At 40.9% G+C, this 72,089-nt stretch overlaps 1 pseudogene; it reads left to right on the top strand.

Moving 5' to 3' along the window:
* The first annotated feature begins 17,150 nt into the window (after window positions 1–17,150).
* Window positions 17,151–33,854, top strand: LOC137235266 (epimerase family protein SDR39U1-like; annotated as a pseudogene).
* The last annotated feature ends 38,235 nt before the right edge of the window (window positions 33,855–72,089 follow it).

Genomic DNA, 72,089 nt, shown 5'->3' with positions numbered 1-72,089 from the left:
AGCATAGATTTCTAAGTTTTAAGAAGTTATTAATATTACTTCCGAGAATTTGTACGGCATATGAAGAGATATGATCAAATTTCTTCTTAGAAAAAACGAAACGGGCAGCATTGTTTAAAGCAAGCTGCAATTTATTATTTGAAGACGAATCAAGATTACCGTATAAAAGTTCCCCATAAGAGATTTGAGGAATTATAACAGATTTGACCAGCTTCATTTTTGTTTCACGTGGTAGTAAATAGGCAGTTCTGTACAAATTTCTAAGGGTATTATATATTTTACCGACCATAAGGTTAACATGGTCCACACAAGTTAATTTAGAGTTAATTCTGAAGCCTAAATTGGTGACCACGTCATGGAATAATATTTTGTCTTCATTAAGTATAACTTCAGGAAGGCTGTTCAAGTCACATGTTGCGCTTGATATTGCTAACGCCTTAGATTTCGTTGCATTCATATATAACTTATTTCTGTGAGCCCAATTTCCTATGCGTGATAAGTCTTCATTCAGCCTGACGAACAAGTCTTCGGTAAGCCCAATAGGGCGTGACAAGTATATTTGTGTGTCGTCCGCGTAGAGATGTATTTTGGCATTTTGGCAACAAGGAACTATGTCGTTAATAAAAAGTGTAAACAATATTGGAACCAAAATAGATCCTTATGGGACACCAGATGTTATAAGCTTTAAGTTTGAGACTTTATCACCGCATTGAACTTGCTGAAATCGAGCTGTGAGGTAGTTTTGGATTTATAGTCAGTGGAGTTATAGTTTATTTCCAGCTTATGAAGAAGTATTCTGAAGTCAACTGTGTCAAAAGCTCGTGAGAAATCAAAAAGTACAAGTACTGTAAGCTCATTACCGTCATAGGCAGGGCGTATGTCTTCAAGAATCTTAAGCATGGCAGTAGCGCAACCATGTCCTCTCCTGAATCCCGACTGGTCCTCAGATAGTAAGTCATTCTTATATATATAATCAATTATCTGCTTAGCTAATAGCTTCTCACAAACCTTAGACAAGGCCGGCAACAGGCTAATTGGTCTAAATTCTTTGGAAGAACATGGAGACTTAACTTTAGGAATAGGGTTAACATTAGCTATTTTCCATTGACTTGGAAACCCACCGGACATAATTGAAAAGTTAAAAATATGTGTTAGTGAAGCTATAACAAATGGAAGTATAAGTTTAATAAATCGTATACTGATGCCATCAACTCCAACAGCGTTAGACTTAATTAGACTTAATTAGATAAGACGATTTTGGTCATTCCTGCCGCAATTTAGAAAGTATAAACGTGAAACTCGGTGATATATATTCTAATATATCATAGAAGATTTTCTGAAAAAATCACTTTGATCGGAGCTTTATATAGTATATCCCATACAACCGATCGTTCAGATAGAAAGATTTTTGGCAATTTCTCCCTTAATTTCCAATATAAAAACGTTAAACTTGGTGATATTTAATCTAATATGTCATAGAAGATTTCATGAAAAAATCATTTCGATCGGAGCTGTATATAATATATATCCCATACAACCGATCGTTCAGATAGAAAGATTTTTAGCCATCTCTCCCTTAATTTCCAATATAAAAACGTTAAACTTGGTGATATTTATTCTAATATATCATAGAAGATTTCCTGAAAAAATCACTTTGAGAGGAGCTATATGTATATAGTATATACCTATCCCATACAACCGATCCTTCAGATAGAAAGATTTTTGGCCATTTCTCCCTTAGTCTCCAATATAAAAACGTGAAACTTGGTGATATATATTCTAATGTATCATAGAAGATTTCCTGTAAACATCACTTCGATCGGAGCTATATATAATATATATCCCATACAACCGATCGTTCAGATAAGGAGGTTTTTTGCCATTTTTAAACGGTTTTATTTAGCTTGACTTGAGAGGCAGGCCGCACGGCCGCGTGCACGGCCGTTGTGAACGAATTGTGTAATTGAAATTTAAGTAACTTCCCGATAAGCTACAAGCTTGAATCTTGGAATATAGTTCAGAACCCGATGGCAATGCAATAATAAGAAAAAAAATCGTTGCGCCCAACGGTTTTTTTTAATTGTCTGATCAACGCCCTAGATTGATAAGGAGTGTGATTTGTAGTACCTAAGACCTACCTAATTATTTTCTAACTTTTCGCATTATTATTACTTCATGTAAATATTGTTTTCAATAAATCCGTTTAACTAAAAATTTTTTTAAATTATTTTATAGTTATCTTAAAAATCGTTTAGGTATGTACATCTGTTCCCTTATATTTCTGATCTTATACATCCGATTATTTGGAGCTTACGAACGGGATAAGATAATTGTTCAGCCCCATTCATGAAAGGTATGAAGTCTTCGGCACAGCCGAAGACAGTCCCGTCCTTACTTGTTTTTATTTGTTTTTGTTACGAGTTAAGATAGGATGGGACAGTTTTCTTTATGGTAAAAAGTAAATCCTTTATATCAAATGAACTGGAATGAGTGTTAAAATCATGACACAAACACCGAAAAGGTTCATTTAATTCGAAATTAGTTCTACACTGCCTCAAAAGAAGAGATTTGTAATGTCTTGATACTCGTGATAGGACGTTGTATTTTACTTCGTTCAAGAGAATTGGGCTAGAAATCAATCCATTCAGTAGTTTAGCCATAAATATTACGCCTAGCATTTCTCTACGACTTGCAAGAGTTGGAAGATTGATAAGTTTCAAAAGACTAGTATAAGGTGGTAGATAATACCCAGAGTCCCACTGAAAATTTCTTAAAGAGAAAAGTAGAAATTTCTTTTGTATTGACTCATGTCTATCCGCATGAACTCGATATTTTGGATTCCAGACTATTGATCCGTATTCTAGTATCGGTCTAAGTAAGTGGTGAAAAGTGCTTTAGTTACATAAGGGTCACTTAATTCTTTGGACCACCGTTTCACGAATGAAAAACACCCCTAGCCGTATTGACAGTACCATTAATATGAAGGTTGAAACTAAGTTTAGTAACATAGTAGTATTGTAACTCCCAAGTCCACAAAATAGTTTACTGATAGAAGACAAAAATTATTACTTACGTAAGAGGCTACTGGCAAAGATCTTCGAGACAGGCACATGAATTTGCATTTATTGAGGTTCATCGGCATTCAATTTACGTTGAACCAAGTAACAAGGCAGTTTAAATCCGCTTGAAGCAAGCGACGTTCTTCAATAGACGCATAAGACCTAAAAAGTTTAACATCATCGGCATACATTAAAATTTTAGAATATTTTATAGTGCTACAGATATCATTAATAAATAACAAGAACAGAATTGGACCAAGATGACTGCCCTGTGGGACGCCAGAGGAAAGATCGATGGCATTTGAAAGAGTACTTTTAAAAATAACTTTTTGCGTTCGACCGCAGAGATACGACAAGATCCACTGGGTGAGACCAGGTTGGAAGCCAAGCCGATCCAGCTTGTAGATAAGTAAGGAGTGGGATACTTTGTCAAATGCTTTACTGAAATCAGTATAGATAACATCGGTGTGGAAATTTTCTCTAATTCCATTAGAAATATGAGTTGTGAATTCAAGTAGATTAGCAATGGTAGATTTGCCTTTACAGAATCCGTGTCGCCGTTCTGCAATCAAAGTAGAAATGGAAAAAGTTAGCTGATTGGTAACTATAGCTTCAAACAACTTTGGGATGGCCGACAACTTTGCAATTCCTGGACAGTTTTCTACACGCGATCTACTACCACTTTTGTGGAGGGGTATGAGAAAAGATTCCTTCCAAGCAAAAGGAAAAACTCCACGTTTTAGGGACAGATTGAATAAATCAGTTAGAGGCTGATAAATGTGTTCAGCACATTTTTTTAGGAAGCAAGTGGGAATTAAACCAGGACCGTACTTGTAAGATTCCTTCAAAGACGTTAAATATAAAAAAACTTCATCAGGAGATATAGCTGGAATATTAATTGTGTTAAGTGAGTTAAGTTGATATGGATATTCATTTGAAAAAGAGTTACGTTCAGCGGAATAGTTGGACTTGAAAAATTGTGCAAAGAAATTAGCAATATTTGACGTTAAGTCCTACCGGATCCGACAAATGTCTAATATAATACAAAAATACATCTTTGTGCCAAACTTCATTGAGATATCTCAAAATTTGAGGGACTAGTTTGCGTTCAAACAGACAGACGGACGGACAGACGGACATGGCTATATCAACTCAGTTCGTCGCACTGATCAATTCGGTATACTTAATGGTGAGTCTATCTTCTATATTTCTCAACGTTACAAACATCGGACCAAAGTTAATATACCATTTCACGTTGGGTGGGCTTTGGAGGGTACTAATCCGTTGGGTATTATTATTATTATTTTTATACCTCATACCCCATTTTAACGGTTACCAAATGCTTACATATATAGCATATATTGTTGTCTGAAAAAATCATAGAGATCAGTGGTATATATCTCATACAACCGATTGTTAAGATAAGAAACTTTTGCCAATTTCCGCCCCATTTTAACAACTAGAAGCTTCAAATTTCACCAAATGCTTACGCATATAGCATATATTGTTGTCTGAAAAATAATAGAGATCGGTGGTATATATATTATATACCCCATATAAACTGTCATTTTTGCCCCTTTTGTACGGCTAGAAGCCTCATATTTCATCAAATACTTACGTTTGCGTCATATATTGTTGAAATACGTGATTCGTAGTCATATTTTTTACATGCAGACCACAAAAAACGTGAAACTTTGCATCCTCTGACAAAGTACCTACCTATTTTATAAGCTTTTATTTAGTTTCACTTGGCTGTTTTCTGTAACCAAATTTTGCAAGTTAAATTTGATACACTTCCCGGTGTCCGATTGAGCTGAAATTTTGCACACATGTATAACTGCGATGACAATGCAATACTACTTTGCGGGAATTAGATAAATTAATCGACAATAGGGTTATCGGTAAAGATTTGTGCTCACAAGCAATAAAAGCCTAAGTCCCAGACAAACCCGGCCTAGCTACAGCTGTACCTATCCGTGGAGTCTGAGACTTAGGCGATTGTTTCTTGTAACCATAGATATTTATATTGCATATTGTGACGAATATTAGCAACAATAAGGGATACTATCATCTCTAAGCCGATACTAAGCAGTCACCTGTGTATGTACACACAAATCAATAATTATGTATACACATATGTACATACAAGCAGCGGAGAGATACTGGCAAAATTATGCAGTCGTAAGTGAAGTAGTTCTCACATATACACACGCATATGGCTATGCGAGAGATTATAAACTACAAATTCACATGCATATATCTGAGATACTTACAAAAGTACGCAATCATCGGTGGAAGTATTACTCACATACACGCGCATATGGCTATGCGAGAGGCTATAAACGTGCATCTGTAGTTTATAGCTGGTAAGTTTATAGAAGGTAACCAAGTAGTAAATTCTAGAATAAGAAAAGAAGTATGCAAACGAGACAGCAGAGAGTATAAAAGAAGCGAAAGCTGAGTAAGCAGCAAGAAGTTTTATTTAAGCACGCTATCAGTTGCGAAGTATAAGTGTTATTGTGAAGTTTTTTCAAAGTAGGCTAGTAAAGACCAGTTTGCATTATTGAATATTGGAGTTATTTATTCAACAGTTTAGCGATACGAACGTTAGTAGAAGGTAGCAAATAAGTGGAGTTTTACAAAATTGAACTGCGAGAACCACGTGGATAACCTATAGCGGCTCAAGAATGCAGGTAACTTCGCTTTGTTTGTGAATACAATGAACGTAGAAGTTAGGCTGTTATCGCTAAATGTTGCATACTTTTCTGCGCACCTGATTTTGTTTTACATATTTTTGGCGATGGAATTTTAGCTAATCGAAAGTTGGAATTTTATTTTAAAACAGATTTAACCCACAGAGCAGAGATCTGCTATGAGCACCTGTAAACTGAACGCGACAAAGTCGACGGCAAAGTCACCATAAAATATGATTTTAAGTTAGTTAACACTGTTTGACACAATTTTATATGTTCTCTCTGTCAAAAATGCTTCAACTAACTTAGTCATATTTTATTTCGATTATGAATATGCCCCAATATATTCTGATCATGATATAAAAGATCGTGTGCTCATACTCAGTCAGGGTTATTTAAACGTAGCGATTCGTATCAGTAATTAAGTTGAGAGTCTTTTTCATCCTGACACCGCGTTAGCGCTGAACGCGAAAGATCTGACAACCGAAGATTCTGATATCCGAAGGGAAGCCACTTTTGGCAAATATCTGTTTTCTCGAAAATCTGTATATTCATATATATGTATATATTTAACGTTTTGTTGTTGCAAGAACACGTGAACATGTGTATGCACATATACACAAATGCATTTGAATGAGTTGAACAAATCATGGGGCGCATTCAAAAGCACAAACGCTGGCGAAGTTGATTAGTGATAACTTCTTGGAAGGCACAGTTGCAACTTTACGACAAATTAGTGAGCATAACAATTTTCCGCTCCTTTCACTCAACGTTTTTATCGATTGGTTGTTGACAGTTGGCTCAACGTTACGTTATTTACAGTTTATATCACAGTCCTAATTGTTCTAATAAAATTGTGTTAAATTTTTATGGTATAATTAAGACCATTTAGGACCTCCTTTTCTCGCTTTTATAAGAAAAGTAGGACTGTGATATAAAAAAAATAAATAAATGTAAGGCGCGATAACCTCCGAAGAGATCTAAGGCCGAGCTTCTCTTCCAATTTGCGCCGTGCTCCTCTTGATTTTCCCTACAAATTGGCCGGACCGGACCTACATGTTTTATGCCGACTCCGAACGGCATCTGCAAGGCAGATGAGTTTTCACTGAGAGCTTTTCATGGCAGAAATACACCTGGAGCGCTTGCCAAACACTTCCGAGGGGCGACCCTCTTAGAAAAATTTTCTTTTAATTGAAAAACCTTATTTCTAAAATTTTGATGTTGCTTTGCCCGGGGTGCGAACCCAGGGCATACGGTGTGATAGGCGGAGCACGCTACCATCACACCACGGTGACCGCCTGTGATATAAACTGTAAGATTTAATAATTTAGGTGTAAAGTTTTAATGTTAAAAATATATAATTATGTACAATATGGAATTTTTTTGTCGCAGACGAAGAAGCCTAATTATCGTTAAAGGTTACAATGAACTTATAAAGTGTTATATTTCTTTACAGTCAATTTATTTTTTTATTTTTAGTTAATTTTATTAACCAATAAATAATAAAAGCTTATTTAAAAAAATTTGTTTTCTTTAATTTTATTCACTTTTTAGTTAATTTTATTAATCAATAATAAAAGCTTATTTTTAAAAAAGTTTGTTTCTTTACTTTTATTTATACTCAGCTGAGCAGAGCTCACAGAGTATATTAATTTTGTTCGCATAATGGTACCCCATAACGGCATAAACTAAACGAGATAGATATATACTTCTATATATCAAAATGATCTGGGCCAAAAAAGAAATTCGTTTAGCCATGCTCGTCCGTCCGTCTGTCCGTAAACACGATAACTTGAGTAAATTTTGAGGTATGTTAATGAAATTTGGTATGTAAGTTCCTGGGCACTCATCTCAGATCGCTATTTAAAATTACCGAAATCGGACTATAACCACGCCCACTTTTTCGATATCGAAAATTTCGAAAAACTAAAAAGTGCGATAATTAATTACCAAAGAGGGATAAAGCGATGAAACTTGGGTTGACCTTGTGACGCAGAATAGAAAATTAGTAAAATTTTGGACATTGGGCATGGCACCGCCCACTTTTAAAAGAAGGTAATTTAAAAGTTTTGCAAGCTGTAATTTGGCACTCGTTGAAAATATCATGAAGAAATTTAGCAGGAACGTTACTCCTATTACACGAACACGGCCACTTAAAAAAAATTTTTTTAAGTTAAATTAAAAAAAAAAAAGTATATCTTTACTTTATATAAGTAAATTACGTCAACAACCAACTCCAGTAATTATACGGTTCAACAAAAAACAAAAATAAAAGAAAATTTCAAAACGGGCGTAGCTCCGCCCTTTTTCATTTAATTTGTCTGGAATACTTTTAATGCCATAAGTCGAACTAAAATACCAACCCTTGTGAAATTTGTTAAGGGCAGAACAAGAACATCTATGATGATAACTGTTTTCTGTGAAAATGGGCGAAATCGGTTGAAGCCACGCCCAGTTTTTATACACAGTCGACCGTCTGTCCTTCTGCTCGGCCGTTAACACGATAACTTGAGCAAAAATCGATATATCTTTACTAAACTTAGTTCAAGTACTTGTCTGAACTCACTTTATCTTGGTATTGAAAATGGGCGAAATCTGACCATGACCACGCCCAATTTTTCGATATCGAAAATGTCGAAAAATGAAAAAAAAAAATGCCATAATTCCATACCAAATACGAAAAAAGGAATGAAACATGGTGATTGGATAGGTTTTTTGACGCAAAATATAACTTTAGAAAAAACTTTGTAAAATGTGCGTAACTCCTACCATATTAAGTAGAAGAAAATGAAAAAGTTCTGCAGGGCGAAATCAAAAGCCCTTGGATTCATGGCAGGAATACTGTTCGTGGTATTATATATAGAAATAAATTAGCGGTACCCGACAGATGGTGTTCTGGGTCACCCTGGTCCCCATTTTGTTTGATATCTCGAAAACGCCTTCACATATACAACTAAGAGCCACTCCCTTTTAAAACCGTCATTAATACCTTTAATTTGATACCCGTATCGTACAAACACATTATAAAGTCACCCCTGGTCCACCTTTATGGCGATATCTCGAAAAGGCGTCCACCTATAGAACTAAGGCCCACTCCCTTTTAAAATTCTCATAAACACCTTTCATTTGATACCCGTATCGTACAAACACATTCTAAAGTCACCCCTGGCCCACCTTTATGGCGATATCTCGAAAAGGCGTTCACCTATAGAACTAAGGCCCACTCCCTTTTAAAATACTCTTTAATCCCTTTCATTTGATACCCATGTCATAAAAACACATTCCACGGTTATAGTGGGTTCATTTTCCTACATGGTAATTTTCCCTTATTTGACAAAGGATGAAGGAAAATCGTTCCAAAAAACATTACCCTTGGTATACAATTTGGACGATACTTCCCAAACGTATGTGATATGGAATTAAAAACCACTTATCACGAAACCAACGCAGCTATAATTACACTCAGATAAGCAGAGCTCACAGAGTATATTAATTTTGTTCGCGTAATGGTATTCCCTAACGGTATAAACTAATCGAGATAAATTTAAACTTCCATATATCAAAATTAAAAATACACTCTTGGCATACGGCTCATAATTTCCACCTTATAGGAGTCATATATGAGTCTTTTATGATTATAGGTTTGGCTTTTCTCGAGGTACATATTTCTCACACATTTCGGAATCTTATCAGACTCATAATTAAAAGCGCTATTTCAGAGGCGATTAAAAAAAAAACTGATAAAGAAATGCGTTCAAATTTAACCAAATTTTCATATTAAAAAAATATTCAAATAAAACGGATTGATAGCTGAAGAAAGATAGCAAAGGCAAGTTGCTCCACTTTTTAGTATTAGCACTTGTACGTATCCGTGAAAGAGACAATTTTGTCTCCAAAGCTCTCAGCTGAGTATGTAATGTTCGGTTACACTCGAACTTAGCCTTTCTTACTTGTTAAGAATACGCTAGTTAGAGGCTGTTTTTTAGTGTAAGTAAATGATTATTACTGTTTGCTTTACAGTGTAATAACTTGTTAACTAGTCTGTAAGGTTTTTGATTCTACTTCACCTCTAATGACATCAATTAAATTTATATACTCAAATTTTAAATTTAAGTGTTCACACTCTATGTACTTAGCACTATCAAAGCTATTGAGTTTATTATATTTTACATATTTCCATATTTTTGCATCTATATTTTCATAAGTTACATTGTTAATTTTTGTTTGAATTTTAAAAGTAACGAGATAAACTCCATTTACAATATAATCATCAATGTTATGGTTCCAGAGACTAAAATAGCATCATCCTTTATAACATAAATTTCTTTTTTTCCTCTCTTCTTAATACATTTAGTCCTCTTTCTGAAATAATATCTGCTAAACAAGAATTTGAGGATTTAATTTCAGAAATACATTCACGATTTCGTTTTTATCAATTTTCACATGAACTTTCACATTTTCATATTTTTCAATAAACACCTCACCATCTGGCTAACCTATCGCTCTTACTCCGGAAAATTTACAATTAAAAATAAAAACAATTTTAATTTTTGGCGACCTTTAAATTTAACAAATATTTCTTCAAACTGGCTCTAGGTTTAAAAATTAAACACGTTGTTGTTGTTTTTGTTCCAATATATTTCGATCTCCAAACGAGATCGTCATCTGGGCCTACAATGATAAATAAATAAACACTTTATTTTACTCAATTTATCACCGGCATATATATATATATATATATATATATATAGATTTATATATATACTATAAAAGCGTGCAATTACTGGCATATGCTGATGACATTGATATCATCGGCCTAAACACCCGCGCTGTTAGCTCTTCTTACTCCAAACTGGAAAAAGAAGCAGTAAAGATGGGTTTGATGGTGAATGAGAACAAAACGAAGTACCTGCTGTCATCGAGCAAAGAGTCAGCGCATATGCGCCTTGGCAACCACGCTACTGTTTGCAGCCATAATTTGGAAATAGTAAAACACTTCGTTTATTTGGGAACCAGCATCAACACTAGCAACAACATCAGCACTGAAATCCAGCGAAGAATCAATATTGCCAATAAATGCTACTTTGGACTAGGTAGGCAATTGAAAAGTAAAGTCCTCTCTCGGCGAACGAAAATCATACTCTGCAAGTCACTTATCGTACCCGTCCTGCTATAAGGGACACAAGCATGGACTATGACAACAGCAGATGAAGCGGCTTTGGGAGTGTTCGAGAGAAAAGTTCTTCGAAAGATTTATGGACCTCTACGCGTTGGCGATGGCGAGTGCCGAAGAAGATTTAATGATGAGCTGTACGAGCTATAAGCAGACATCAATATAGTCCAGCGAATTAAAACGCAGCGGCTGCGCTGGCTAGGCCATGTTATGCGAATGAAAGATGATGCTCCGTCCAAGAAAGTGTTTCTATCGGAACCCGCCTATGGAAGCTGAGGTAGAGGGCGGCCCCCACTCCGTTGGAAGGACGAGGTGGAAAACAATTTAAACTCCCTTGATGTAACCAATTGACGCCGGTTGGCGGAGCGAAGGTGCTACTGGCGCGCCTTGTTGGACGACCAAAACCGTTTAGACGGTTAAGCGCCAATTAAGTAAGTAAGTAAGTAAGTACTAAGGGTTTCATTTGACTTGAAAAAAGTTTCATTTGAAATGAAAAACGTTTCATTTGAAATGAAAAAAGTTTCATTTAAAATGAAAAAAGTTTCATTTGAAATGAAAAAAGTTTCATTTGAAACGAAAAAATTTCATTTGACTTGAAAAGCTTTCATTTGACCTGAAAATGCTATAGGGTCTTCACACTTTTTAAAAATTCTGTGAAATTTTTCATCTGTTTTTATTTCTTGCGTATCAAAGAAATAACTGAGCCTTCTTTATTTTTTATTTTTTTTTCAAATTACAAATTTTGTTTAAAATTTAACACATATATTCTTGCTACTTCTATTTTTTATAAATTTTTTTTTTTAATTTTCTTTAAAACGAATCGGTTTGCACATTGTTTATTTTCAATTCCTACTTAGAAAAAAATCCTAAGCAAAACCTTTCGTTTTGTAATGTCCTTCATCATTTTGTTGATAACATATTCCACTCTATTTATGCATTAGCCGGATTGTTTTTTCTCCATGAATATTTGTAATGTCCTTCGTCATTTTGTTGATAACATTGCCCCCATGCTGATATTTGATTTGATTCTATTGTATTTGTGCTGCAATAGCAGTTGAAATCCTTTATTATTTCAGGATTCTTTAAAATTCAACTTTTCCAGGATGGCAAGATTATTAATTTCTATACTTTGTTTTTAAAATTTCCTGGGCACGATCTCTGAGCAGCTAAATCTTTTCAGCAGTATTTGCTTGGTCAGCAAATTGTATGCTTATTGCAGATCAAACTGGCAGGATCGCCATGTAATATTAAAAAATATGAAAACAAATAACACCATTGAATGTCTGTCAATAATTGAATTTATTGAAGAAATTCTTTCTCTTTTATACACAATTTCTTAACCTACACATACATAATTATTCTAACATTAACAAACTAAAAATATGTACATTTGTAATAATGGTATGCAAAGTCAGCAGATTTATTTATGTAAAAATATAAGAAAGTTGTGTGTGCATATTTTGGTGATTCACATTGACAAAGGCAACAATGTAAAATAGTTGTGTGTGAATATTTTGCTGATTCACATTGGCACACTAACACTGTCAGCTAGCCATTCCGATCGGCGCGTGCATTGACCGGCGTGACTAGTTGAACAAAATTATGAAGGTGTGAAGTGACATGGGTTTCGTATTCGGCATTCCACTGATGTTGACTTCCCGCTGTGTCGGGTCAATGTAAATTATGTAGTGTAAGAAAAATTGTAATATGACTGCACTATGACTGCGTGTGGCAGGTTTATAGAAATGCATTGGCATAGAAGTTCATAATGCATAATGCCGCAAATGCATTGCATAGGTGGGCACAATGCATAATGCTACAATAACCCTCCAATTTTCAGCTCTTTTTAATAGGAAGCTCGATTTCCCTAGCCATAAATATTTGTAGTGTTTCTCTTTCTTTAATTTATATGCTGCCGTAAACAAAGCTCGATTAAAACCCATGAGCGCATAATTAATATATATTTTGTTATTGCTGGATCCATCAAACATTCGCGCTGTCAGCTTACGTGCTTTTGTTTTTCTCGCTGCCATAACTCTCTTCTTGGTCTCAGTTGAAGAGAAATGCACGCATATAACATTGCGGGTGAGCGAAGCGTCATTTTTTTGCTTTATGCTTCTTACTACGCATTTTTCAATCTCAGATGGTGTTATTGAGATGCCAAAGTGTCCACGATTTTCTGCATACATTCTTCCGCATTTTTGCTGTATTCTTGTGAAATGCCAGCAATTTCAATCACATTGTTAAGGTCTCTCTGGTCTGTCCAGTTAAGGTTGCTCTCTAACGTAGTCAACTTTTCTTTTAATGCTTTGTTTTCATCAGCAAGCATACTCAGTGTGCTAAGCATTTCAGAGTTAACACTTCTGAGGGCAACTATCTCTTCATATAGCAGCTGAAGAGTTATTGGCTTTTTGCTGCTATTCGGTAATCCGCAAGTTTGTTTACCCGTAGATGCCTGAATTTGAGTTTTCATTTGATTGTTACTTTTATGTTTCATGCTAATCGCATTGGCATGTGTGTTACACTGAGCTGCATGTTGTTTTTGTTGCTCTGCACCTGCTGTAGCCGAATTAGTGTCCAGCGCAGTGGGAGTTGTGGAGGCGACAGGTGGATAAGAAACAGCTTCCCTTGGTGCCAGGGACTGCGTCTGCATCGATTGGCAACGGAAGATGGAACATCCCTCACATCTATAGTTAAAATTATTGGCTTTCTTGTATTCCACATCAGCCTTGTCCATCTTGGCGCACAAACAATGAAAAATGCACTTACAATCTGCACAGGTGACTTTGGCCGGATCTGCGTGGTCAACTTTTTGCTTGCAAACTTGACAGATCATAATTATTTATGTAAATTATTTAGTAAAAAAAAAAAACTAAATCAGTTTTGGTTGGGCCCAATGCCTAACTTTTTTTGATTGACGGCGCCCCTCCCTAACGTTTTAATAACACCTCCAGCCACCCACACTCTCACGCCGCCATTAGTGTGCATGCATGCACATGCATGTGTGTGTGTGCAGGTTGTCAGCACCCATGCACGTATATGTGGGGGTGAGTGTGTGTGTGGCTTTCCCCTTCTTAACACAAGAGTACTTTTCGCGGCTTAGCGGTAGTCATCAGCGGGACAACAGGGCTCTTTTATGATCGACCGCCAAGCAGTTCACGTCGCCCAGGATCACCATCGCCGTCATTTGTACGTAAAGGTAAATTCACCACATCACTGTACATTTTCTTTCAATTTAATTAAAAATAATATTATAACGAGGAAATCCTCTTTGCGTTTCTTTCTTTTATTCAACACGTGAATATGTGGATGACAGAGAGAGGGGCATGGAAGCAAAATTAAGACCAAATGGCCAAGTACCATTACCCAATTGGGGCGGCAATCTAATACGACCGCATACTATAGAATTTTGGCAAGGACCGACGGATCGATTACATGATCGTATGCAATTACGACGTGGTCCAGGAGTTGAGAAGTAAATCGATGAAACATCATGACTGTAAAGCGAGACAGCCTACAATTGTAAGCCAAGACGACCGGATGACGCTCGTTATATGACAAGTCTATTGAAGCCCCTAGACCCCCCCCCCCCCCCTTTTCTAATAATATCATCTTTGTCGAGGTATGGGTTGAGTGACAGTATTTCACTCTTTCGATCAATTTGTTCTCTATTTTTCAATTCTGTACCGTAGAATCGTTTTTGACATACTTTTATTAACGCTTGAGTCGTTGCCTTAATTTCATCGGCTGAGATTATGCACCACTTTTCGTGGAACGAGGCTCTTGTTCTTGGGTGAGTTCTTTTATAAAATCTCCTAACATAGGATAGAACTTTCGAAGCCCTGGATAAATTTGAAAATCGGTCGAGAATGTCTATATGATCTACCCTTGTCGTGGCATATGATTGTGCCCTCTTCTCCTCAACGGACCTGTGGTATTCGATGTCTTGTGCTGGCCAGTGGGAATTGTCTTCTTACAGCCAAGAAGGTCCCAGCCACCACAACGAATTGTTGACCAAATCTGACGCAAGTAGTCCTCTGCTTCCTAGATCCGCTGGATTAGATTCCGAGTCCACGTGCAGCCAGTCCTTGCTACCGACCATGTCGATGATCTTAGTGATTCGGCGTGTGACGAAGGTTGAGCAGGAACAGGGCGGCTTTCTTATCCATGCGAGTACGATGGTTGAATCCGTCCAGAGGTGAACTTTTGCTGGTCCCAAATGAATATTTCGGAATATTGATTCCATGATTTCTGCGAGCAGCATGGCGCCGCAGAGATCTAAACGTGGTAGCGAGATGGTTTTCAATGGAGCTACTCTGGTTTTTGCTAAAAGTAAGTGTATGAAAGCCTGATCGTTTCTTTTCACGCGCGTGTATACCGCTGCCGCATATGCTTTCTCGGAAGCCTCACAGAAGGCGTGGATTTCTATGACATCTTCCGGTGTAAAATTTACCCACCGCGGTATCCTAATGTTATCTATTTCGCTATACTGTTGGGTGAAGTTTTCCCAGCGTTCTAAGGTAGTGTGGGAGACAAGCTCTTCCCACCCGGTGCCTTCTAACCACATATTCTGCATTAGTATTTTTTGCCACTATGACCATTGGCGCAAGCCAGCCTAAAGGGTCGAAAAGTTTGGCTATAGCGGATAGGATTGCGCGTTTGGTGATGTTCTCGCCATTCTTTAAGCTCCTGCTTTGAAGTAAAACATGTCTGAGTGCGCGTTCCATCGTATTCCGAGTACCTTCTCCGAGCCAGCCTCTTCGAACGCTAGGAAGTCCTCGCTGAGCAGATCCGTTTTGGGGATGTCCTGAAGGATTTCCTCACAATTTGATGTCCACTTGCGCAATGGAAAGCCAGCTGAGTGTAATGCTTCGCGAATCTCGTTTCTTGCTCTGATGGTTGACGCTTTTGTATGTCCTCCAGATAAACAGTCGTCATTCGCATATAACCAATGTTCGGCCTGGGTGCGTTGGAAACCGTCAATGGGCTGGCGCACACGGGTCGATCTCGGGATTGGTGTGGGTCACTCAAAATGAATAAAAGAAAGAAACGCAAAGAGGATTTCCTCGTTAAAAAATTAATTTAAAAAATTAGTTTAAGCACAAATCAGGCAGAAAAAATTTAACTAAAAGAAGAAATCAAAGAATTAAGGAAAAATAATCATCAAAATAAAAACAAAACCCAGCAATGTAAACATTAGGGTGTTGAAAAAAAAAATACAATTTTGTAAAACTATTGATTTTAAAATTATGGAAAGATCAAGAAAAATTAAAAGGCCCACTTGAGGACCTTAAAAATGAAATTAAAAATGTAGATGAGGAAAAAACCCTAGTATGGTTGAAAAAATGGTGGAAACTTATTGATATGCCTGGGGAAGCAATAATATGTAATGTGAGAAACCCACCAGCACCAACACCCGAAGAATTATATAGGTACGAAGTCAAACTTATGGGAAGAACAGATTAATATAACGAAAAAAGAGAAAAATTTTTAATAAAAGAAAAAAAAAACAAAAAAAAATTTTTTTTTGTCTTCATATTGGGAAAGCCAAAAACAAAAAATAGAAAAACCAACGGCAAACGTTGTAAACTCAGTCCAAGTAGTAGATCGTACTGAGGCACTAGATACTATCAAAATCATGCTTCTAATAATCTGCGTAGTCAGTTGCATCAGTTTGTTTCTGAAACTCTACTCAACCCATAATAAATTCCTAAAAAAGCGATATACCAGCCGCGCAGACGGTTTAGATAAGGTTTAACTAAATTTTAACTACCATCCCCAATGGGCAAATGGGAAGATATCGTTAAACTACTCATAGAAGAAAAAACGATAGGAGAAAAATTTTACAAATGTATTATTAAAAATACAAAATTTAAGACAGAAACAGTAGTAAAGCATCTTAAAATAATAGTTGAAGCATTTATCAAAATAGGAAAAATAATTCAACAGTTAAATTGTAAACTAGACGGCAATCAAAAAGACGAAGTATATCAACTTTTTTCAAGCATTAGAGACAAATAGGTGTCCTCACTGGCAAGATGTGATATAGAATTCATAGTACCAACGAGTTTCAAGAAGGAAATAGAAATAGACTATAGCACATTCCTTCTGGAGTCAGCATCCGATTTAGAAGAGGAACCAAAAGTAGAACAAAAAGAAGAAGAAAAACAGGAACAAAAGGAAATCTTAGCAGAGACGCCAAACTACCAAATATGAAAAGACAAAATGGCTCAAACCACAGAAGAATTCTTAAAAACGACTTCGTCAATTCTACCTGAGTTTGATGGTAAACATGAGAACTTACATAGCTTCTTAGACGCACTAGATATCCTAGAACAAATTAAGGATACTCACGAGACCATAGCGGTCTCCATGATAAAAACTAAGCTCAAGGGAACAGCTAGAAACCTTTTGAGCACTGGAAATTCAATACTAGCAATAAGGCTAAAGTTGGTTTCAGCAATTAAAGGTGAATCTGTAGAAGTTTTGACGGCAAAACTCCTAAACGTCCAACAGCGCAGTAAAGCAGCTAACCAGAAAAATTAACAAAATCGTTGGAAGGTGCTTACATATCAGACGGTCTTGCACCTGATGTGGCAACCAAATATTCCTCACAATCAGCTGTTAAGGTTATGTGTAAGAACTCGGCTAACGAAAGAGTTAAACTTATAATGCAAGCAGGAACGTTCACATCTATGAACGAGTCTATTTCAAAATTCACGAATAGCTGTACTGAAGTCACGGGTAACCCAAATACAGTGTTACGCCTGACGTGCTCACAAGGTAATTACCGAGGTAACTTCTGAAGAAGCTACCAAAATAATAATTATCGAGGTAAACAAAACCGAAGATATTATGGTAATACTAACAGATATAATAACAACAATAGTAATAGACAAAATAATAATTTCCAAAGACGTAATTTTGGAGGTCAGCCAAGATCATCCAATCAGAGTAACACGAGCAATCTCCGTAATATAAACCAACAGGAAAACCAGCAAACTCCACTCCAACAGTAAATTCTAACGGTAATAAAATATGCACATTCAACTTGCATCTAAGCAGCTACATATCTTCCAATAATATCTTCCCTAAATAAGTCAACTTCGACGTTCCTGATAGATACAGGAGTGGATATCTCAATAATAAAGAAGGGTCAAATTGACAGTAATGTAACAGTAAATAACTCACAGATCACAGATTTAAAAGGTATCGACCGAGGCATAACAAGCACACTTGGAACAGCAAAAGCAGATCTAACAGATGATAGTATTTTAATAGGACACAAATTTCACATAGCAGAAGACAATTTTCCAATCGCATGTGATGGAATTTTGGGACTCGACTTCATTAAAAAATATAATTTCATTTTAGATTATAGTAAAAATGGGGACAAATACTACGAATATATGATTACCCAGAAGATATAGTTATACAAATGACAAATAAACCAACAATCAATAGCATTAAAATACCCGCAAGAGCCGAAGTAATTAGACAGGTTCATATCAATAGTCACAATAAGGAACTATTAGTACCTCATCAAGAATTGACTGATGGCATTTTTGTAGCCAACACGATAGTAAACTCAAATCACGCTTTAATAATAATGATAAATACAACATATAAACATGCAATCATTCAAGATTATGACATCAAAACAGAACGTTTAGAGGATTACGTAATAATTGAAAATACAGCTCACTGTAAAGCTAATAACAAAGAAAAGTTAGAAAGATTGAATAAAAATTTCCCACCATTCGCTAGTAAATCACTCAAAACATTATGCTCAGAATACGTTGATATATTCTCATTAGAAACAGAACCAATTACGACCAACAACTTTTACAAACAAAAGCTGCATCTGAAGGATAACACTCCTGTGTATATTAAAAATTATACACTACCCAAAGCACATAAGAATGAAATAAACAAACAAGTAAATAAATTTATTCAAGATGATATTTTTGAACCATCAACCTCAGAGTACAACAACCCTATTTTATTGGTACCTTTTTTTTTTATTTTTAAAAAATCTCTTCCGGGCAAAGAGGAAAAAAGGTGGAGACTAGTTGTTGATTTCAGACAAATAAATAAAAAATTAACAGCTGATAAATTCCCTTTGCCTAGAATAGATGATATTCTGGATCAATTGGGAAGAGCGAAATATTTCTCATGCCTAGATTTAATGTCAGGATTTCGCCAAATAGACACTTTAATCCCATCTAGATCAGCCCAGAATCAAGAGATATTACATCCTTTACAGCGGATAACGGTACTTATCATTTCAAAAGATTACCTAATGGTCTCAAAGTAGCTCCAAACTCATTCGAGAGGATGATGACATTGGCATTCGCAGGTCTAAAACCATCACAAGCATTCTTATACATGGAGGATTTAGTCGTATTAGGATGCTCTGAAAAACATATGATTAAAAATTTACGGGATATATTCTCTACATGCAGAAAATATAATTTAAAATTACATGCGGACAAAGGTCTCTTTTTCAGCCAAGAAGTCACTTATCTTGGACATAAATGCACAAGTACTGGAATTTTGCCAGACCCAAGCAAATTTAAAATTGTTCAAAATTACCCAACTCCCAAAAATGCCGATGAAGCAAAAAGATTTGTCGCATTTTGTAATTATTATAGAAGATTCATACCAAATTTCCCGGAATACGCCAGGATTGTAACAAGACTTAGTAAGAAAAATGTAATTTTCAATTGGACAGACGACTGCGAGAAATCTTTTAATTACCTAATAAATGCATTAGTTAGTCCAAATATCCTACAATATCCCAATTTTGATAAAGAGTTCTTTACTACAACCGACGCAAGTGGTTATGCCTGCGGTGCTGTGCTAAGCCAAGAATATGAAGAAAAACAATTACCCATTGCCTATGCCTCAAGATCATTTACAAAAGGCGAAATAAATAAAGCCACGATCGAAAAAGAATTAGCGGCCATACATTGGGCAACTATATATTTTAGACCATATGTTTATGGCAGAAAATTCACAGTGAAAATGGATCATCGACCTATAACGTATTTATTTTCAATCTATTCTTCATCTAAATTAACTAGAATCAGGTTGGAAAGGTTGGAAGAGTATGACTTTGGGGTGGATTACATAGCAGGAAAAGAAATTTACGTGGCAGACGCTCTGTCACGAATAGATATCAATGATTTGAAAGAAATGTCAGTACAGGCCTGTAAAATAATGAAAGTCACGACAAGATCGCAAACTAAAAAGAATTTCAGTAATACTGGTAATAGAAATGAAGAGAAGACAAGTCACAAAGAGAACCCTATAATATACGAAGCGCTTAATAAATGTGAAGTAAAAAGACTAGTCGAGCTCGTTTTCGATCCTCCGAAATTATATTTCAAAAAAGGAAAGAAAATTTGTAGTGAAATAAATATAGAGAATCAAATTGTTGTGGCGAAGATTGCCTTAGGCCAATTCTTTACCAAGCTTATGGAAAGAGCCGGCAATTCGGGAATTAAGAAAACACAGTTTTCCTTAGGAGACAAATTGTTTAATTATACTCGAGTAGACACATTTAAGGAAATAGGTACCAAAGTTTTCAAAAATTTAACAATTGCATTAACTCCGGAGGTTGTGCATGTGACGGAAAATGATAAAATTAAAAAGATTCTTCAAAAATATTACGATGATCCTGTTAATGGTGCCCACCCAGGAATCAATCGTACAACTAATAAAATAAGACAAAAATATTACTGGAAAAATATGAAAAATGATATAAGAAAATATATAAAGAAATGCGTTAATTGTAAAAAAAATGAAATTTATAAAAATTTAAAAGAACCAATGATTTTGACTGAAACGCCACCGAAGGCGTTCAAATTAGTACAAATAGATACAATTGGACCTTTACCAAGATCATTAAATGGAAACGAATATTGCCTGTTTGAAGAACTATGTAAACTTATCAATATTGAGCACAAAACATCTACGCCGTATCACCACCAAACTTTGGGCACTGTTGAACGTAGCCACAGAACTTTCAATGAATATGTGCGTTCATACATATCCATTAACAAAGATGACTGGGATGAATATCTCAAACATTTTGCATATGTTAAAATCCTACCCCATCTTCAGTCCATAACTATTGTCCATTCGAATTGATCTTTGGCGAAAAACCCCAGATTTACGAATTTTTACAAGAAAATACGGTAAGCCCATTATACAATTATGAGGCTTACGATAAAGAAATTAAATATGGGTTACAAATAGCACAGGGTAGAGCCTTTAAATTAGTAAAAGAGTCTAAAGAAAAACAAAAGATAATTTATGATAACAAGTAAGGAAGGTTAAGTTCGGGTGTAACCGAACATTACATACTCAGTTGAGAGCTATGGTGGCAACATAAGGAAAAATAACCATGTAGGGAAATGAACCGAGGGTAACCCTGGAATGTGTTTGTATGACATGTGTATCAAATGAAAGATATTAAAGAGTATTTTAAGAGGGAGTGGGCCATAGTGCTATAGGTGGACGCCTTTTCGAGATATCGCCATGAAGTTGGACCAGGGGTGACTCTAGAATGTGTTTGTACGATATGGGTATCAAATTAAAGGTATTAATGAAGGTTTTAAAAGGGAGTGGTGGTAGTTGTATTGATGGTCGCCTCTTCGAGATATCGCCATAAAGGTGGACCAGGGGTGACTCTAGAATGCGTTTGTACAATATAGGTATCAAACGAAAGGTGTTAATGAGTATTTCAAAAGGGCGTGGGGTTTAGTTCTACAGGTGGACGCCTTTTCGAGATAGCGCCCTAAAGGTGGACCAGGGGTGACTCTAGAATGTGTTCGTACGATATGGGTATCAAATTAAAGGTATTAATGAAGGTTTTAAAAGGGAGTGGGTAGTTGTATTGGTGGTCGCCTCTTCGAGATATCGCCATAAAGGTGGACCAGGGGTGACTCTAGAATGCGTTTGTACAATATGGGTATCAAACGAAAAGTGTTAATGAGTATTTCAAAAGGGCGTGGGGTTTAGTTCTACAGGTGGACGCCTTTTCGAGATATCGCCATAAAGGTGGACCAGGGGTGACTCTAGAATGTGTTTGTACGATATGGGTACCTTAGTTCTATAGGTGGTCGCCTTTTCGAAATATCGACATAAAGGTGGACCAGGGGTGACTTTAGAATATTTTTGTACGATATGGGTATCAAATGAAAGGTGTTAATGAGTATTTTGAAAGGGCGTGGGGCATAGTTCTATAGGTGGACGCCTTTTCGAGATATCGCCATAAAGGTGGACCAGGGGTGACTCTAGAATGTGTTTGTAGGATATGGGTAACAAATTAAAGGTATTAATGAGGCGTTTAAAAGAGAGTGGCGGTAGTTGTATATGTGAAGGCGTTTTCCAGATATCGACCAAAATGTGGACCAGGGTGACCCAGAACATCATCTGTTGGATACCACTAATTAATTTATATATATAATACCACGAACAGTATTCCTGCCAAGATTTCAAGGGTTTTTTATTTCGCCCTGCAGGACTTTTTCATTTCATTCTACTTAATATGGTAGTTGTCACACCCATTTTACAAAGTTTTTTTCTAAAGTTATATATTGTGTTAATAAACTAATCCAAATACCATGTTTCATCCCTTTTTTCGTATTTGGTATAGAATTATGGCATTTTTTCGTTTTTCGTAATTTTCGATATCGAAAAAGTGGGCGCGGTCATAGTCCGATTTCGGCCATTTTTTTATACCAATACAAAGTGAGTTCAGATAAGTACGTGAACGGAGTTTAGTAAAGATATATCGATTTTTGCTCAAGTTATCGTGTTAACGGCCGAGCGGAAGGACAGACGGCCGACTGTGTATTAAAACTGGGCGTGGCTTCAACAGATTTCGCCCTTTTTCACAGAAATAAGTTATCGTCCCAGAGAATCTAAACCCCTATCAAATTTCACAAGGATTGGTAAATTTTTGTTCGACTTATGGCATTAAAAGTATCCTATACAAATTAAATAAAAAAGGGCGGAGCCACGCCCATTTTGAAATTTTCTTTTATTTTTGCATTTTGATTCACCATATCATTACTGGAGTTGAATGTTGACATAATTTACTTATATACTGTAAAGATATTAAATTTTTGGTTAAAATTTTACTTAAACAAATTTTTTTTTAAAAAGTGGGCGTGGTCGTTCTCCGATTTTGCTAATTTTTATTAAGCATACATATAGTAATAGGAATAACGTTCCTGCCAAATTTCATAATGATATCTTCAACGACTGCCAAATTACAGCTTGTAAAACTTTTAAATTACCTTCTTTTAAAAGTGGGCGGTGCCACGCCCATTGTCCAAAATTTTACTAATTTTCTATTCAGCGCTTTATTCGTCTTTGATAATGAATTATCGCACTTTTTCGGTTTTTCGAAATATTCGATATCGAAAAAGTGGGCGTGGTTATAGTCCGATATTGTTTATAGCGATCTGGGATGAGTGCTCAGGAACCTACATACCAAATTTCATCAAGATACCTCAAAATTTACTCAAGTTATCGTGTTAACGGACAGACGGACGGACGGACATGGCTCAATCAAATTTTTTTTCGATCCTGATGATTTTGATATATGGAAGTCTAAATCTATCTCGATTCCTTTATACCTGTACAACCAACCGTTATCCAATCAAAGTTAATATACTCTGTGAGCTCTGCTCATCTGAGTATAAAAATATTCACTATAAGGAAATAAATATAGGAGATGTAGTGTTAGTAAAAAATGAGGTAGGTCATAAGTTAGATAATAGATATAAAGGGCCCTATAAGGTAGAAGAAATCGATGAAAATAATAATTTTACCCTAATACTCTATAAAGAAGAAAATATTGATAATAACATAATGACACTTTAATCCCATCTAGAATAGGAAATGAGGATAAGAAAAAATTTCTCAGTAACATAGAGAATGGCAATATCATATTTAATAAGAAAATAATAATACACAAAAATAGACTTAAATTAGTAGAATAAGAAAATTTTCAACCTACAAACACAAAATACAAAAAAAATACAAATTAATTCATACAAATTAATTCATACTTAACTAAATAAAAATAGAATGCTCATGCATTCTCCAAATGCATAAGCATTCTGAAAAAAGGGAGATGTAGTGTAAAAAGCCAATAATTTAATGCCAAATATTTAAATCAGTCTAATATGCTACCCTGATACAAAAATAGTATAAATGTTCATCAACACATAAATATGCATTTGATAATTATTACTGACATAGCCAGTCACACGATTTAACACAGGTGTGTATACAACACACAACCAAACAAATTTGAATTCCAGCAAATTTGCAAACATTGCATTTCCCACAGAAGTCACAGCTCAACACAGATGTGTAGGTACATATTTTGTATCGATTGGTATGTAGGTATGTAAGTACGTATGCTTAAGGTAGATATGCATGTAAGTATGTATGCTTAAATGTAAATATGTATGTAAGAATATGTTTAGAATAATTTAATATAAATAAGCTGAAATATTTGAATAAAGAGACATTCAGAATTCGCTCACTGATGTCAAAACTCATTTACCTGCATTTAATCTTTTATATATTATTTTTAATTAAATTGAAAGAAAATGTACAGTGATGTTATGAATTTACCTTTACGTACAAATGACGGCGATGGTGATCCTGGGCGACGTTAACTGCTTGGCGGTCAATCATAAAAGATCCCGGTTGTCCCGTTGATGACAACCGCTATGTCGCGAAAAGTCCTCTTGTGTTAAGAAGGGGAAATCCACACACACACTCACCCCCACATATACGTGCATGGGTGCTGACAACCTGCACGCACACACATGCATGTGTACGAAATACATGCATGTGCATGCATGCACACTAATGGCGGCGTGAGAGTGTGGGTGGCTGGAAATGTTATTAAAACTTTAGGGAGGGGTGCCGTCAATCAAGAAAAGTTAGGCATTGGGCCTAAACATGCCGTCCCCCTTGCGGTATGAAACCTCACAGTCCTCCAAGGATCACCGACCGTGAAGAAGAGGAAAAAATAAAAAACGTATAATTAATTATAACTAATTTAACCTAACGACGGCCAGTCCGCCGGCTGGGCGGCACGCAAGATGGCTTTCATAGTATGCAACCTTGGTTGCTGATGCCTCGGTCATTCGCCACTGGGCCCGTCATGATTAGAGGTTGACGAGCCATGTTTGCCTAGAGCTAGGGATTGAGAAGAGAAGTAAGGAGATATACATGTTCGTATTTCTTGCCGTTTAAAGAAAGACTCCATTTTTTGAAAAAAAAATCGTACTATTTAAATGCACAATCTTAAATAAAATAAAAAGTGAAAAACCAAATAACCCTTAAGGCATACTAGATCAGGTGGGTCCCCGAAAGTACCCACCCGAAGATCGTACTTTACGCGAACAGCGCCCCGCAAGGTGGGGGCAAAACTCCCGGCGTTATCACCTCGGCATAGGCGTCGACGCCGATAACAAGGCGGATAGGTGTAGAAGCATAAAAGTGTGGATCAGCCAGGCAAACATGTTCGTGGGGAGTCGCAATGCTGGCGTCGACACTATGCGAAGGGCTGACACGCTGAAAGTCCCGGATGCATACCCTATGGTTCGTCACCGTCCTGCTGTTTCCCGCGGAGTCGCACAAAACAGCCGACCTCTCCGGCAGCGTGGGTGATCGGAAGAGCTAAATCCTGCGCCAGCCTGCGATCGATCGTTGTGGGGGGGAACAGGCGTCAGTAAGCGCATGAATGAGATGCAATCGCCCCTCGGCTTCCACCTTTACGATCGCAGTCGGCGAAAGGCTTGCCATCGGTCGCAGAGTTGGGCCCAAGGTAATGTTAATCATAGGAATATCGTTTCGAAATGCCGAATAGATAGTTAGCTGGCGCGGCCATGGGGCCAGTGTACGCTCTTGGTTGCCGTCGCTGTGGGAGGAGTCCGTCGTGGGGTGCAGCTGGCGTAGCCGAGTAGCCGGTCTGCGATCATGACGGATGGGATGACTCGGAATGCGACGTTTATTTGGGAGCGGAAAGGCCGTGATTCCGCGCCCCTCTGGCTTCGTTTCTCATGGGCTAACAGGGGTCGGAACGGCCGTGGTCCTGTGGTGGCGACTGTGTGATTGCTTCCGCCTGGCGATTTTCCGGTGCCATGCGATAAAATGCTGACTCAGAAGCGTGAATGGATAGCACTTCATCCGTATCTTCTCCTGCTTGATGGGACCTACTCTCTCTGGATGCCCGTATCATTTCGCGCTCTTCCTCTTCCTCCTCTTCCACTTTCTGTGCATAACTCTTATAGGGCTCTGGTTTCGTGGAACACCTTCCATAGGTAAATGTAGTGTGGTGTGGTGTGGTCGGCCACATCGTCGGCACCTGCCATCGCTGGAACAATTTTTCGCGCGATGTACCATCGATAAACAATTTTGGCAATAGTTAAAGCGGTTGATCTCGCGCAACCGTTGCAGAGGGGTCTTCGCCCTGTAGACGGCGCACGAGCGAATCGGAGGTCGAGCGTCACATAGAGGACACAGCTTGGGCTAGCGAGCGGCCTGGCATTCGGTTCTTTTACGCAACGATGTGTAGCGAGTCATTCTATGCAGAGAATATGGAAGAAAAGAAAAGTAAACTCGTTTACTTATGATGACTGTGTCACGCGTTTGGTGGCGAGTGAGTCCGTTGCTGCGTGTGGGAAGATTATTTAAAGTGGCAAATGCCTAATCTGCTAAGGGTTTCTGACCTGACTTTGCAGATTGGCAAGGCTTGCTACACGACGGGTTCTATCTGCCCGTATAATTATGCGAAATGTTATGTGCCACCCTGTCGCATGTTGCTTTTTTCAGCTGATAGAGCTGATGTGAATAATTTGTAAAGTGAGAATATGTATGGATTTTTTTTTTTTTTTTGATCTAGGGCCGTGAAAGGAGCTGACTTTTTTATTTCGGGACCTTTCCATTTCGGGACTAGGATTTCTTTGTACCGATGCCTTAATCATGACTGTTTGTTGTTGAAAACAACAAGTTCTGCCCCCGCCAAAAAAAAAACCAAGCAATACCGACGGCAAAAACAAATCAAAAATCAAAAAAAAATGTATCCCGAAAGGTGTAAGTTCTGTAGTAAATTTTGCTGGACAAAATGTCTTGGATCACAGTCACCGATGGACAGATGGATTCAAACAAAAGGTTTGGACTTCACGAGTTAATACAAGCTCAGCATTAGTGAAGGCTATTGCTGCAGCACCTCATGTCAAAGCATTTGTTAATATATCCGGCGTAAGTCACTATAAGCCTGATGAAACTCATATCTACACAGAAAAGGATCACGGACACGGTTTCGATTACATGTCGAAATTATGTTTAGAATGGGAGAAGGCTGCAACATTGCCAGCTGCTGTAACTCATTGTAGAGGAATAAAAATACCCACAGGTGTGGTAACTGGACGTACTGGTATTATGATTGAGAATATTTGGCTTCCTTTTAAGTTAGGTGTAGGTGGTCTTTTGGGCAGTGGCAAACATATTTTACCTTGGATTCACGTGGATGATCTTTGTACATGGATGATCTCTGTGGGCTGATAATACATGCAATCGAAAGTGACAACGTTGAAGGCGTACTTAATGGTGTTCCACCAGAAATTGTAACAAATGGTGAATTTTCAAAGGCGTTTGCTTCTGCTATGAATCGCCCTTGTCTCTTCGCGATACCCGAATTTATTGTGCAAACTATTTTTGGCAAAGATCGCTCGGCTTGTGGCTTCAAATACAAATATCCAATAGCGAAGGATGCTTGTACGCAAGTTGTTCAAAAATTACTTCGTAAAATGTTATAAGAAAAAGATAACTTGGCGCATAATCATAGTCAAAATAAAACAGGTTCCAAACCCAGTCCCAGCCTTTTTGACAGATAGCTCATAGAAAATTATGTCAAAAAGCTGCAACTAAATCTAAAATCCACTCCACCTCGACCACGTTTTATAACTCTCTAACAACTAAATTTGTACATCAAAATTGTGATATAACGAGTGAAAAAAAATGCTTCAAATTGTATGGCCAATTTGGGCCAGTTAAAACCGTAAACCATATTTTTCGAGACTAATCAATAAAGAGTATAAGAGACGAGAATATTAACCAATTTTTTACAAGCTGCGGCCTTTTCATAATAATTTTTATTTCCTTAAAAAAAATTTTTTCCAGTGGAAACTAACGAATTTTGAGAACCGGCATAGGCTGCACCATGATTCAATTACAAGGGGTAATGTAGCAGAAAAGCACCTTTTGTAGTACATTAGTAGTGATCATAAATTTCTAAACGCCAACATGTTTGGAGGGAAATGATTCGTTTTCTACTAAAATATTGCGTGAATTGATAGGGATTTGTACTCTTTCAGAATTTGTTTAAAGAGCGCCGTAAGTTAGAATTTTGTTCCAAATACCCCAACCGAAAGTTCGTTTCAAAAAGACTCCCTACGTGAGCATAAGTTCAATGCATTTTGACATAACGAATTTAATAAAAGGCTTTCTGAGATAAGGCGTTCTTTAATATGATTCCAATATAGAGCGCTTTGTAATGAGAAATTTGTCCTCCCCTTTTTTTTTTATATTTTAAGATTGGACGATTTTGAACAGGCAGCCGACATGGGGTGGTAATCTACACAGCAGCCGCACTGAATGGAAAAAAATAAGGGAAAATTGCTTATTGTTTTAGAGCTTTATATTCTGTCCTTGCTTTGACAGAATAGTTAAACTTTTGTACGGTCCTGCTAAACAGAGAGTATTCGCCTTTTTATTCAGAGATTTTGGAAAGATCCCGTCCGTTTAAGTATTCGTGTAAATGTTCCGGATTAACCGTTAATTTAGAATATTCAGAATACGTTCTTTTATACTACCTCACGAGGTCCGAATATGCATAATATTCCAACTATAAACCGATTCTCCAAATTCTCAAATGGAGGCGAATGTTCCGAACATACGGAATTAGTAGAACAGAAGGTCGACTTTTAATACGCGCCCAAAAATATTTCTTAAATCTATCCAAAAAAACAATGTTTCCACGCTGCATGCAGTTGGATAGCATTTATGCCTGCATGCATTTCCTATCACTCAAAATTACTGAGCTATGAAGCTGAATGCTTAGCACTATTAAAATTATTTGCAAGTTTTGGGGGTTTTAATCCGAATTTTGAATGGTCAAGTGCTGCTCTTTCAAATTCGGATTGAGTTGATTACGATTTCTAAAAATCTAAATAATGTTAATAAAGCTAATATCTGGAGCAGATGGGTTTCCTCATCTGCGTTAGGCGTGCGATAGTATTCGTTGCGCGCCAACGAGTGCACAGGTTTTCTGTGGCAGATAGGTTCGTCCTTCTGCGGTAGGCTTTTCTGGTGTCCTCGTTATGGGGCAACGGGTGAATTGGATACGGTGTCCTCGCTATGGGTGAGCGAGTGAATTGTGGGTTTGATTTGTAAAAAAAAAGAGAAATAAAATGGGCCGATTCCTTTAGGTTCTGGTGGCAGGTCGCGGATCTGCGTTAGGATTGTTGGTTGGCCTCGTTTCGGGTGAACGAGAGCTGGGTTTTTGGTGGATTCTCGATAGGGAGCGTGGGGTCGATTTCCCTTTTTTTTTTGAAGGGAGGGATGTGGAGGAACGGAGGGATTGTTAGGAAGAGCTCTTGGTCCTCTCACAATTTATCTCCGTGGGAAGAAGGATCAGTTTGACCAAAGGTCGTCAGACTTGACCCTTCTCGGTTATGAGGTCGACTACACGGACTCGGTTATCTTCGCCGGGGTGTACGTTGACAACTCTACCTAACCTCCATTCGTTGGGAAATAAGTTGTCCTCTTTGATGACAACTAGATCATCCACTTTAAGATTTTGTTTTGACTGTTTCGACTTCACTCGTTTTTGAAGTTCGGAAAGGTATTCGACCTTCCATCGTTTGCAGAAAGTGTGATGGAGGGCTTTGAGTTTCTGCCACCGATCGATCATCGAGGCAGAGCTCTCACTGGCATCTGGTTCTGGCGGAGCCAGCAGGTGGCTGCCCGTTAGGAAATGCCCTGGTGTTAGTGGTTCCAGATCTGTTGGGTCATTCGACACTGGACTGAGTGGGCGCGCGTTGAGGCACTCCTCAATCCTGCACAAAAAAGTGTTTGGAACTCCTCCATGGTGTACTTATGGGGAGAAGCGACCTTTTTGAAGTAGCTTTTGAAGCTCTTCACGCCTGCGTTTTACAGGTCGCCCATATGAGGAGCGGCGACAGTAATAAAATGCCAAATTAATGCTTGATGGCTATACTTGGAGACTGTTTTGTCCCGGCTTTTTGCTAGGGGGCTTTGAATTCCGATCGTAGATTTCTGGAAGCTCCGACAATGGTACGAACTTTGTTTTTTGGACATCTTCTTCTAGCGATAAAGCGCGAAAAGGCTTCTAGAAAGCATGGGGTGCTCAGGTCACTAGTGGCTTCTAGATGGATTGCCTTAGTAGTGAAACAGACAATAAGGCACACGTAGCCTTTGGGCAGTCGACACCCCCTACCGCGGTAGCTTTTGATTTCGAAAGCCCCGCAAAGTCTACCCCGGTATTGGTGAACGCGCGGGTAAAAGTAGTCCGTTCGCAGGGAAGGGTACCCATAATTTGGGACTGCGCCTGCTTTCGGTGAATAATGCAGGTTTTGCAATTGTGGATGATGCCTCTGATCATGGTCTTGACATTCGGTATCCAGTATTGGGTTCGGATGAGATGGAGCATGAGTGAATCGAAATAATCAAATGCGCGCACCCCACGCACACCAAAAAACATGTCCACTCGTGACGACGATCACACTAATACTTCCACCGACTTATTGTGAGCTCGTGAAAAATTGGTTATATATCTTTATTTTTACTCACCAAAAAAATGCGCTACACCTAAGTTCTTTTTGATAACACAAACTGCTCTTTACGAATTTGGGAAAATTTTTAAAATTATTTGCCACAATTTATCTTTGTGCGCAGAAACTTTTGCAAAAAAATTAATGTGTTAGGTGATTTTCGATTGAGGAAATCAAAATCCTCAACACTCGTGCGCAATTTGGCATATCTGCTTCGATACCGTTTCATGTTTGGAGGCATATTATGGCCAAATATATAAGAATTTGCAAATGTTGGCTTGCTCAAATGCTATAGCTGTAGTCTTTTTATATCATTTGTTTTGTTATAGATGGATGGTATTAATGGAAAATAGCGGCGTTCTGACGAGGTCGCGATCGTGTCAATCATCTTCAACTGTTTGTCTTTCCTGAGATTAAAAAGGCAAAATTAATTACTAAACAAGTAAGGAAGGCTAAGTTCGGGTGTAACCGAACATTACATACTAAGTTGAGAGCTATGGAGACAAAATAAGGGAAAATCACCATGAAGGAAAATGAACCTAGGGTAACCCTGGAATGTGTTTGTATGACATGTGTATCAAATTGAAGGTATTAAAAAGTATTTTAAGAGGGCCATGGTTCTATAGGTGGACGCCATTTAGGGATATCGCCATTAAGGGGGACCAGGGCTGACTCTAGAATTAGTTTGTGCGATACGGGTATCAAATGAAAGGTGTTAATGAGTATTTTAAAAGGGCGTGGGCCTTAGTTCTATAGGGGGACGCCTTTTCGAGATATCGCCATAAAGGTGGACCAGGGGGACTCTAGAATTTGTTTGTACGATATGGGTACCAAATGAAAGGTGTTAATGAGTATTTTAAAAGGGAGTGGGCCTTAGTTCTATAGGTGGACGCCTTTTCGAGATATCACCATAAAGGTGGACCAGGGGGCTCTAGAATTTGTTTGTACGATATCGGTATCAAATGAAAGGTTTTAATGAGTATTTTAAAAGGGCGCGGGCCTTAGTTCTGTAGGTGGACGCCTTTTCGAGATATCGCCATAAAGGTGGACCAGGGGTGACTCTAGAAGTTGTTTGTACGATATGGGTATCAAATAAAAGGTGTTAATGAGTATTTTAAAAGGGAGTGGGCCTTAGTTCTATAGGTGGACGCCTTTTCGAGATATCGCTATAAAGGTGGACCAGGGGTGACTATAATGTGTTTGTGCGATATGGGTATCAAATTAAAGGCATTAATGAGGGTTTTAAAAGGGAGTGGTGGTAGTTGTATATATGAAAGCGTTTTCGAGATATCGACCAAAATGTGGACCAGGGTGACCCAGAACATCATCCGTCGGGTTCCGCTAATTTATTTATATATGTAATACCACAAACAGTATTCCTGCAAAGCTTCCAAGGGCTTTTGATTTCACCCTGCGAAACTTTTTCATTTTCTTCTACTTAATATGGTAGGTGTCACACACATTTTACATAGTTTTTTCTAAAGTTATATTTTGTGTCAATAAACTAATCCAATTACCATATTTCATCCCTTTTTTCGTATTTTGTATATAATTATGGGATTTTTTTTCATTTTTCGTAATTTTTTAAATCGAAGGCGTGTTCATTGTCGGATTTCGGCCATTTTCTACACCAATACAAAGTGAGTTCAGATAAGTACGTGAACTGAGTTTAGTAAAGATATATCGATTTTTGCTCAAGTTATCGTGTTAACGGCCGAGCGGAAGGACAGGCGGTCGACTGTGTATAAAAACTGCGCGTGGGTTCAACCGATTCCGCCCTTTTACACAGAAAACAATTATAGTCCTAGAATCTAAGCCCCTACCAAATTTCACAAGGATTGGTAAATTTTTGTTCGACTTATGGCATTAAAAGTATCCTAGACAAATTAAATGAAAAAGGGCGGAGCCACGCCCATTTAGAAATTTTCTTTTATTTTTGTATTTTGTTGCACCATATCATTACTGGAGTTGTATGTTGACATAATTTACTTATATACTGTAAAGATATTAAAGTTTTTGGTTAAAATTTGACTTTAAAAAAATTTTTTTTTAAGAAGAAAAATAGAAAAAGACGTAAAATATTTGCAGCCGTTCACTGGCGACCCAAAAATGTTGCCATCTTTTATTAGTGGAGTGGACAGGATTCTTCTGGACTATGCTTCGGAACAAGAATTAGCATACAAAATCATATTCGACCTTAAGATTTAAGGATCCACAATAAATTACATTCAAATGACCCCACCAGCAAGTTGGACATTATGCAAAGAAAAATTAAAAGAACACTTTTTGAAGTGACCAAATGATGATCACGGACGAAATTTCTTCATTTCGAGTGAGTAGTGTTAGAGATTTATGTGTTAAAGTTAAGTATAATATTGATGATATAACAGAATACTGCACTTTAAGTGAAAATGGTTTAGTTATGAGGGAAATCTTTTCTGGAATGTTGATCCAAAGAATAAAACAATTAGTCACTGGTACTTTAACATATACCATAAGAAATATTTTTTCCCTAAATAAGGTGGAAAAGGTGATAAACGATTTTATAGGTACGGATGAGAATAATTTAAATACTTATCTTTTAATTAAAAATAACAACAAAAATACCAATAATTTTTCTTACAATAACTCAAATAATGGTAGAAATTTCAATCAATTTTAAGGTAACTTTCAACAACAAATTCAGCAAAAGTTTTCAGATGGTCAATATCCGTTTAATAATGCAAATTTAAATCGGCTTAACTCAAGCAAATTTAGAAATCAAAATTTCACTTATGACAGTAATTTAAGTAACCAAAGGTCAGGTGTTGACCAAAGAAATGATTTTGGTTATAATCAGAACAATAGTCGTTTTCCAAACCAGATGAATAACCATTGGCGAAATGCGGGTAGTTCAAATAATAGGCAAAATAATAATAACCAAAATACTAATAGAATAGGGCAAACAAGAAATTCAAATATACCAATGGACGTTGACACAATGAGTCAAACTGTAGATGAAAGATCGAATGATGTCGAGGACAATTTTTTTTAAATTAGCCTCGGATTTAAAAAAAATTTATATTGAATTAACATTGTTTAATACAAAATTTATTGCTTTAGTTGACACTGGATCAACTCTAAGTATTTTAAAGAAATGCAGTTTTGAAAACTTTAACTTACCCACATTATCAAAAGAATAAATAATTTTAAGAACAATAAATGGAATGGTCAGTAAGCCAAATAAAATGGTAATTACACCAAGTCCTGCGAAGTTTAGTGCTCCACAAAATAGTAGAATGAAATGGGTAATGTTGGATTTTGATAAACCATTTGGTATGATTTTGGGCATGGATTGGATTAGCAGAAATGTTCAAACAGTTGATATTTCAAATCTACACTTGAAATTGAGCAATGACTTAATCCTTCCATTTCTTACAAAAACTTTGATAGATCAGGTAGATATCTTGGAAGTCAATGACAAGCAAAATATACAATTAGGCAGTTTGAATAGTCAAGAAAAAGCTATAATAAGCAAACTTTTGAAAAAATTTGAGAAGTTAATTTATAAAGAAGGTGATATTTTAACAAACACTAATTCCGTTGTATATGAAATAGAAACAGTAACTGACCAGCAAATTAATTCTAGAATATATAGATTGCCACCAAAGCACGAAGAAGAAGTTAGAAAACAAATACTTGAAATGGAAAAACAAGGAATAATAAGGCAAAGTAAAAGCAAATACAGTTCCCCAATTATTGTAGTACCTAAAAAGAAGGATAATGCAGGGATACAAAATTACAGGATAGTTGTACATTATAGAAGGCTTAACCAACTTACCGTCGATGATAAATATCCTTTGCCGAACATCGAAGGCATTTTAGACAAACTGGGTAAAGCTCAATATTTTAGCACCTTAGTTTTGGCAAAGGGCTATCACCAAATACTGATGGCCGAAAATGACATCGAAAAAACAGCTTTTGTTACACCTGCAGGGTTATATGAATATGTTCGGATGCCTTTTGGGCTTAAGAACGCGCCTGCAACCTTTCAAAGTTTGATAAATGAAATTCTTGGAGACTATATCAATAAAATCTGTGTAGTTTATCTAGACGATATTCTTATTTTTTCAACGTCTTTGGAGGAACATGCTAATAGCTTAGAGAAAATTTTTCAAGAGCACAATTTAAAAATACAGCCGGACAAATGTTGTTTTATGCTAAAAGAGACTGCGTTTCTTGGTCATATTTAAACAGCTGAAGGCATTAAACCAAACCCTTTTAAAATTTACGTAATTAGAAAATTAGATATTCCAAAAACAGAAAAACAGCTAAAAGGATTTCTCGGTATTACTGGTTATTACCGAAAGTGTATAAAAAACTATTCAAAAATTGCTTACCCTATGATAAAGTATCTTAAAAAGAATTGCAAAATAAATGTTAATGACCCAGAATACATAAGTAGTTTTGAAAATTTTAAAGTTTTATTTCTTCCCACACTATTTTAAAATATCCGGAATACCACAAAGAATTCACAATAACAGCAGATGCTAGTGATTATGTAATAGGTGCTGTATTGTCACAACAAAGACATCCTGTTTGCTACATATCAAGAACTCTAAATAATCACGAGCAAAATTATAGTACAACAGATAAAGAATTTACCCAATTTATAATCTCGAAAACTATGCCAAAGAAGTTAAGTTTAGGGTGCAGAAAACGCACAAAATCTAATAAATAAAAATAAGTTACAAAGTAAAAATCTGTACGATAAAACGTGTAACGAAGCTTTTTCCGTCCCGGCGCTTCTTCAATAAGTGCTAGGGGTATATTCGCCGTGTCCAAGGTTCGCTTACAACAGATTTGTAAATTTGGGACACCGTGCAAATCGTTTTCATATAAATTCACTTTTTTTCTAATTCTATATATGTGTGTACACTATAATTAAAATGAAAAATTTTACGTAATCAAAAGAAGAAATATTTGTTGTCTTCGTTTCACTGTATGCTTGCTCTATACTGCGTGGTGGGTCAACGGTACTCGTGTCCCGTTATGACGCCTCGATTGTCGTTGCTTGTGTGTGTAAATGTGTTTTGTGACGCCCTGCGTCGGCGTGCATGTCCCGCTAGGAACGTCTCGTTAGGACGCCCGGCTGGTCGTTGCCTGAGTGCGTGTAAAACGTGTTTTGGTGACGCCTTGCGTTGGCGTGTATGTACGCAACCCTAGTGTGGTTGATGTCGTATATTTGCGTGACTCTGCTGTGGTCACCGTAGTATGTGTGCGTAGTGCTGTTGTGGCCAGCGTGGTGCGGTGACCAACGTAATGTGCTTGCGTAGCGCTGTTATGGCCCGCGTCGTATGTTGGCGCTTGCGGTCAGCGTAGTGGGTTGGCGCAATGCTGTGGCCAACGTCGTATGTTTGCATAGTGATGTGGTCCACGTAATATGTTAGCGTGGCGCGGTCGCGGTCAGCGTAGTGGCTGGCGTAATGATGTGGCCGACGTAGTGTGTGTGCGATTGTGGCCGGGGTAGTGGATTGGCGTAATGCTATGGCCAACGTAGTATCTGTGCGATTGTGCCCAGCGTGGTAGTTTGGCTGGCGAATGTCACTTGCTCGCGGGGCACGTCACTGTGGTGGTGCCGTTGCTCACGAGGTCTCAAGCGGTGTATGGTGGTTTAACCGACACATTCACCACTTTCGGCCACGACACACTCCTGTGAAGCGACCTGTCCTCATGGTAGAACCGACAACTTCAAGGGACGCTCCACAAGTAGCTCTGGTCACGACCACAGCACGAGGTTAACTCTGGTACAGTTGACGTAGTAGGTTTGCGTAACTTTGCTGTGTCAACGCAGTATATTATCGGGGCGCTGTCGTGGTCAGCATAGTAGATCGGCGCAGTATTGAAGCCAACATAGTGTATTAGCTATGGTGCTGTTGCGGCCAGCGTAGTAGATTGGCGTAATGGTATGGCCAGCGTATATACTAGCTATGATGCTGTTGCGGCTAGCGTTGTATGTTTGCGCAGTGTTGCTGCGGCCAACGTATATGCTTGCGTAGCGCTGTTTGTGGCGCTGTTACTGTCGGCGCAGGCGGGCGGACGCTGCCTGTTCGCGGGTGCGCGTTACTGTGGTAGTGCCGTTGCTGGCGAAGTCTCAAGCGGTGTTTGGTGGTATAACCGACACATTCACCACTTGAGACCACGACTTACTCCTGTGAAACGACCTGTCCGCATGGTATAACCGAAAACTTCAAGGGACGCTCCACAAGTAGCTCTGGTCACGGCCATAGCTCCGTGCTAAATAATTTCTGTCCTCCTGTGTTGCTCATTTTATTGCTTTGTTTGGTACTGCTGGCTCAAATGGTTGCGTTGCCATGGTTGCTGTTCGATGTTACGAACGCTCGTTGCGTTGCTGAGATTTGTTAGTTTGTTGTGTTGGCATTAAAGTGTTGTGCTTGCCTGTTGTGTTGCTGAGACTTGTTGGTTGGTCTGCTGCTATAGCCTTTTGTGACTGGCTGTTGTGTCAATGCTGTATTGAACTTGTTGGTTGGTCTGTTGCTATAGCCTTTTGTGACTGGCTGTTGTGTTAGTGTTGTATCGAATATGATGTATGCTGTATTGAACTTGTTGGTTGGTCTGTTGCTATAGCCTTTTGTGACTGGTTGTTGTGTTAGTGCTGTATCGAATATGATGTGGGGTCGCTTTGTGTGGGCCAAATTAATGGTGTTATATTTGGTCCTCACACTCCCCCCCTCCCCCCCACTTCGGAGAGTGAGGCCCCAGTATTCAGTAGTCGTATGCGCGCCTTGCTTTTCATTATGGTCACCCGGTACTACTCTGTCACTAATCGTGTTCGGGAGTAGGTTCTGCCTTCGGCGATGCGTCGGAGTTTGTCCCGTACCTCCCCTGCTATCTCCGGGAATCGGTCCAGCATTGGTCCATATGCGTCTTTAGCCTCGATGGTTATTACTTGGAGGTCTTCTGTTGTCGTGTGTGGTTTCTTTTTGGTGTCCGGTATTATGGGGTGGGTGTTGTCCTCGGTGCTTAGTTGTGGAGCTGCGTGAGAGTGGTGTGTGGTCGTAGTGTTTTGTATGGTTTCATTGGGCTTTCGGCCGTCTAGTAGGAACCGTGCCAGCATTTCTGTGCGCTTCTTGCTCGCAATTTCCTCCGTGAACGGCTGTTTACACAGTCCGCGAATTCCTTCTTCGCTCCCTGTGTATCGTAAAACCCTCTCCATATTCTCGGCTACGTAGACGCCACAGTCGTTGTTGTTGAGTTGTTGGGGCACCTCGAGTATTAGTTCCTGCGCTTTAAAACCGTCGTGTCCGTACCGCTGTATGTATTCCCACCGGAGGAAATCTGCCCAAACCTGGGTTGCGTGGGGGACTCTGGCCCTGTGCATTGAGTCTGCTACCAATATATATCGTTACTGCCATCAATCCGTGTCGGTGACGTGGTGGGTGACTGCTGCGTTTGCCAGACCGAGCAGGTACCAGTGGTTAGCTGTGTTGTGGGGTGCTAGGACCGCACTCTTGCCAAACAGGTCGACGTTCCGGACCCATCTGCGTATGCGTTGGTAGTCTTCCTCCGTGTTACTCTTCTGGGTCAGCTGCCAGATCACGAACGGGCTGAGAGTCGTATTTTGTTGCTCATGTTGCTCTTCCAGTCCCTTTGCCAAAGCGTCAACGACGGTGTCGGTCAACCATTTCGATTCTCTGAGAGTGTCGAGGCCAGTCGTGTAGAGGGGTATGCCGCCTGGTCCTGCCGGGAATATTATTTTAGGCGTGTCTCTCGGCGGTGGGGCTGTGTCCTCATCCGAGGAGAGCTCGATAATTTTCAGCGACTGTGGCTTTTCCGGTGGAGCTGTGTCCTCATTGGAGGGGAACTCGATGACTGCCGGCAACTGCCCTGCCTTCATTTCTATCCTACCTAATGGTGTAATGATGTGTTCGACGTCAGCGTACCTGTTTGCGGGTATAGTTGCACGCGTGTGGCTGACGTCGGCGCCTGTAACTCCTTCCAGCAATACGGCCCTCGGGCGTTTTGCTTCCTCCTCCTCGTAGCGCTGGCGCATACGCTTGAAGCTGTTGGTTAGTCTAGCGTTATAGCTCTGCAATGTAGATTATTGGTTTGTGAAAAAATTTGGTAGCAAAAGAAAACGATGTTGTCACCTCGGTGGTTTGCGTTGGAATGACCGGCGCTTTGATTGTCCTTGATATTAATTAATAATATAAAAAATTGTTCTCCCTGAATTTGTTTGGTTTCACGCGATGATCTCTGCTGTATGATATGCTTTAGTTCCGCGATGTTGAGAGTTTTTTCCTTTCCTCCGTTGGGTTTTCGTATTTTGAGTATCACTGGGGATACATATCCTAGGATTTGGTAGGGCCCGTCATATTTGGGGGACAACTTTGCCGCGAAATTTTCCCCGGCCTTGGAGAGATGGTGTTCCTTTGCGAGCACTAGTTCGCCGACTACGGGGGTCCATTTTCTCTGCCGTAGACTGTAATGCCGTGCTTGGTCTACCGCTGCTCGTTCCATGGTCTGCCTCACTATTCTGAATGCCTCTTGCATTCTGTCGGATTTTTCTTCTGCCGTGGTGGTGGCTGTGCCCGTCCCCAGGTTGACCTCGTCAAACAATGCCCCTGGTAATCGCGGTTCCCGTCCTTGTACGAGGAAGGCTGGACTGTACCCTGTGGACGCGGTTACACTGGTATTGGTGGCCAGCTCGATCTCTGGGAGAAAGTCGTCCCATTTCTTTTGTTGTGATTTGGTGAGTTGCGCTATGATCCTCTTTACCGTTCTGTTCGCCCGTTCCGTCGGGTTTTCTTGCGGTGTGTAGGGCGCCGTGAATTGTTGTCGTATCCCCATTTCCTTGAGGTAACGCTGCCACATTGTGCTGGTGAACTGGACGCCGTTGTCCGATATCAGTATCTTGGGAGCACCAAATCTTGCTAGGATGCGTTCTCTGAACGCGCGGCGAAGGCCTTCTGCTGTCGCACGCCTCATGGGGACCAGTTCCACCCATTTGCTGAAGCGGTCGAAAAATACTAGTAGCATCGTGTTCCCGTGTGTGGATCGTGGGAGTGGTCCAACGAAATCAACGCATACCGTGGCGAATGGTTCTTGGGCCACTTGTGTTAGCATCTTTCCGGCCGGCTTTTGCTGTGTTTCCTTGTACTTCTGGCAAGACTCGCACTGTCGTACGTATCGACTGATGTCCCGAAACATGCCGGGCCAGTAGTACCGGTTGGCAATCCGTGCTACCGTCTGGCGGATGCCCATGTGTCCTGCGCTAGGGGTTTTGTGGTTTTCTTCTAACACTCGTTGTCGCAGTGGTGTTGGTACACAAAATTTCCAAGGGACCGTTTCCTCATCGTGTGAACGGCAGGGAATATGGCGGTACAGTTGCCCATCTTGTATCATGTAGTCAGAAAATTTCTCGGGGTTAGTGCGTACTTCGCCGACGCGCTTGTGCCACCACTTGCATTGTTGCTCTGTTGTCGTTGCTAGGCGTAGGGTCTCCAGTGGCTGCCGTGATAGTGCGTCCGCTACCAGGTTCAGCTTCCCTTTCCTGTACTCGATGTCGGAAGTGTGTTGTTGAAGCTCCAAGGCCCATCGTGCTATACGGCCTGAAGGGCTTTCGATGGAGTTTAACCACTTTAGAGACATATGGTCCGTGATTACCTTGAATCGGTATCCTTCCAAATATGGCCTCATCTTGCGTATTCCCCAGACTATCGCGAGGCACTCCTTCTCGGTGGGCGAGTAGTTTGTTTCCGCCTTGTTGAGTTTCCTGCTGGCGTAGGCGATCACGCGTTCTCCGCCTTCCAGGTCCTGTGTCAATACGGCACCCAGCCCGAAATTGCTGGCGTCCGTTTGTAAGGTGAAGGTCTTGGTGAAGCCCGGGCAGGCAAGTATCGGTGCTTCCGTGAGCTTTTGCTTTAAGACCTCGAAGGCCTCCTGTTGTTCGGCCCCCACTTCCAGTGTTTGCCCTTTTTCAGCAGGGTTGTGAGTGGTTGGCTGATCGTGGCGAAGTCGGGTACGAAACGTCGGTACCAGGATGCTATACCGAGATATTGGCGTACCTCTTTCACGTTCGTTGGTGGCTTCAAGTCTTTGATGGCTGTGACTTTCTCGGGGTCGGTGTGAATTCCCTTGTCGCTTACTAGGTGTCCTAGGTATCGGATTTCCTTCTTGAAGAATTCGCATTTCTCCGGATTTATTCTTAGGTTGGCGCGCTGTAGTCGTAGCATTACTTCTCTCAGATTGCGATTGTGCTCCTCCACAGTGGATCCTATGACGACTATGTCATCGAGGTATGCGAAGGCGTGGGGTTCCATTTCAGGCCCAATAACCTGGTCTAGTGCTCTTTGAAACGTTGCGGGTGCAGAGTGTAGGCCGAAAGGCATAACGCGCCACTGGAATAATCCGCGTCCCGGTACTGTGAAAGCTGTATAGGGCCGGCTCTTGGGCTCCAGTGGTATTTGCCAGTAGCCGCTCTTCAAGTCCAAGCTGCTGATGTACTTCGCTCGTCGTAGTTTGTCCAGGATGTGTTCTATTCTGGGTAAGGGGTATGCGTCGGGTACGGATCGGGCGTTGAGCTGCCGATAGTCCACGCATAACCTCCACTTCCCATTTTTCTTCTTGGCCAGTACGATCGGTGCGCTGTGTGGGCTACAGGATGTCTCGATGCATCCTTTCTGGAGCAATTCGTCAACTTCGCTGTTGATGATTGTCTCCATGGCTGGGTTGCGTGGGAAGTAACGTTGCTTGATGGGGCGTTCGTCCGTCAGGACAATCTTGTGCTCGGCTATTGTCGTCACTCCACTCATGCTCTCGAATTTTCGGAGTTCCTTTGCCAGAAAACCGCGCACTCGTATGTCGTCGTCGTTGTTTTGCATAATGCCGTCGTGCTTGAAGTTACTACTGCTCGGTGCTGTTACACTCTGAATGGTTCCAGATGGGTCTCCAGGGGTGTCGTACCCGGCGTTATCCTTTCTCGCTCGTGTTATACTCTGATTAGTCCCCGGGGTGTCGTATCTGGCGATATCCGTTCTTGAGGATGTTGAATTTTGAATAGTCCCAGGGCTGTCGTAGCTGGCGATATCCGTTCTGGCTGATGGTGTACTTTGAATAGTCCCAGGGCTGTCGTACCTGGCGATATCCTTTCTTGATGATATTGAACTTGGAATAGTCCCAGGGATGTCGTACCTGTTCGTTCTTGCTGGTGTTGTTCTCTGAATAGTTTCTGGCGCGGCTCCAGGATTCGGTGTGTGCTGGGCAAGGGGTCTGGTTAGCACGAGGTGGCCTTCTCCACATGATATGGTGGCTCCCATGCTTCCTAGGGTATCTATGCCCAGTATGATGTCGTCGATCTCTCCGGGCATGACGTGTAAAACTGTGTGGAGTGACGCTTCTCCGAGGCGTACCTCAGTCCTTATGGCGTCGAAGATGGAAGTGCTAGTCCCGTTTGCCATCGTTATTTTGATGGCCACTCTCACCATTTCTCCGCTTCCCGAGTTCACCACACGTTCTGCTAAGCTGCTCGAGACGAAACTTCTTGATGCCCCTGTGTCGATGACCGCCTCGGCTGATTCCACACCGAGCTTGGCTACGGCGTAGAGGCGACCATGCTCTTGGTACATTGTTACTGCCGTTTCAGCGCTGGGTTCCTTGGGTATCGTTACTGCCGTTTCGGCGCTAGGTCCCTTGGGCTCACGGCGCCTTCTTCTTCGTGGAGCCCTCTGTCGTTTTCCCTGACGTCGGCGGCAGCATTCGATGGTTCGTATATCGTTGCGGCCACATTCCCAGCAAAAATTTTTCTGTGGGTTTCGGCACCTATTGGTGTCATGTCCTCGTTCGCCGCATCCCCTGCATACGCCGTTGGGGTCGTATCTCTGATTGCCTGGAGGCGTGCGGTTCGTTAGGTTCGGTGGTGGTGGTGGTTGTGTTGCAGGTTTTGATGGTGACACCCGGGTGGTGTCACTGGCGATGTATCGCGTAACTTCGCGGTGATGTCCGCCTGATGATCTTCGATACTCCTCGCGTATGTTCTCGTATTCTTCGGCAAGTGTCAGGAGCTCTGCGAGATTAGTGAAATCCCTCCGACGGATGTAAAGTTGGTAATCGCGTTGGCTCTTACGGAAGATTCCTTCCAGCCGCTGTTCGCTGGTGTACCCTGCGTGTCTCATCAAGCTCTGGATTCCTATTACGTAGTCCTTATACTTCTCCTTGTTGTGCTGCCTTCGTTGGCGTATGTCCTCGTCGAGCCGCTCGAAGTACCTGACTGGTAGGAAGAAACGTAAAAAATCATTTTTGAAGCTTATCCACTCTTCCCAGTGCGCATTGTTATTGCGGTACCATTGTAGCGCGGCGCTCTCTAGTAGCTCGGGCATGGTTTTTGGCAGGAGGTCCACGTTTAGCGCGTATACTTCGGCTAACACCTCTAACCGTTCGATGAACGCTAACGGATCCCGTCCACCTTTATACTTTACGGACCACTTTCTTACCTGGTCGATGATGGGCGCGAACACCACGGTCGGTGCTTGAGTTACCTGGCATGTATAGTTCATGGCTGGTGCCGGCATTCCCGCTGGTAAGTACGGTTGCGTGGGTTGAGATGTGCCGGTTGATGATGCCGTAATTTCTGATGGTACGTGCTGTTGTGTGGGTACTGTACTCCTGGGAGGTGCCTGAGATGTACCGTTGGGTGGTACCGCTATTCCTGATGGTAAGTACTGTTGTGTGGGTACTGTATTCCTGGGAGGAAACGCGAATTGAGTTTGTTCTACTGTTGTAACGGCGACCTTCGGTGTGCCTCCTCCGTTCGACGGAGTCGGTGTCTTAACCTCATTTACGTCGCTCATGTGCGTAGTTTCCTTGTAGGTGGCTTGTAGGGATAAACATTTTCCGTGGATTTCCGAGTCCGTATTTGCCTTTGAGGCCAGTGCTGCTATGCGCTTTGGGATTTCTCGGGTGGTACCTGTCTGCCCAATACCCAATTCCTGTGTGATGGATATCAGCTGCTCCTTTGAAATTGTGTCTAACGACGTGGTATCGATCTGGTCGACCATTTTGTGGTTAGGTTTATCGTCAGGAATGTTCCGTCCGACGTGGTAACGATTTTCAGGGTCCCTGCTCTGGCGCCAATTGTAACGAAGCCTTTTCCGTCTCGGCGCTCATTCAATAAGTGCTAGGGGTATACTGGTATACTCGCCGTGTCCAAGGTTCGCTTATAATAGATTTGTAAATTTGGGACACCGTGCAAATCGTTTTCATATAAATTCAATTTATTTCTCTAATTCTATATATGTATGAACACTATAATTAAAATGAAAAATTTTACGTAATCAAAAGAAGAAATATTTGTTGTTTTCGTTTCACTGTATGCTTGCTCTCTACTGCGTGGTAGGCCAACGGTACTCGTGTCCCGTAATGTCGCCTCGATGGTCGCTGCTTGTGTGTGTGTAAATGTGTTTTGTGACGCCCTGCGTCGGCGTGCGTGTCCCGCTAGGAACGTCCCGTTAGGACGCCCGGCTGGTCGTTGCCTGAGTGCGTGTAAAACGTGTTTCGGTGACGCCTTGCGCTGACGTGTATGCACGCAACCCTAGTGTGGTTGACGTCGTGTATTTGCGTGACTCTGCTGTGGTCACCGTAGTGCTGTTGTGGCCAGCGTGGTGCGGTGACCAACGTAATGTGCTTGCGTAGCGCTGTTGTGGCCCGCGTCGTATGTTGGCTCTTGCGGTCAGCGTAGTGGGTTGGCGCAATGCTGTGGCCAACGTCGTATGTTTGCGTAGTGATATGGTCCACGTAATATGTTAGCGTGGTGCGGTCGCGGTCAGCGTAGTCGCTGGCGTAATGCTGTGGCCGACGTAGTGTGTGTGCGATTGTGGCCGGGGTAGTGGATTGGCGTAATGCTATGGCCAACGTAGTATCTTTGCCCATCGTGGTAGTTTGGCTGGCGAATGTCACCTGCTCGCGGGGCGCGTCACTGTTGTGGCGCCGTTGCTCACGAGGTCTCAAGTGGTGTTTGGTGGTATAAACGACACATTCAACACTTGAGGCCACGACCCACTCCAACGGCGGTCGCGGTCAGCGTAGTGGTTGCCGTAATGCTGTGGCCGACGTAGTGTGTGTGCGATTGTGGCCGGGGTAGTGGATTGGCGTAATGCTATGGCCAACGTAGTATCTTTGCCCATCGTGGTAGTTTGGCTGGCGAATGTCACCTGCTCGCGGGGCGCGTCACTGTGGTGGTGCCGTTGCTCACGAGGTCTCAAGCGGTGTTTGGTGATATAACCGACACATTCACCACTTGCGGCCACGACTCACTCCTGTGAAGCGACCTGTCCGCATGGTAGAACCGACAAATTCAAGGGACGCTCCACAAGTAGCTCTGGTCACGACCATAGCTCCGTGCTTCGGCACGAGGGTAACTCTGGTACAGTTGATGTAGTAGGTTTACGTAACTTTGCTGTGTCAACGCAGTATATTATCGGGGCGCTGTCGTGGTCAGCATAGTAGATCGGCGCAGTAGTGAAGCCAACGTAGTGTATTAGCTATGGTGCTGTTGCGGCCAGCGTAGTAGATTGGCGTAATGGTATGGCCAGTGTATATATTAGCTATGATACTGTTGCGACTAGCGTTGTATGTTTGCGTGGTGTTGCTGCGGCCAACGTATATGCTTGCGTAGCGCTGTTTGTGGCGCTTTTACTGTCGGCGCAGGCGGGCGGACGCTGCCTGTTCGCGGGTGCCCGTTACTGTGGTAGTGCCGTTGCTGGCGAAGTCTCAAGCGGTGTTTGGTGGTATAACCGACACATTCACCACTTGAGGCCACGACTTAATCCTGTGAAACGACCTGTCCGCATGGTATAACCGACAACTTCAAGGGACGCTCCACAAGTAGCTCTGGTCACGGCCACAGCTCCGTGCTAACTAACTTCTGTCCTCCTGTGTTGCTCCTTTTATTGCTTTGTTTGGTATTGCTGGCTCAAATGGTTGCGTTGCCATGGTTGCTGTTCGATGTTGCGAACGCTCGTTGCGTTGCTGAGATTTGTTAGTTTGTTGTGCTTGCCCGTTGTGTTGCTGAGACTTGTTGGTTGGTCTACTGCTATAGCGTTTTTTGACTGGCTGTTGTGTCAATGCTGTATTCAACTTGTTGTTTGGTCTGTTGCTATAGCCTTTTGTGACTGGCTGTTGTGTTAGTGTTGTATCGAATATGATATATGCTGTATTGAACTTGTTGTTTGGTGTGTTGCTATAGCCTTTTGTGACTGGCTGTTGTGTTAGTGCTGTATCGAATATGATCTGGGGTAGCTTTGTGTGGGCCAAATTAATGGAGAGTGAGGCCCCAGTATTCAGTAGTCGTATGCGCGCCTTGCTTTTCATTATCGTGACCCGGTATTTCTCTGTCACGAATCGTGTTCGAGAGTAGGTTCTGCCTCCGGCGATGCGTCGGAGTTTGTCCCGTACCTCCCCTGCTATCTCCGGGAATCGGTCCAGCATTGGTCCATCTGCGTCCTTAGCCTCGATGGTTATTACTTGGAGGTCATCTGTTGTCATGTGTGGCTTCGTTTTGGTGTCCGGTATTATGGGGTGGGTGTTGTCCTCGGTGCTTAGTTGTGGAGCTGCGTGAGAATGATATGTGGTGGTAGTGTTTTGTATGGTTTCCTTGGGCTTTTGGCCGTCTCTTAGGAACCGTGCCAGCATTTCTGTGCGCTTCTTGCTCGCCATTTTCTCCGTGAACGGCTGTTTACACAGTACGGGCATTCCTTCTCCGCTCCCTGTGTATCGTAAAACCCTCTCCATATTCTCGGCTACGTAGACGCCACAGTCGTTGGCCCTGTGCTTTGAGTCTGCTACCCATATATATCGTTCCTGCCAGCATTCCGTGTCGGTGACGTGGTGGGTGACTGCTGCGTTTGCCAGACCGAGCAGGTACCAGTGGTTGTGGGGTGCTAGGACCGCACTCTTGCCAAACAGGTCGACGTTCCGGACACAACGGCGTATGCGTTGGTAGTCTTCCTCCGTGTTACTCTTCTGGGTCTACTGCCAGATCACGAACGGGCTGAGAGTCGTATTTTGTTGCTCATGTTGCTCTTCCAGTCCCTTTGCCCAAGCGTCAATGACGGTGTCGGTCAACCATTTCAGTTACCTGAGAGTGTCGAGGTCAGTCTTATAGAGGGGTATGCCGCCTGGTCCTGCTGGGAATATTATTTTAGGCGTGTCTCTCGGCGGTGGGGCCTTGTCCTCATCCGAGGAGAGCTCGATAATTTTCGGCGACTGTGGCTTTTCCGGTGGAGCTGTGTCCTCATTGGAGGAGAACTCGATCGCTGCCGGCAACTACCCTGCCTTCACTTCTATCCTACCGAGTGTTATCGGCGATGCTCCGGTCTTATTGTTGGCCTTGGCCGTGACTGGTTCGGTGTTCGTGGTGTTGTCATTGGTGCCCGTGATGTGTGGTAGTTTAATGATGCGTGCGACGTCTGCCTACCTGTTTGCGCGTGTAGTTCCACGCGTGCTGTTGACGTCGCCGCCTGTAGTATATAATGGCGTAATGCCGTGTACGACGTCAGCGTACCTGTTTGCGCGTATAGTTGCACGCGTGTGGCTGACGTCGGCCCCAGTAGTGTTTAATAGTGTAATGATGTGTTCGACGTCAGCGTACCTGTTTGCGCGTATAGTTGCACGCGTGTGGCTGACGTCAGCGCCTGTATCTCCTTCCAGCAATACGGCCCTCGGGCGTTTTGCTTCCTCCTCCTCGTAGCGCTGGCGCATACGCTTGACGCTGTTGGTTAGTCTAGCGTTATAGCTCTGCATTGTAGATTATTGGTTTGTGAAAAACTTTGGTAGCAAAAGAAAACGATGTTGTCACCTCGGTGGTTTGCGTTGGAATGACCGGCGCTTGATTGTCCTTGATATTAATTAATAATATAAAAAATTGTTCTGCCTGAATTTGTTTGGTTTCACGCGATGATCTCTGCTGTATGATATGCTTTTAGTTCCGCGATGTTGACAGTTTTTTCCTTTCCTCCGTTGGGTTTTCGTATTTTGAATATCACTGGGGATACATATCCTAAGATTTGGTAGGGTCCGTCATATTTGGGGCCAACTTTGCCGCGAAATTTTCCCCGGCCTTGGAGAGATGGTGTTCCTTTGCGAGCACTAGTTCGCCGACTACGGGGGTCCATTTTCTCCGCCGTAGATTGTAATGCCGAGCTTGGTCAGCCGCTGCTCGTTCCATGTTCTGCCTCACTATTCTGAATGCCTCTTGTATTCTGTCGGATTTTTCTTCTGCGTGGTGGTGGCTGTGCCCGTCCCCAGGTTTACTTCGTCAACCAATGCCCCTGGTAGTTGCGGCTCCCGTCCTTGTACGAGGAAAGCTGAACTGTATCCGGTGGACGCGGTCACACTGGTATTGATGGCCAGCTCGATCTCTGGGAGAAGGTCGTCCCATCTGTTGTTCTGTGATCTGGTGAGTAGCGCTGTGATCCTCCTGACTATTCTGTTCGCCGGTTCTGTTATGTTTTCTTGCGGTGTGTAGAGCGCCGTGAATTGTTGTCGTATCCCCATTTCCCTGAGGTAACGCTGCCACATTGTGCTGGTGAACTGAACGCCGTTGTCCGATATTAGTATCTTGGGAGCACCAAACTTTGCGAAGATGCGTTCTCTGAACGCGCGGTGAAAGCCCTCTGCTGTAGCACGCCTCATGGGGACCAATTCCACCCATTTGCTGACGCTGTCGAAAATTACTAATAGCATCGTGTTCCCGTGTGAGCATCTTTCCAGCTGGCTTTTGCTGTGCTTCCTTGTACTTCTGGCAAAACTCGCACCGTCGTATATATCGACTGATGTCCCGAAACATGCCGGGTCAGTAATACCGGTTGGCAATCCGTGCTACCGTCCGGCGGATGCCCATGTGTCCAGCGCTTGAGATGTCGTGGTTTTCTTCTAATACTCGTTGTCGCAGTGCTGTGGGTACACAAAGTGTCCAAGGGACCGCTTCTTCATCGTGTGAACGGCAGGCAATATGGCGGTGCAGTTGTCCATCTTGTGTTATGTTGTCGGCGTATTTTTCCGGGTTGGTGCGTACTTCGCCGACGCGCTTGTGCCACCACTTGCATTGTGGCTCGGTTGTCGTTGTAAGTCGTATGCGATCCGCCTCGCCTTGTGTGTCGTCGTTAATTCGATTAATGTTGTCGTGCTTGTAGTTACTACTGCCCGGTGGTGTTACTCTCTGAATGATTCCGGATGTGTCTCCAGGGGTGTCGTACCTGGCGTTACTCGTACTCGCTGGTGTTATACTCTGAACAGTTCCTGACGTGGCTCCAGGGGTGTTGTACCTGGTATTACTTGTACTCGCTGGGGTTATACTCTGAATAGTTCCAGGGGTGTCGTACCTGGCGTTACTCGTTCTCGCTGGTGTTATACTCTGAATAGTCCCAGGGTTGTCGTACCTGGCGTTACTTGTACTCGTCCTCGCTGGCGTTATACTCTGAATAGTCCCAGGGGTGTCGTACCTGGCGTTACTCGTTCTCGCTGGCGTTATACTCTGAATAGTTTCTGACGTGGCCCCAGGATACGGTGTGTGCTGATCAAGGGGTCTGGTTAGCACGAGGTGGCCTTCTCCACATGATATGGTGACTCCCATGCTCCCTACTGTATCTAGGCCCAGTATGATATCGTCGATTGCTGCGGGCATGACGTGAAAAACTGTCTGGTGTGACGCTTCTCCGAGGCGTACCTCAGTCCTTATGGCGTCGAAGATTGTGGTGTTAGTCCCGTTTGCCATCGTTATTTTGATGGCCACTCTTCTCCGCTCCCACAGTTTACCACACGTTCTGCCAGGCTGCTCGAAACGAAACTTCTCGATGCCCCTGTGTCGTTGACCGCCTCGGCTGATTCCGCGGCGAGCCTGGCTACGGCATAAAGGCACCCATGCTCTTGGTACGTTACCACTGCCGATTCGGCGCTGGGTTCTTTGGGCTCACTGCGCCTTGTTCTTCGTGAAGCCCTCTGTCGTTTCCCTGACGTCGACGGCAGCATTTGATTGTGCATATATCACTGCGGCCGCTCTCCCAGCAAAAATTTGTCCGTGGGTGTCGGCATGTATTGGCGTAGTGTCCTTGTTCGCCGCAACTCCTGCATACGTTGTTGGGGTCGAATCCCTGATTACCGGGAGGCGTGTGGTGCGGTATGTTCGGTGGTGGTGATGGTGGTGGTGCAGGTTTAGGTGGTGATACCAGGGCCGTGTCACTTGCGATGTGTCGCGTGACTTCGCGGTGGTGCCCGCCTGATGGTCTTCGATAGTCCTCACGTATGCTCTCATATTCATCGGCAAGGGTTAAGAGTTCCGCGAGATTGGTGAAGTTCCTCCCACGGATGTAAAGTTGGTAATCGGGGTGGCTGTTACGGAAGATTCGTTCCAACTGCTGTTCGCTGGTGTATCCTGCGTGTCTCATCAAGCTCTGTATCGCTAGCACGTAGTCCTTATACTTCTCCTTGTTATGCTGCCTCCGTTCGCGTATGTCGTCCTCGAGACGCTCGAAATACCTAACTGGTTGGAAGAATCGTAAAAAATCCTTTTTGAAGCTTGTCCACCTTTCCCAGTGTGCATTGTTATTGCGATACCACTGCAGCGCGTGGCCCCCTAGTAGCTCGGGCATGGTTTTTGGTAGGAGATCCACGTTTAGCGCGTACACTTCGGCTAACTCTTCCAGCCGTTTGATGAACGCTAACGGGTCCCGTCTACCTTCATATTGTACCGACCACTTTCTTACCTGGTCGATGACGGGTGCGAATATAACGGTCGGTGCCTGAGATGTACCGTTGGATGGTACCGCTTTTCCTGACGATAAGTACTGTTGTGGGGTGCTGTTCATGGTGCCCCCTCCGTTCGATGGAATCGGTGTCTTATCCTCATTTAAATCACTCATGTCTGTAGTTTCCTTATAAGCGGCTTCTAGGGATAGACATTTTTCGCGTATTTCCGAGTACACGTTTGCTCTCGAAGCCAGTGCTGCTATGCGCTTTCGGATTTCTCGTGTGGTACCAGTCTGCTCAATACCCAATTCCTGTGTGATGGATAATCAGCTGCTCCTTTGAAATGTTGTCTAACCACGTGGTATCAATCTGGTCGGCCATTTTATGGTTATATTTCTAGTCAGGAATGTTCCTTCTGACTTTGGACGATTTGCGGGGTCCCCGCTCGGGCGCCAATTGTAAAGAAGTTTTTTTTCCTGCCTCGGTGCTTCTTCAATAAGTGCTTGGGGTATACGCGCCGTGTCCAAGGTTCACTTACAATAAATTTGTAATTCGGGACACCTTGCAAATCGTTTTCATATAAAATTCACTTTATTTCTTTAACTCTATATATTTTATAACTATAATGAAAATAATGTGATAAAAGAAAGATATATATGGTTAGTGGTGGGCTAACGGTCCTCGTGTCCCGTTAGGACGCCTTGCTGGCCGTTGCCTGGGTGTGTGTAAATGTATTTCTGTGATGCCCTGCGTCGGCGTGTCTCTCGTACGGCTAGCGACTGCGCTGTCTCTGCTGTGGCTTATGACGGTGCATCTGCGTGCGTGTATGTAACTCTAGTATGGTTGACGTCGTGTATTTGCGTAACTCTGCTGCGGTTAACTAAATTTGCCTGCGTAGCGCTGTTGCGGCTAGCGTCGTAGGTGAGCGTGACCCTGTTGTGGCCCACGTGGTATGTTTGCGTAGTGCTGTGGCAGCCAGCGTAGTGTGTTTGCGTAGCGTTGTTGCGGCCAGCGTTGTATGTTAGCGAGGTGCGGTTGCGTAGCGCTGTTGCGGCCAGCGTCGTAGGTTATCGTGACTCTGCTGTGGCCAACGTAGTGTGTTTGCGTCGCGCTGTTGTGGCCAGCGTCGTATGTTAGCGTAGTGTGGTTGCGTAGCGCTGTTGCGGCCAGCGTCGTAGGTTATAGTGACTCTGCTGTGGCCAACGTAGTAAGTTTGCGTAGTGCTGTTGCGGCCAGCGTAGTGTGTTTACGTAGCGCTGTTGTGGCCCGCGTCGTATGTTGGCGTAGTGCGGGGCCAACGTAGTTCGCTATTGCGGCCAGCGTCGTCGCAGGCGGCGGACGTCGCCTATGCGCGGGTGCGCGTTACTGCGGTAGGGCCGTTGCTTACGAAGTCTCAAACGGTGTTTGGTGGTATAACCGACACATTCACCACTTGAGGCCACGACTCACTCCTATGAAAGGACCTCTCCTGGTGGTATAACTGACACATTTGAGGGACGCTCCACTGGTAGCTCCGGCCACGGCCACAGCTCCGTGCTAACTAACTGCTGTACTGCTGTGTCGCTCCTTTTATAGCTGTTGTGTTTGATGTTGCTAGCTCAAATGGTTGCGTTGCCATGGTTACCGTGTTGCTATTAAATTTTGCGAATGCTCGTTGTGTTGCTGAGACTTGTTAGTTTGCTGTGTTGCTCTTAAGTGTTGTGATTGCTGGTCGTGTTGCTGAGACTTGTTGGTTTGTCGTGTTGGTAGGGCCTTTTGTGACTGGCTGTTGTGCTAAAACTGTGGTGAATATGTTGTGGGGTCGATTTGTGTGGGCTAAATTAATGGATTTTTATTTGGTCCTCACAAACTGAATTCTAAATCGACCCTTAATTTGTTTTATCAAAATGTTAGAGGTTTAAACCTAAAATAACAGAATTGTATTTGAAATCATTTCATTTCAATTACAACATTATAGCTTTAACTGAAACTTGGCTAAAACCTCAAGTATTTAACTCAGAGATTCTTGGCCATGATTTCCAAATATACAGTAATGACCGCTTGAACAGAATTGGAGGTGGAATTTTGCTTGCGGTACATTCTTCTGTACCTTCAGCTGAGGTTAATTTACCCGTTATCGGTTATACAGAATTAAAATGCATTAGAATTAACCTCGGAGTGGGTTGTGTCTATATTGCCGTCTGCTATATACCACCTTCTTCTGATCCTTCGGTGTATATGGATCATATTTCCCTGCTGAAAATTGTTAATTCAATGTTGAAGCCCATTGATTCGATGATAGTCTTGGGTGACTTTAATCTCCTGCATATATGATGGACCATATCTTACGAGGATATTGTACCTATTTCTTCAAAACTGTCCGGCAACGAATTTTTATCTGAAATGACTGAACCTTGCCTTAAACAGATAAGTATTATTCCTAATATATTCGGGAGGACCCTTGATTTGGTATTTTTTGACGATGCATCAAAATGTACTCTTAGCCGGTGTGAACCTCTAACTGTACCTGAAGTCCCTTACCACCCTTCCCTAGAAATAACATACGAATTCGAAACAAATTCCCTGAGTAACGCTGTTTCTAAATACGACTCTAGTTTCAGATTTGACTTGGCGAAGGCTAATTTTAGCAACCTTAATCAAACATTATCTACAGTGGCTTGGCCTTAATACGGTGTAGATATTGACAAAAATATTTCTCACTTTTATACCATCATTTATGGATGGGGTGCGGAAGAAGAGCGCTTTTGATGGAAATCCGTCAAATCAATCTTCAGCACTCTAAGGCGGCTTCCGAAAATTTGTTGCTCTGCCTTGAAAAAGGCGGAGTGGATATAGTCCTTCTCCAGGAGCCGTGGCTGAGTAGTAACGGCAGTAAGATTTCTGGATTAAGGACTGGAAAATTCAACACCTTGGTGCATGGGGAGACAAGTAGGCCTAGATCCTGTGTGCTTGTTAAAAAATAGATTAAAGCTTTTATTCTCTCTAATTTCAGCTATGCTGACATAAACACGGTCTGCCTCGAGCGAGGAAGTAATGAACTGTGGGTGGTCTCAGCGTACATGCCCCACGGGGACGTAGAGGGGCCACCACCTGCGATACTGGGTGAAATCACCGCTGAAGCAAGGCGGAGAGGTGTTGGCGTGATCATTGGTGCCGATACTAATGCCCACCATTTGGGGAAGCTCGGATACCAACACAAGAGGTGAGTCTTTATTTACTTTTATTGTAGATGAGGGACTGTGTATATGTAATAGGGGGAATGACCCGACTTTTATTACTGCGGTAAGGGAGGAGGTGCTGGACCTCACCCTGGTTAGTAGAGAACTGGAAGGTCGGATATCTGCATGGAGGGTTCTCAACGAGCACTCCTTCTCTGATCACCGATATATTCAGTTCTCACTGAACGAAGAACGTCCCGGTAAAATATCTTTTAGGAACCCTAAAAGTGCTAACTGGGACTTGTATTGTAGGAAGCTGGGAGAGCTACTGCCTGCGGTGCCTATCATTAGTTCGGGCCTGTCCGAATCTGAGAATCGTTCTGGTGGAAAACTTCACCTCGGCAAGCAATAGCGCCTTTCAGCTGTCCTGCCCATTGAAAACTTACAGGGGAAGGGCAAGCCGCCCTGGTGGTCGGAGTCTCTTGACGACCTAAGAGCGTCCAGTCGGCGGCTCTTCAACAGAGCCAGGAGGAGTAAATTACCCTCGGACTGGGAGCTCTATAAGGTGAGTCTGGGGATTTATAAATATGAAATAAGGATAGCCAAGCGAGATGCATGGCGAAGCTTCTGCGAAAACGTAGAAGGCTGCAATGAATCCGCGAGATTTAGAAAAATACTATCTAGGAACCCCGCTCCTCTGGGGTATCTGAGAGATGATGGTGGGGACTGGTCGATGAGTAGCGAGGAGTCCCTAAGGCTTTTACTGGACAATCATTTTCCCGATGTCCCAGTTGCGCATGGTCGGCGGTCGTTGGCCATGCAGAAGTGCCTGCCATTCCAATACGGGAAAGTCAAATAACCTGGGCTATAGGGTCGTTCAAGCCCTATAAGTCTTCGGGCCCGGATGGAATCATTCCTGCGCAGCTTCAAAGGTCTTTGGGGATTTCCTGCCGCTGGTTGTCCATCATATATACTAACTGCCTCAGGCTTAGCTATATCCCGAAGTCTTGGCACACGGTTAGGGTTATTTTCATTCCGAAGGCCGGCAGAAGCTCTCATGTATCACCTAAGGATTTCAGGCCAATCAGTCTCTCGTCGTTTCTTCTTAAGACGTTTGAGCGGTTGATTGACCTGTACCTACGGGAAGGGATACCTCGGGGGTTACTGTCGGCTTCACAGCATGCGTACTGCAAGGGCAGATCGACGGAAACGGCTCTCCATTCGATTGTAAAGCAAATAGAGGGATCCCTAGAACACAAAGGGTATGCTCTGGGTGCCTTTCTAGACATCGAGGGAGCTTTTAACAATGTCTTACCGGGGGCAATCGAAAGAGCTCTGGTGGGTTTAGGAGTCGAGCCGTCTCTGGTTGAATTTATTAGCAAACTTCTATGCGGGAGAATTGTCGCAGCGGAGTGGGGAGGGGCCATAATTAAGAGGAAGGTGTGCAGGGGCACGCCACAGGGGGTGTCCTATCTCCTCTCCACTGGCTTGTGGTAGTCAACGAGCTTCTTGTGGAGCTGGAAGCCAATGGTTGTCGGTGGTTGCCTATGCAGATAACCTCGCTATCCTAGTCAGAGGCAAATTTCTGGGCACCCTACGCGATGTTCTGCAGGGCTACCTGGATACTGTGGCTAGGTGGGCTGAATCATGTGGATTGGCGGTCAACCCGGGAAAAACGGAATTGGTCCTTTTCACAAGGAGATATAAGATGCCCGATTTCAGAACTCCCTCGATTGGAGGGGTACCGTTGCTACTTTCCGCTGGGTTAAATATTTGGGGATTGTTTTGGACAAGAAACTGTCCTGGAGACCCAATGTGGAAGATCGGGCCAGGAAGGCCGCCATTGCCTTGTACTGCTGCAGAGGAGCTATCGGGAAGAGATGGGGACTCTCGCCAAGAATAGTACACTGGCTTTATGAGATGGTGGTCAAACCGATTCTGCTATATGGAGTGCTGGTCTGGTGGAAAGCACTGGACACGGCGAGCACCTCCAAAATGTTAGTGTCAGTGCAACGGACGGCGCTGATCGGTATCAGTGGCGCTCTCAGAACAACACCTACCTTGGCACTGAACGTCATGCTGAACATATACCCAGTAGATATTGCGGGAAAGGCGGCCGCGGCAAGGTCGTTGGTCAAGCTTCGTGATATGGCATATAGACTTTCTGACCGCGGACACTCTAGCCTTCTTACCAGTTTCGACTTCATCCCGGACAGAACGGACTACTGTATGCCGATAACTGCTCCCTATACAACCTTCACCCCAGTTATTCCAGAGAGAGAGGATTGGGGAAGAGGAATTATCTGGGGTTAACTTGTTCACGGATGGGTCAAAGCTGGATGGAAAGGTTGGTGGAGGGGTGTTTTTTCAAGAGCTAAATTTAAGCCGCAAGTTTAAGTTGGCTGATCACTGCAGTGTATTCCAAGCGGAAATTGCTGTGATTAAGGATGTGGTGGATGGAATGCTATCCAGTGCTACCACGGTTAGGGAATTTAACATCTACTCTGATAGCCAAGCGGCAATCAAGGCCTTGAGCTCAACTACAGTGCGATCGAGGGTGGTCTGGGAGTGCCTGACCTCGCTTGCGATTGCATCGAATTATTTTACAATTAAGATTATCTGGGTCCCGGGCCATAGTGATATCCAGGGTAACTGTCAAGCGGATCTCTTAGCCCGCATCGGTACAACTGAACCGGATGAAGATGGCTGTAGGGATTTCGGGATCCCGCTGGCCACCTGTGGATTGCTCCTCCATAGCTGGGCCTCGAATCAGCTCAGCAAACGTTGGGCGGATACCACGTCTTGCAGGGTAGCAAGATCTTTCTGGCCAAAAGTGGATGGCAGGAGGTCTGCTGAAATAATTGGGTTCACTAAGGCTCACCTATCAATGGTCATTGGGGTTTTGACAGGGCACTGTCCCATGGGTATCCATGCGGTACGTCCAATATACTGGAAACTCCATCCTGCTGCAACTGTATGGAGGATGATGAGGGGGAATCACCAAATCACTTTATGCTTGATTGTCCAGCTTTTGCCAGAACTAGGCGAAAGTACTTCGGTCGCGACTCACTTGGATCTCCCGAGGATATATCCAAAGTTGAGATCGGTATCGTTGCTACCCAACGATTCTCTAAGTAGCTAGATCTAAGTCACCGTTATTTTTTGGATCTGTGGTATCACAACGGACCTTCGTGTTGTCCAAGTGAGCTATCCTTATCAGGGCAGCTACCACCTAACCTATCCTACCTATCCTATACCATCATTTACGGTATTCTGGAAAAACACGTACCTAAGCGAAAACGTGTGTTTACCGAACCAGTCCAAATGTGGTTCAGCAAAGAGCTGAGATCCTTAAAAAACAGAAAATTCCGCTTCTTCAAATTATTCGAAAGGTCGGGCTGTCATTCCGATTACTTGCAGTACTCTATTTTGCGTCATAAATATTTTGAATTAAACAAAAAGTGCTATAATACATACATCTGCAAAATGAAAAGGAAAATAACTTGCAATCCGAAAGCCTTCCATGATTTCGTGAGCTCCAAACGAAGGTTTAAAGGGTTTCCTTATGCTTTGAAATACCAGGAAGATTTGTCTAGCGACGATCAAGATATTGCCAATTTCTTTGCAAAATTTTTCAAGTCCAACTATTCCGCTGAACGTAACTCTTTTTCAAATGAATATCCATATCAACTTAACTCACTTAACACAATTAATATTCCAGCAATATCTCCTGATGAAGTTTTTTTATATTTAACGTCTTTGAAGGAATCTTACAAGTACGGTCCTGGTTTAATTCCCACTTGCTTCCTTAAAAAATGTGCTGAACACGTTTATCAGCCTCTAACTGATTTATTCAATCTGTCCCTAAAACGTGGAGTTTTTCCTTCTGCTTGGAAGGAATCTTTTCTCATACACCTCCACAAAAGTGGTAGTAGGTCGTGTGTAGAAATCTGTCGAGGAATTGCAAAGTTGTCGGCCATCCCAAAGTTGTTTGAAGCTATAGTTACCAATCAGCTAACTTTTTCCATTTCTACTTTGATTGCATAACGGCGACACGGATTCTGTAAAGGCAAATCTACCATTGCTAATCTACTTGAATTCACAACTCATATTTCTAATGGATTTAGAGAAAATTTCCACACCGATGTTATCTATACTGATTTCAGTAAAGCATTTGACAAAGTATCCCACTCCTTACTTATCTACAAGCTGGATCGGCTTGGCTTCCAACCTGGTCTCACCCAGTGGATCTTGTCGTATCTCTGCGGTCGAACGCAAAAAGGTATTTTTAAAAGTACTCTTTCAAATGCCATCGATCTTTCCTCTGGCGTCCCACAGGGCAGTCATCTTGGTCCAATTCTGTTCTTGTTATTTATTAATGATATCTGTAGCACTATAAAATATTCTAAAATTTTAATGTATGCCGATGATGTTAAACTTTTTAGGTCTTATGCGTCTATTGAAGAACGTCCCTTGCTTCAAGCGGATTTAAACTGCCTTGTTACTTGGTTCAACGTAAATTGAATGCCGATGAACCTCAATAAATGCAAATTCATGTGCCTGTCTCGAAGATCTTTGCCAGTATCCTCTTACGTAAGTAATAATTTTTGTCTTCTATCAGTAAACTATTTTGTGGACTTGGGAGTTACAATAGATACTAAACTTAGTTTCAACCTTCATATTAATGGTACTGTCAATACGGCTAGGGGCGTTTTTCATTCGTGAAACGGTGGTCCAAAGAATTTAGTGACCCTTATGTAACTAAAGCACTTTTCACCACTTTAGTTAGACCGATACTAGAATACGGATCAATAGTCTGGAATCCAAAATATCGAGTTCAGGCGGATAGACATGAGTCAATACAAAAGAAATTTCTACTTTTCTCTTTAAGAAATTTTCAGTGGGACTCTGGGTATTATCTACCACCTTATACTAGTCTTTTGAAACTTATCAATCTTCCAACTCTTGCAAGTCGTAGAGAAATGCTAGGCGTAATATTTATGGCTAAACTACTGAATGGATTGATTTCTAGCCCAATTCTCTTGAACGAAGTAAAATAAAACGTCCTATCACGAGTGTCAAGACATTACAAATCTCTTCTTTTGAGGCAGTGTAGAACTAATTTCGAATTAAATGAACCTTTTCGGTGTTTGTGTCATGATTTTAACACTCATTCCAGTTCATTTTATATAAAGGATTTACTTTTTACCATAAAGAAAACTGTCCCATCCTATCTTAACTCGTAACAAAAACAAATAAAAACAAGTAAGGAAGGGACTGTCTTCGGCTGTGCCGAAGACTTCATACCTTTCATGAATGGGGCTGAACCGTAATCTTATCCCGTTCGTAAGCTCCAAATAATCGGATGTATAAGATCAGAAATATAAGGAAACAGATGTACATACCTAAACGATTTTTAAGATAAATATAAAATAAATAAAATAATTAAAAAAAATTTTTAGTTAAACGGATTTATTGAAAACAATATTTACATGAAGTAATAATAATGCGAAAAGTTAGAAAATAATTAGGTAGGTCTTAGGTACTACAAATCACACTCCTTATCAATCTAGGGCGTTGATCAGACAATTAAAAAAAACCGTTGGGCGCAACGATTTTTTTTTCTTATTATTGCATTGCCATCGGGTTCTGAACTATATTCCAAGATTCAAGCTTGTAGCTTATCGGGAAGTTACTTAAATTTCAATTACACAATTCGTTCACAACGGCCGTGCACGCGGCCGTGCGGCCTGCCTCTCAAGTCAAGCTAAATAAAAACGTTTAAAAATGGCAAAAAACCTCCTTATCTGAACGATCGGTTGTATGGGATATATATTATATATAGCTCCGATCGAAGTGATGTTTACAGGAAATCTTCTATGATACATTAGAATATATATCACGAAGTTTCACGTTTTTATATTGGAGACTAAGGGAGAAATGGCCAAAAATATTTCTATCTGAAGGATCGGTTGTATGGGATAGGTATATACTATTTACATATAGCTCCTCTCAAAGTGATTTTTTCAGGAAATCTTCTATGATATATTAGAATAAATATCACCAATTTTAACGTTTTTATATTGGAAATTAAGGGAGAGATGGCTAAAAATCTTTCTATCTGAACGATCGGTTGTATGGGATATATATTATATGCAGCTCCGATCGAAATGATTTTTTCATGAAATCTTCTATGACATATTAGATTAAATATCACCAAGTTTAACGTTTTTATATTGGAAATTAAGGGAGAAATTGCCAAAAATCTTTCTATCTGAACGATCGGTTGTATGGGATATACTATATATAGCTCCGATCAAAGTGATTTTTTCAGAAAATCTTCTATGATATATTAGAATGTATATCACCGAGTTTCACGTTTATACTTTCTAAATTGCGGCAGGAATGACCAAAATCGTCTTATCTGAACGATCGGTTGTATGGGAGATATATGTTATGGTGGTCCGATCCTACCGGATCCGACAAATGTCTAATATAATACAAAAATACATCTTTGTGCCAAACTTCATTGAGATATCTCAAAATTTGAGGGACTAGTTTTCGTTCAAACAGACAGACGGACGGACAGACGGACATGGCTATATCAACTCAGTTCGTCGCACTGATCAATTCGGTATACTTAATGGTGAGTCTATCTTCTATATTTCTCAACGTTACAAACATCGGACCAAAATTAATATACCATTTCACGTTCATGAAAGGTATAATAAAAATTTTACGGAATAAAAATTTTCACTTAACAATGTAGTATATTTATGATTTCTAACTATTGTGTATAATACATAGCTGATGATTTTTATTCTGTAGCTGAGCAGTTTTAGATCCAACGCTTATCAACCCTCCGCCTATCAACAACTCGGCAAAAGCAAATCCGTGGTTCATGCGGATGCGCCCCTCGCGTCAGTTGGGAGGGCTTTGGAGGGTATTAATCCGTTGGGTATTATTATTATTATTTTTGTACCTCATACCCCATTTTAACGGTTACCAAATGCTTACATATATAGCATATATTGTTGTCTGAAAAAATCATAGAGATCAGTGGTATATATCTCATACAACCGATTGTTCAGATAAGAAACTTTTGCCAATTTCCGCCCCATTTTAACAACTAGAAGCTTCAAATTTCACCAAATGCTTACGCATATAGCATATATTGTTGCCTGAAAAATAATAGAGATCGACCCCATATAAACTGTCATTTTTGCCCCTTTTGTACGGCTAGAAGCCTCTAATTTCATCAAATACTTACGTTTGCGTCATATATTGTGGAAATACGAGATTCGTAGTCATATTTTTTACATGCAGACCACAAAAAACGTGAAACTTTGCATCCTCAGAAAAAGTACCTACCTATTTTATAAGCTATTATTTAGTTTCACTTGGCTGTTTTCTGTAACCAAATTTTGCAAGTTAAATTTGATACACTTCCCGGTGTCCGATTGAGCTGAAATTTTGCACGCATGTATAACTGCGATGACAATGCAATACTACTTTGCGGGAATTCGATAAATTAATCGACAATAGGGTTATCGGTAAAGATTTGTGCTCACAAGCAATAAAAGCCTAAGTCCCAGACAAATCCGGCCTAGCTACAGCTGTACCTATCCGTGGAGTCTGAGACTTAGGCGGTTGTTGCTTGTAACCGTAGGTATTTATGTTGCATATTGTGACGAATATTAGCAACAATAAGGGATACTATCATCTCTAAGCCGATACTAAGCAGTCACCTGTGTATGTACACACAAATCAATAATTATGTATACACATATGTACATACAAGCAGCGGAGAGATACTGGCAAAATTATGCAGTCGTAAGTGAAGTAGTTCTCACATATACACACGCATATGGCTATGCGAGAGATTATAAACTACAAACATATATCTGTACACGCATATATCTGAGATACTTACAAAAGTATGCAATCATCGGTGGAAGTATTACTCACATACACGCGCATATGGCTATGCGAGAGGCTATAAACGTGCATCTGTAGTTTATAGCTGGTAAGTTTATAGCAGGTAACCAAGTAGTAAATTCTAGAATAAGAAAAGAAGAATGCAAACGAGACAGCAGAGAGTATAAAAGGAGCGAAAGCTGAGTAAGCAGCAAGAAGTTTTATTTAAGCACGCTATCAGTTGCGAAGTATAAGTGTTATTGTGAAGTAGTTTCAAAGTAGTCTAGTAAAGACCAGTTTGCATTATTGAATATTGGAGTTATTTATTCAACAGTTTAGCGATAAGAACGTTAGTAGAAGGTTGCAAATAAGTGGAGTTTTACAAAATTGAACTGCGAGAACCACGTGGATAACTTATAGCGGCTCAATAACGCAGGTAACTTCGCTTTGTTTGTGAATACAATGAACGTAGAAGTTAGGCTGTTATCGCAAAATGTTGCAAACTTTTCTGCGCACTTGATTTTGTTTTACAGATTTTTGGCGATGGAATTTTAGCTAATCGAAAGTTGGAATTTTATTTTAAAACAGATTTAACCCACAGAGCAGAGATCTGCCATGAGTACCTGTAAACTGAACGCGACAAATTCGACGGCAAAGTCACAATAAAATATGATTTTAAGTTAGTTAACACTGTTTGACACAATTTTATATGTTCTCTCTGTCAAAAATGCTTCAACTAACTTAGTCATATTTTATTTCGATTATGAATATGCCCCAATATATTCTGATCATGATATAAAAGATCGTGTGCTCATACTCAGTCACGGTTATTTAAACGTAGCAATTCGTATCAGTAATTTAGTTGAGAGTCTTTTTCATCCTGACACCGCGTTAGCGCTGAACGCGAAAGATCTGACAACCGAAGATGCTGATATCCGAAGGGAAGCCACTTTTGGCAAAAATCTGTTTTCTCGAAAATCTGTATATTCATATATATGTATATATTTAACGTTTTGTTGTTGCAAGAACACGTGAACATGTGTATGCACATATACACAAATGCATTTGAATGAGTTGAACAAATCATGGGGCGCATTCAAAAGCACAAACGCTGGCGAAGTTGATTAGTGATAACTTCTTGGAAGGCACAGTTGCAACTTTACGACAAATTAGTGAGCATAACAATTTTCCGCTCCATTCACTCATCGTTTTTATCGATTGGTTGTTGACAGTTGGCTCAACTTTACGTTATTTACAGTTTATATCACAGTCCTAATTGTTCTAATAAAAGTGTGTTAAATTTTTATGGTATAATTAAGAACATTTAGGACCTCCTCTTCTCGCTTTTATTAGAAAAGTAGGACTGTGATATAAAAAAAAATAAATAAATGTAAGGCGCGATAACCTTCGAAGAGATCTAAGGCCGAGCTTCTCTTCCAATTTGCGCCGTGCTCCTCTTGATTTTCCCTACAAATTGGCCGGACGGGACCTACATGTTTTATGCCGACTCCGAACGGCATCTGCAAGGCAGATGAGTTTTCACTGAGAGCTTTTCATGGCAGAAATACACCCGGAGCGCTTGCCAAACACTTCCGATGGGCGACCCCGCTTAGAAAAATTTTCTTTTAATTGAAAAACCTTATTTCTAAAATTTTGATGTTGCTTTGCCCGGGTTGCGAACCCAGGGCATACGGTGTGATAGGCGGAGCACGCTACCATCACACCACGGTGACCGCCTGTGATATAAACTGTAAGATTTAATAATTTAGGTGTAAAGTTTTAATGTTAAAAATATATAATTATGTACGATATGGAATTTTTTTGTAGCAGACGAAGAAGCCTAATTATCGTGAAAGGTTACAATGAACTTATAAAATGTTATATTTCTTTACAGTCAATTTATTTTTTTATTTTTAGTTAATTTTATTAACCAATAATAAAAGCTTATTTAAAAAAAAGTTTTCTTTAATTTTATTCACTTTTTAGTTAATTTTATTAATCAATAATAAAAGCTTATTTTTAAAAAAGTTTTTTTCTTTAATTTTATTTATACTCAGCTGAGCAGAGCTCACAGAGTATATTAATTTTGTTCGCATAATGGTACCCCATAACGGCATAAACTAAACGAGATAGATATATGCTTCTATATATCAAAATGATCTGGACGAAAAAAGAAATTCGTTTAGCCATGCTCGTCCGTCCGTCTGTCCGTAAACACGATAACTTGAGTAAATTTTGAGGTATGTTAATGAAATTTGGTATGTAAGTTCCTGGGCACTCATCTCAGATCGCTATTTAAAATTACCGAAATCGGACTATAACCACGCTCACTTTTTCGATATCGAAAATTTCGAAAAACCAAAAAGTGCGATAATTAATTACCAAAGAGGGATAAAGCGATGAAACTTGGGTTGACCTTGTGACGCAGAATAGAAAATTAGTAAAATTTTGGACATTGGGCATGGCACCGCCCAGTTTTAAAAGAAGGTAATTTAAAAGTTTTGCAAGCTGTAATTTGGCACTCGTTGAAAATATCATGAAGAAATTTAGCAGGAACGTTACTCCTATTACACGAACACGGCCACTTAAAAAAAATTTTTTTAAGTTAAATTAAAAAAAAAAAGTATATCTTTACTTTATATAAGTAAATTACGTCAACAACCAACTCCAGTAATTATACGGTTCAACAAAAAACAAAAATAAAAGAAAATTTCAAAACGGGCGTAGCTCCGCCCTTTTTCATTTAATTTGTCTAGAATACTTTTAATGCCATAAGTCGAACTAAAATACCAACCCTTGTGAAATTTGTTAAGGGCAGAACAAGAACATCTATGATGATAACTGTTTTCTGTGAAAATGGGCGAAATCGGTTGAAGCCACGCCCAGTTTTTATACACAGTCGACCGTCTGTCCTTCTGCTCGGCCGTTAACACGATAACTTGAGCAAAAACCAATATATCTTTACTAAACTTAGTTCAAGTACTTATCTGAACTCACTTTATCTTGGTATTGAAAATGGGCGAAATCTGACCATGACCACGCCCAATTTTTCGATATCGAAAATGTCGAAAAATGAAAAAAAAATGCCATAATTCCATACCAAATACGAAAAAAGGAATGAAACATGGTGATTGGATAAGTTTTTTGACGCAAAATATAACTTTAGAAAAAACTTTGTAAAATGTGCGTAACTCCTACCATATTAAGTAGAAGAAAATGAAAAAGTTCTGCAGGGCGAAATCAAAAGCCCTTGGAATCATGGCAGGAATACTGTTCGTGGTATTATATATATAAATAAATTAGCGGTACCCGACAAATGGTGTTCTGGGTCACCCTGGTCCCCATTTTGTTTGATATCTCGAAAACGCCTTCACATATACAACTAAGAGTCACTCCCTTTTAAAACCTTCATTAATACCTTTAATTTGATACCCGTATCGTACAAACACATTATAAAGTCACCCCTGGTCCACCTTTATGGTGATATCTCGAAAAGGCGTCCACCTATAGAACTAAGGCCCACTCCCTTTTAAAATTATCATAAACACCTTTCATTTGATACCCGTATCGTACAAACACATTCTAAAGTCACCCCTGGCCCACCTTTATGGCGATATCTCGAAAAGGCGTTCACCTATAGAGCTAAGGCCCATTCCCTTTTAAAATACTCTTTAATCCCTTTCATTTGATACCCATGTCATAAAAACACATTCCGCGGTTATCGTGGGTTCATTTTCCTACATGGTAATTTTCCCTTATTTGACAAAGGATGAAGGAAAATCGTTCCAAAAAACATTACCCTTGGTATACAATTTGGACGATACTTCCCAATCGTATGTGATATGGAATTAAAAACCACTTATCACGAAACCAACGCAGCTATAATTATACTCAGATAAGCAGAGCTCACAGAGTATATTAATTTTGTTCGCATAATGGTATTCCCTAACGGTATAAACTAATCGAGATAAATTTAAACTTCCATATATCAAAATTAAAAATACACTCTTGGCATACGGCTCATAATTTCCACCTTATAGGAGTCATATATGAGTCTTTTATGATTATAGGTTTGGCTTTTCTCGAGGCACATATTTCTCACACATTTCGGACTCTTATCAGACTCATAATTAAAAGCGCTATTTCAGAGGCGATTAAAAAAAAAACTGATAAAGAAATGCGTTCAAATTTAACCAAATTTTCATATTAAAAAAATATTCAAATAAAACGGATTGGTAGCTGAAGAAAGATAGCAAAGGCAAGTTGCTCCACTTTTTAGTATTAGCACTTGTACGTATCCGTGAAAGAGACAATTTTGTCTCCAAAGCTCTCAGCTGAGTATGTAATGTTCGGTTACACCCGAACTTAGCCTTTCTTACTTGTTAAGAATACGCTAGTTAGAGGCTGTTTTTTAGTGTAAGTAAATGATTATTATTGTTTGCCTTACAGTGTAATAAATTGTTTACTAGTCTGTAAGGTTTTTGATTCTACTTCACCTCTAATGACATCAATTAAATTTATATACTCAAATTTTAAATTGAAGTGTTCACACTCTATGTACTTAACACTATCAAAGCTATTGAATTTATTATATTTTACATATTTCCATATTTTTGCATCTATATTTTCATAAGTTACATTGTTAATTTTTGTTTGAATTTTAAAAGTAACGAGATAAACTCCATTTACAATATAATCATCAATGTTATGGTTCCAGAGACTAAAATAGCATCATCCTTTATAACATAAATTTCTTTTTTTCCTCTCTTCTTAATACATTTAGTCCTCCTTTCTGAAATAATATCTGCTAAACAAGAATTTGAGGATTTAATTTCAGAAATACATTCACGATTTCGTTTTTATCAATTTTCACATGAACTTTCACATTTTCATATTTTTCAATAAACACCTCACCATCTGGCTAAGCTATCGCTCTTACTCCGAAAAATTTACAATTAAAAATAAAACCAATTTTGATTTTTGGCGACCTTTAAATTTAACAATTATTTCTTCAAACTGGATCTAGGTTTAAAAATTAAACACGTTGTTGTTGTTTTTGTTCCAATATATTTCGATCTCCAAACGAGATCGTCATCTGGGCCTACAATAATAAATAAATAAACACTTTATTTTACACAATTTATCTATATATATATATATAGATTTATATATATACTATAAAAGCGTGCAATTACTGGCATATGCTGATGACATTGATATCATCGGCCTAAACACCCGCGCTGTTAGCTCTTCTTACTCCAAACTGGAAAAAGAAGCAGTAAAGATGGGTTTGATGGTGAATGAGAACAAAACGAAGTACCTGCTGTCATCGAGCAAAGAGTCAGCGCATATGCGCCTTGGCAACCACGCTACTGTTTGCAGCCATAATTTCGAAATAGTAAAAGACTTCGTTTATTTGGGAACCAGCATCAACACTAGCAACAACATCAGCACTGAAATCCAGCGAAGAATCAATCTTGCCAATAAATGCTACTTTGGACTAGGTAGGCAATTGAAAAGTAAAGTCCTCTCTCGGCGAACGAAAATCATACTCTGCAAGTCACTTATCGTACCCGTCCTGCTATAAGGGGCACAAGCATGGACTATGACAACAGCAGATGAAGCGGCTTTGGGAGTGTTCGAGAGAAAAGTTCTTCGAAAGATTTGTGGACCTCTACGCGTTGGCGATGGCGAGTGCTGAAGAAGATTTAATGATGAGCTGTACGAGCTATAAGCAGACATCAATATAGTCCAGCGAATTAAAACGCAGCGGCTGCGCTGGCTAGGCCATGTTATGCGAATGAAAGATGATGCTCCGGCCAAGAAAGTGTTTCTATCGGAACCCGCCTATGGAAGCGGAGGTAGAGGGCGGCCCCCACTCCGTTGGAAGGACCAGGTGGAAAACAATTTAAACTCCCTTGATGTAACCAATTGGCGCCGGTTTGCGGAGCGAAGGTGCGACTGGCGCGCCTTGTTGGACGGCCAAAACCGTTTAGACGGTTAAGCGCCAATTAAGTAAGTAAGTAAGTAAGTACTAAGGGTTTCATTTGACTTGAAAAAAGTTTCATTTGAAATGAAAAGCGTTTCATTTGAAATGAAAAAAGTTTCATTTAAAATGAAAAAAGTTTCATTTGAAATGAAAAAAGTTTCATTTGAAACGAAAAAAGTTTCATTTGACTTGAAAAGCTTTCATTTGACCTGAAAATCCTATAGGGTCTTCACACTTTTTAAAAATTCTGTGAAATTCTTCTTCTGTTTTTATTTCTTGCGTATCAAAGAAATAACTGAGCCTTCTTTATTTTTTTTTTTCAAATTAAAAATTTTGTTTAAAATTTAACACATATATTCTTGCTACTTCTATTTTTTATTAGATTTTTTTTTAATTTTCTTTAAAACGAATCGGTTTGCATATTGTTTATTTTCAATTCCTACTTAGAAAAAAATCCTAAGCAAAAACTTTCGTTTTGTAATGTCCTTCATCATTTTGTTGATAACATATTCCACTCTATTTATGCATTAGCCGGATTGTTTTTTCTCCATGAATATTTGTAATGTCCTTCGTCATTTTGTTGATAACATTGCCCCCATGCTGATATTTGATTTGATTCTATTGTATTTGTGCTGCAATAGCATTTGAAATCCTTTATTATTTCAGGATCCTTTAAAATTCAACTTTTCCAGAATGGCAAGATTATTAATTTCTATACTTTGTTTTTAAAATTTCTTGGGCACGATCTCTGAGCAGCTAAATCTTTTAAGCAATATTTGCTTGGTCAGCAAATTTTATGCTTATTGCAGATCACACTGGCAGGATCGCCATGTAATATTAAAAAATATGAAAACAAATAACACCATTGAATGTCTGTAAATAATTGAATTTATTGAAGAAATTCTTTCTTTTATACACAATTTCTTAACCTACACATACATAATTATTCTAACATTAACAAACTAAAAATATGTACATTTGTAATAATGGTATGCAAAGTCAGCAGATTTATTTATGTAAAAATATAAGATAGTTGTGTGTGCATATTTTGGTGATTCACATTGACAAAGGCAACAATGTAAAATAGTTGTGTGTGAATATTTTGCTGATTCACATTGGCACACTAACACTGTCAGCTAGCCATTCCGATCAGCGCGTGCATTGACCGGCGTGACTAGTTGAACAAAATTATGAAGGTGTGAAGTGACATTGGTTTCGTATTCGGCATTCCACTGATGTTGACTTCCCGCTGTGTCGGGTCAATGTAATTTATGTAGTGTAAGAAAAATTGTAATACGACTGCACTATGACTGCGTGTGGCAGGTTTATAAAAATGCATTGGCATAGAAGTTCATAATGCATAATGCCGCAAATGCATTGCATAGGTGGGCGTAATGCATAATGCTACAATAACCCTCTCATTTTCAGCTCTTTTTAATAGGAAGCTCGATTTCCCTAGCCATAAATATTTGTAGTGTTTCTCTTTCTTTAATTTATATGCTGCCGTAATCAAAGCTCGATTAAAACCCATGAGCGCATAATTAATATATATTTTGTTATTGCTGGATCCATCAAACATTCGCGCTGTCAGCTTACGTGCTTTTGTTTTTCTCGCTGCCATAACTCTCTTCTTGGTCTCAGTTGAACAGAAATGCACGCATATAACATTGCGGGTGAGCGAAGCGTCATCTTTTTGCTTTATGCTTCTTACTATGCATTTTTCAATCTCAGATGGTGTTATTGAGATACCAAAGTGTCCACGATTTTCTGCATACATTCTTCCGCATTTTTGCTGTGTTCTTGTGAAATGCCAGCAATTTCAATCACATTGTTAAGTTCTCTCTGGTCTGTCCAGTTAAGCTTGCTCTCTAACGTAGTCAACTTTTCTTTTAATGCTTTGTTTTCATCAGCAAGCATACTCAGTGTGCTAAGCATTTCAGAGTTAACACTTCTGAGGGCAACTATCTCTTCATATAGCAGCTGAAGAGTTATTGGCTTTTTGCTGCTATTCGGTAATCCGCAAGGTTGTTTACCCGTAGATGCCTGAATTTGAGTTTTCATTTGATTGTTACTTTTATGTTTCATGCTAATCGCATTGGCATGTGTGTTACACTGAGCTGCATGTTGTTTTTGTTGCTCTGCACCTGCTGTAGCCGAATTAGTGTCAAGCGCAGTGGGAGTTGTGGAGGCGACAGGTGGATAAGAAACAGCTTCCCTTGGTGCCTGGGACTGCGTCTGCATCGATTTGCGACGGAAGATGGAACATCCCTCACATCTATAGTTAAAATTATTGGCTTTCTTGTATTCCACATAAGCCTTGTCCATCTTGGCGCACAAACAATTAAAAATGCACTTAAAATCTGCACAGGTGACTTTGGCCGGATCTGCGTGGTCAACTTTTTGCTTGCAAACTTGACAGCTCATAATTATTTATGTAAATTATTTAGTAAAAAAAAAAACTAAATCAGTTTTGTTTGGGCCCAATGCCTAACTTTTTTTTGATTGACGGCGCCCCTCCCTAACGTTTTAATAACACCTCCAGCCACCCACACTCTCACGCCGCCATTAGTGTGCATGCATGCACATGCATGTGTGTGTGCAGGTTGTCAGCACCCATGCACGTATATGTGGGGGTGAGTGTGTGTGTGGCTTTCCCCTTCTTAACACAAGATGACTTTTCGCGGCTTAGCGGTAGTCATCAACGGGACAACCGGGCTCTTTTATGATCGACCGCCAAGCAGTTCACGTCGCCCAGGATCACCATCGCCGTCATTTGTACGTAAAGGTAAATTCACAACATCACTGTACATTTTCTTTCAATTTAATTCAAAATAATATTATAACGAGGAAATCCTCTTTGCGTTTCTTTCTTTTATTCATCACGTGAATATGTGGATGACAGAGAGAGGGGCATGGAAGCAAAATTAAGACCAAATGGCCAAGTACCATTACCCAATTGGGGCGGCTATCTAATACGACCGCATACTATAGAATTTTGGCAAGGACCGAGGGATAGATTACATGATCGTATGCAATTACGACGTGGTCCAGGAGTTGAGAAGTAAATCGATGAAACATCATGACTGTAAAGCGAGACAGCCTACAATTGTAAGCCAAGACGACCGGATGACGCTCGTTATATGACAAGTCTATTGAAGCCCCTAGACGCCCCCCCCCCCCTATTCTAATAATATCATCTTTGTCGAGGTATGGGTTGAGTGACAGTATTTCACTCTTTCGACAAATTTGTTCTCTATTTTTCAATTCTGTACCGTAGAATCGTTTTTGACATACTTTTATTAACGCTTGAGTCGTTGCCTTAATTTCATCGGCTGAGATTATGCACCACTTTTCGTGGAACGAGGCTCTTGTTCTTGGGTGAGTTCTTTTATAAAATCTCCTAACATAGGATAGAACCTTCGAAGCCCTGGTCGAGAATGTCTAAATGATCTACCCTTGTCGTGGCATATGATTGTACCCTCTTCTCCTCAACGGACCTGTGGTATTCGATGTCTTGTGCTGGCCAGTGGGAATTGTCTTCTTGCAGCCAAGAAGGTCCCAGCCACCACAACGAATTGTTGACCATATCTGACGCAAGTAGTCCTCTGCTTCCTAGATCCGCTGGATTAGATTCCGAGTCCACGGGCAGCCAGTCCTTGCTACCGACCATGTCGATGATCTTAGTGATTCGTTGTGTGACGAAGGTTGAGCAGGAACAGGGCGGCTTTCTTATCCATGCGAGTACGATGGTTGAGTCCGTCCAGAGGTGAACTTTTGCTGGTCCCAAATGAATGTTTCGGAATATTGATTCCATGATTTCTGCGAGCAGCATGGCGCCGCAGAGTTCTAAACGTGGTAGCGAGATAGTTTTCACTGGAGCTACTCTGGTTTTTGCTAAAAGTAAGTGTATGAAAACCTGATCGTTTCTTTTCACGCGCGTGTATACCGCTGCCGCATATGCTTTCTCGGAAGCGTCACAGAAGGCGTGGATTTCTATGACATCTTCCGGTGTAAAATTTACCCACCGCGGTATCCTAATGTTATCTATTTCGCTATACTGTTGGGTGAAGTTTTCCCAGCGTTCTAAGGTAGTGTGGGAGACAAGCTCTTCCCACCCGGTGCCTTCTAACCACATATTCTGCATTAGTATTTTTGCCACTATGACCATTGGTGCAAGCCAGCCTAAAGGGTCGAAAAGTTTGGCTATAGCGGATAGGATTGCGCGTTTGGTGATGTTCTCGCCATTCTTTAGGCTCCTGCTTTGAAGTAAAACATGTCTGAGTGCGCGTTCCATCGTATTCCGAGTACCTTCTCCGAGCCAGCCTCTTCGTACGCTAGGAAATCCTCGCTGAGCATTTTGATGTCCACTTGCGCAATGGAAAGCCAGCTGAGTGTAATGCTTCGCGAATTTCGTTTCTTGCTCTGATGGTTGACGCTATTGTATGTCCTCCAGATAAACAGTCGT

Source organism: Eurosta solidaginis, chromosome X (genome assembly GCF_040869045.1).
Source record: "Eurosta solidaginis isolate ZX-2024a chromosome X, ASM4086904v1, whole genome shotgun sequence".
In the NCBI taxonomy this organism is placed as follows: Eukaryota; Metazoa; Arthropoda; class Insecta; order Diptera; family Tephritidae; genus Eurosta; species Eurosta solidaginis.
This window is presented reverse-complemented; position numbering and strand designations above follow the sequence as displayed.